The sequence below is a fragment of the Somniosus microcephalus genome, unplaced genomic scaffold (assembly GCF_052327205.1).
Source record: "Somniosus microcephalus isolate GS21.2 unplaced genomic scaffold, FLI_Smic_1.0 unresolved_chr1, whole genome shotgun sequence".
Classification (NCBI taxonomy): Eukaryota; Metazoa; Chordata; class Chondrichthyes; order Squaliformes; family Somniosidae; genus Somniosus; species Somniosus microcephalus.
Window position 1 is genome coordinate 132,592,942 of NW_028225179.1, and position 71,263 is coordinate 132,664,204.

General features: G+C 49.0%; 1 protein-coding gene and 1 pseudogene across 3 annotated transcripts in view; both read left to right on the forward strand.

Moving 5' to 3' along the window:
• Positions 1 to 25,769: 25,769 nt before the first annotated feature.
• On the forward strand, positions 25,770 to 37,986 carry LOC147095866 (zinc-binding protein A33-like; annotated as a pseudogene). The gene is made up of 6 exons (XR_015074833.1): positions 25,770 to 26,252; positions 26,343 to 26,438; positions 26,531 to 26,764; positions 28,219 to 28,241; positions 28,341 to 28,456; positions 29,523 to 37,986. The product of XR_015074833.1 is annotated as a zinc-binding protein A33-like (transcript).
• A 32,057-nt stretch (positions 37,987 to 70,043) lies between these two features.
• The window catches only part of LOC147095867 (zinc-binding protein A33-like), a 14,786-nt gene continuing 13,566 nt past the window's right edge, over positions 70,044 to 71,263 (forward strand). Inside the window, exons 1-4 of one of the 2 annotated variants that reach the window (XM_085974874.1) lie at positions 70,044 to 70,144; positions 70,222 to 70,687; positions 70,778 to 70,873; positions 70,966 to 71,199. In XM_085974874.1, the coding sequence (XP_085831000.1) occupies positions 70,044 to 70,144; positions 70,222 to 70,687; positions 70,778 to 70,873; positions 70,966 to 71,199 (897 nt within the window). Of the gene's footprint in view, positions 70,145 to 70,221; positions 70,688 to 70,777; positions 70,874 to 70,965; positions 71,200 to 71,263 lie in introns of those variants that run through there. The other variant, XM_085974873.1, reaches the window with a different exon arrangement.

Sequence of the window (71,263 nt, forward strand, 5' to 3'; positions counted from 1 at the left end):
CTCTCTCTTCCCTCCAGTCGCTCTCTCTCTTCCCCCCGTCGCTCTCTCTCTTCCCCCCAGTCGCGCTCTCTCTTCCCCCCCAGTCGCACTCTCTCTTCCCCCCCGTCGCGCTCTCTCTTCCCCACCGTCGCGCCCTCTCTTCCCCCGTCGCGCTCTCTCTTCCCCCCGTCGCGCTCTCTCTTCCCCCCCGTCATGCTCTCCCTTCCCCCCAGTCGCGCTCTCTCTTCCACCCCAATCGCTCTCTCTCTCTCTTCCCCCCCAGTCGCTCTCTCTCTCTCTCTTTCCCCCCAGTCGCTCTCTCTCTCTCTTCCCCCCCAGTCGCTCTCTCTCTCTCTTCCCCCCCACTCACGCTCTCTCTCTCTTCCCCCTCCACTCACTCTCTCACTTCCCCCCCCAGTCGCTCTCTCTCTTCCCCCCACTGTCGCTCTCTCTCTTCCCCCCAGTTGCTCTCTCTCTTCCCCCCCCAGTCGCTCCCTCTCTTCCCCCCCCAGTCGCTCCCTCTCTTCACCCCCAGTCGCTCCCTCTCTTCCCCCCCAGTCGCTCCCTCTCTTCCCCCCCAGTCGCTCTCTCTCTTCCCCCCCCAGTCGCTCTCTCTCTTCCCCCCCAGTCGCTCTCTCTCTTCCCCCCCAGTCGCTCTCTCTCTTCCCCCCCAGTCGCTCTCTCTCTTCCCCCCCAGTCGCTCTCTCTCTTCCCCCCCGTCGCTCTTTCTCTTCCACCCCAGTCGCTCCCTCTCTTACCCCCCCAGTCGCTCCCTCTCTTCCCCCCCAGTCGCTCTCTCTCTTCCCCCCGTCGCTCTCTCTCATCCCCCCCAGTCGCTCTCTCTCTTCCCCCCCAGTCGCTCTCTCTATTCCCCCCCAGTCGCTCTCTCTTCCCCCCAAGTCGCTCTCTCTCTTCCCCCCGTCGCTCTCTCTCTTCCCAAGTCGCTCTCTCTCTTCCCCCCAGTCGCTCTCTCTCTTTTCCCCCAGTCGCTCTCTCTCTTCCCCCCGTCGCTCTCTCTCTTCCCCCCAGTCGCGCTCTCTCTTCCCCCACATTCGCGCTCTCTCTTCCCCCCCGTCGCGCTCTCTCTTCCCCCCCATCGCGCTCTCTCTTCCCCCGTCGCGCTCTCTCTTCCCCCCGCCGCGCTCTCTCTTCCCCCCCGTCACGCTCTCCCTTCCCCCCAGTCGCGCTCTCTTCCCCCCAGTTGCTCTCTCTCTTCCACCCCAATTGCTCTCTCTCTCTCTTCCCCCCAGTCGCTCTCTCTCTCTCTCTTTCCCCCCAGTCGCTCTCTCTCTCTCTTCCCCCCCAGTCGCTCTCTCTCTCTCTTCCCCCCCAGTCGCTCTCTCTCTCTCTTCCCCCCCACTCACTCTCTCTCTCTCTTCCCCCTCCACTCACTCTCTCACTTCCCCCCCCAGTCTCGCTCTCTCTTCCCCCCACTGTCGCTCTCTCTCTTCCCCCCAGTTGCTCTCTCTCTTCCCCCCCAGTCGCTCCCTCTCTTCCCCCCCAGTCGCTCCCTCTTTTCCCCCCCAGTCACACCCTCTCTTCCCCCCCAGTCGCTCTCTCTCTTCCCCCCCAGTCGCTCTCTCCCTTCCCCCCCAGTCGCTCTCTCTCTTCCCCCCCAGTCGCTCTCTCTCTTCCCCCCTAGTCGCTCTCTCTCTTCCCCCCAGTCGCTCTCTCTCTTCCCCCCCAGTCGCTCTCTCTCTTCCCCCCCAGTCGCTCTCTCTCTTCCCCCCCAGTCGCTCTCTCTCTTCCCCCCGTCGCTCTCTCTCTTCCCCCCCAGTCGCTCTCTCTCTTCCCCCCCAGTCGCTCTCTCTCTTCCCCCCCAGTCGCTCTCTCTCTTTCCCCCCCAGTCGCTCTCTCTCTTCAACACCAGTCGCTCTCTCTCTTCCCCCCGTCGCTCTCTCTCTTCCCCCCCAGTCGCTCTCTCTCTTCCCCCCCAGTCGCTCTCTCTCTTCCCCCCCAGTCGCTCTCTCTCTTTCCCCCCCAGTCGCTCTCTCTCTTCCCCACCAGTCGCTCTCTCTCTTCCCCCCAGTCCCTCTCTCTCTTCCCCCCAGTCGCTCGCTCTCTTCCCCCCCAGTCGCTCTATCTCTTCCCCCCCAGTCGCTCGCTCTCTTACCCCCCAGTCGCTCTCTCTCTTCCCCACCAGTCGCTCTCTCTCTTCCCCCCCAGTCGCTCTCTCTCTTCCCCCCCAGTCGGTCTCTCTCTTCACCCCCAAGTCACTCTCTCTCTTCCCCCCCAGTGGCGCTCTCTCTTTCCCCCCAGTTGCTCTCTCTCTTCCCCCCCAGTCACTCTCCCCATTTCCTCCCCGCCTCCTCCTTCCCCCCAGTCGCTCTCTCTCTTCGCCCCAGTCGCTCACTCTCTTCACCCCCCCAGTCGCTATCTCTCTTCCCATTCCCCCAGTCGCTCTCTCTCTTCCCCCCCAGTCGCTCTCTCTCTTTCCCCCCGTCGCTCTCTCTCTTCCCCCCAGTCGCTCTCTCTCTTCCCCCCCAGTCGCTCTCTCTCTTCCCCCCCAGTCGCTCTCTCTCTTCCCCCCCAGTCGCGCTCTCTCTTCCCCCCAGTCGCTCTCTCTCTTCCCCCCTAGTCGCTCTCTCTCTTCCCCCCAGTCGCTCTCTCTCTTCCCCCCCAGTCGCTCTCTCTCTTCCCCCCCAGTCGCTCTCTCTCTTCCCCCCGTCGCTCTCTCTCTTCCCCCCCAGTCGCTCTCTCTCTTCCCCCCCAGTCGCTCTCTCTCTTCCCCCCCAGTCGCTCGCTCTCTTTCCCCCCCAGTCGCTCTCTCTCTTCAACACCAGTCGCTCTCTCTCTTCCCCCCAGTCGCTCTCTCTCTTCCCCCCCAGTCGCTCTCTCTCTTCCCCCCCAGTCGCTCGCTCTCTTCCCCCCCAGTCGCTCTCTCTCTTCCCCACCAGTCGCTCTCTCTCTTCCCCCCCAGTCGCTCTCTCTCTTCCCCCCCAGTCGCTCTCTCTCTTCACCCCCCAGTCACTCTCTCTCTTCCCCACCAGTGGCGCTCTCTCTTCCCCCCCAGTCGCTCTCTCTCTTCCCCCCCAGTCACTCTCCCCATTTCCTCCCCGCCTCCTCCTTCCCCCCAGTCGCTCTCTCTCTTCCCCCCAGTCGCTATCTCTCTTCCCATTCCCCCAGTCGCTCTCTCTCTTCCCCCCCAGTCGGTCTCTCTCTTTCCCCCGTCGCTCTCTCTCATCCCCCCCAGTCGCTCTCTCTCTTCCCCCCCGTCGCTCTCTCTCTTCCCCCCCAGTCGCTCTCTCTCTTCCCCCCTAGTCGCTCTCTCTCTTCCCCCCCAGTCGCTCTCTCTCTTCCCCCCCAGTCGCTCTCTCTCTTCCCCCCCAGTCGCTCTTTCTCTTCCCCCCCAGTCGCTCCCTCTCTTACCCCCCCAGTCGCTCCCTCTCTTCCCCCCCAGTCGCTCTCTCTCTTCCCCCCCGTCGCTCTCACTCTTCCCCCCCAGTCGCTCTCTCTCTTCCCCCCCCAGTCGCTCTCTCTATTCCCCCCGTCGCTCTCTCTTCCCCCCAATCGCCCTCTCTCTTCCCCCCGTCGCTCTCTCTCTTCCCAAGTCACTCTCTCTCTTCCCCCCAGTCGCTCTCTCTCTTCTCCCCCAGTCGCTCTCTCTATTCCCCCCGTCGCTCTCTCTCTTCCCCCCAGTCGCGCTCTCTCTTCCCCCACAGTCGCACTCTCTCTTCCCCCCCGTCGCGCTCTCTCTTCCCCCCCATCGCGCTCTCTCTTCCCCCGTCGCGCCCTCTCTTCCCCCCGTCGCGCTCTCTCTTCCCCCCGTCACGCTCTCCCTTCCCCCCAGTCGCGCTCTCTTCCCCCCAGTTGCTCTCTCTCTTCCACCCCAATCGCTCTCTCTCTCTCTTCCCCCCCAGTCGCTCTCTCTCTCTCTCTTTCCCCCCAGTCGCTCTCTCTCTCTCTTCCCCCCCAGTCGCTCTCTCTCTCTCTTCCCCCCCACTCACTCTCTCTTCCCCCCCCACTCACTCTCTCTCTCTCTTCCCCCTCCACTCACTCTCTCACTTCCCCCCCCAGTCGCGCTCTCTCTTCCCCCCACTGTCGCTCTCTCTCTTCCCCCCAGTTGCTCTCTCTCTTCCCCCCCAGTCGCTCCCTCTCTTCCCCCCCCAGTCGCTCCCTCTCTTCCCCCCCAGTCGCTCCCTCTTCCCCTCCAGTCGCTCCCTCTCTTCCCCCCCAGTCGCTCTCTCTCTTCCCCCCCAGTCGCTCTCTCTCTTCCCCCCCAGTCGCTCTCTCTCTTCCCCCCCAGTCGCTCTCTCTCTTCCCCCCCAGTCGCTCTCTCTCTTCCCCCCCAGTCGCTCTCTCTCTTCCCCCGCAGTCGCTCTCTCTCTTCCCCCCAGTCGCTCTCTCTCTTCCCCCCAGTCGCTCTCTCTCTTCCCCCCGTCGCTCTCTCTCTTCCCCCCCAGTCGCTCTCTCTCTTCCCCCCCAGTCGCTCTCTCTCTTCCCCCCCAGTCGCTCTCTCTCTTTCCCCCCCAGTCGCTCTCTCTCTTCAACACCAGTCGCTCTCTCTCTTCCCCCCAGTCGCTCTCTCTCTTCCCCCCAGTCGCTCTCTCTCTTCTCCCCCAGTCGCTCTCTCTCTTCCCCCCGTCGCTCTCTCTCTTCCCCCCAGTCGCGCTCTCTCTTCCCCCACAGTCGCACTCTCTCTTCCCCCCCGTCGCGCTCTCTCTTCCCCCCCGTCGCGCTCTCTCTTCCCCCCCGTCGCGCTCTCTCTTCCCCCGTCGCGCTCTCTCTTCCCCCCCAGTCGCTCTCTCTCTTCCCCCCCAGTCGATCGCTCTCTTCCCCCCCAGTCGCTCTCTCTCTTCCCCACCAGTCGCTCTCTCTCTTCCCCCCCAGTCGCTCTCTCTCTTCCCCCCCAGTCGCTCTCTCTCTTCACCCCCCAGTCACTCTCTCTCTTCCCCCCCAGTGGCGCTCTCTCCTCCCCCCCAGTCGCTCTCTCTCTTCCCCCCCAGTCACTCTCCCCATTTCCTCCCCGCCTCCTCGTTCCCCCCAGTCGCTCTCTCTCTTCCCCCCAGTCGCTCACTCTCTTCACCCCCCCAGTCGCTATCTCTCTTCCCATTCCCCCAGTCGCTCTCTCTCTTCCCCCCCAGTCGCTCTCTCTCTTTCCCCCCGTTGCTCTCTCTCTTCCCCCCAGTCGCTCTCTCTCTTCCCCCCCAGTCGCTCTCTCTCTTCCCCCCCAGTCGCTCTCTCTCTTCCCCCCCAGTCGCGCTCTCTCTTCCCCCCCAGTCGCTCTCTCTCTTCCCCCCTAGTCGCTCTCTCTCTTCCCCCCAGTCGCTCTCTCTCTTCCCCCCCAGTCGCTCTCTCTCTTCCCCCCCAGTCGCTCTCTCTCTTCCCCCCGTCGCTCTCTCTCTTCCCCCCCAGTCGCTCTCTCTCTTCCCCCCCCAGTCGCTCTCTCTCTTCCCCCCCAGTCGCTCTCTCTCTTCCCCCCCAGTCGCTCTCTCTCTTTCCCCCCAGTCGCTCTCTCTCTTCAACACCAGTCGCTCTCTCTCTTCCCCCGAGTCGCTCTCTCTCTTCCCCCCAGTCGCTCTCTCTCTTCCCCCCCAGTCGCTCTCTCTCTTCCCCCCGTCGCTCGCTCTCTTCCCCCCCAGTCGCTCTCTCTCTTCCCCACCAGTCGCTCTCTCTCTTCCCCCCCAGTCGCTCTCTCTCTTCCCCCCCAGTCGCTCTCTCTCTTCACCCCCCAGTCACTCTCTCTCTTCCCCCCCAGTGGCGCTCTCTCTTCCCCCCCAGTCGCTCTCTCTCTTCCCCCCCAGTCACTCTCCCCATTTCCTCCCCACCTCCTCCTTCCCCCCAGTCGCTCTCTCTCTTCCCCCCAGTCGCTCTCTCTCTTCACCCCCCCAGTCGCTATCTCTCTTCCCATTCCCCGTCGCTCTCTCTCTTCCCCCCCAGTCGCTCTCTCTCTTTCCCCCCGTCGCTCTCTCTCTTCCCCCCCAGTCGCTCTCTCTCTTCCCCCTCCTGTCGCTCTCTCTCTTCCCCCCTAGTCGCTCTCTCTCTTCCCCCCCAGTCGCTCTCTCTCTTCCCCCCAGTCGCGCTCTCTCTTCCCCCCCAGTCGCTCTCTCTCTTCCCCCCCGAGTCGCTCTCTCTCTTCCCCCCCAGTCGCTCTCTCTCTTCCGCCCTAGTCGCTCTCTCTCTTCCCCCCCCAGTCGCTCTCTCTCTTCCCCCTGTCGCTCTCTCTCTTCCCCCCCAGTGGCTCTCTCTCTTCCCCCCCAGTCACTCTCTCTCTTCCCCCCATCGCTCTCTCTCTTCCCCCCCAGTCGCTCCCTCTCTTCCCCCCAGTCGCTCTCTCTCTTCCCCCCCAGTCGCTCTCTCTCTTCCCCCTCAGTCGCTCTCTCTCTCTTCCCCCCCAGTCGCCCTCTCTCTTCCCCCCAGTCACTCTCTCTCTTCCCCCCAGCCGCTCTCTCTCTTCCCCCTCAGCCGCTCTCTCTCTTCCCCCCGAGTCGCTCTCGCTCTTCCCCCCCAGTCGCTCTCTCTCTTCCGCCCTAGTCGCTCTCTCTCTTCCCCCCCAGTCGCTCTCTCTCTTCCCCCTGTCGCTCTCTCTCTTCCCCCCCAGTGGCTCTCTCTCTTCCCCCCAGTCGCTCTCTCTCTTCCCCCAATCGCTCTCTCTCTTCCCCCCATCGCTCTCTCTCTTCCCCCCCCAGTCGCTCCCTCTCTTCCCCCCAGTCGCTCTCTCTCTTCCCCCCCAGTCGCTCTCTCTCTTCCCCCTCAGTCGCTCTCTCTCTTCCCCCCCATTCGCCCTCTCTCTTCCCCCCAGTCACTCTCTCTCTTCCCCCCAGCCGCTCTCTCTCTTCCCCCTCAGCCGCTCTCTCTCTTCCCCCCCCAGTCGCTCTCTCTCTTCTCCCCCCAGTCGCTTTCTCTCTTCCCCCCATCGCTCACTCTCTTCCCCCCAGTCGCTCGCTCTCTTCCCCCCAGTCGCTCGCTCTCTTCCCCCAGTCGCTCGCTCTCTTCCCCCAGTCGCTCGCTCTCTTCCCCCCAGTCGCTCTCTCTCTTCCCCCAGTCGCTCGCTCTCTTCCCCCCAGTCGCTCGCTCTCTTCCCCCCAGTCACTCTCTCTCTTCCCCCAGTCGCTCTCTCTCTTCCCCCCCCCCCCAGTCGCTCTCTCTCTCTCTCTCTTCCCCTACCCACCCCCCAGTCGCGCTCTCTCTCTCTTCCAACAACAACATGCCCTCAAAAAAACCTCGGCACCGCCGGGCACTCCAGCTAGTAACTAATAAACAGAGAGTAAAGCAGTGAAAGGGTATTTGCAGAAAGGGTTGTGAGACTGTGGAATGCACTGGCCCAGAGCAGCAGATTTAAAACAAGGTTTATAAACCGGCAGCCTGTGGAGGAAGGAGAGAGTCAAGAGATAGTCAAGAGAGCCACAGGTAAGATCACCTTGGAAACCACTGGCCCCGACTTCCCACTTTATTGAAACACATTTAATGTCATATTCACACATTGATGCATTTGAACAATATATGAGATTTAACACTGCCTCTGATCTAAACTAGCTGCTTTATGGATGTGAAATTATCATTGCCGAGATTAAACAATCAGCGCAGATTCAGCGGCTCTTTGGTTTAGGGGTGTGATTCTCGTTTTGGGAATTCACATCAATTAAAATGCAAGAGGTATCGGGTCCAAATCCCGGACACACCCCAACATTTTAATAGAACCGCTTTCCTCGGCCTGGAGACATTCCACAAGTCTTCAAATAATAACTGCCAGAAAATCAGCCTGTGTTCAGGACATCGCAAGAAAACGGCCATTTTATTCTTTAAAGCAGGAATTCAGTCCCAGAAGTGTCGGCTCCTCCAACTGCCGGCGCGCAGTGCTTGCGTATCCCAGGGGCGAAGTTAGTTCCCTGCGTCCCCTGGGATCAGGTGGGCCATGGAGAGCCAATGGTAGCAGGGAATGCTTCATTCATAAGTTTGACAGGAAGAGCTGTCAAACCTAAAATTACTATAAGCTGCAAAACATCTCTAAAACTTCAAATAAATTTTTAAAAATCATATTTTAAAAATAACTATAAATTACATGAAATAACTATTTCACACAATAATTAAAATTTTTGAAAAAATTAATTACATTTTCGAACAGGGCTAAAAATAAAATTACCTTTCTTTAAAGTATTTAAAAATAATAAACCTGTGGAAAAAATGTTTTAATTATAATTAATTCACCACTTACCTTGTTAAAGGCAGGCCTTGCGCCTGCTTTTTAAAAGTGTATCTCCTGGAGACTTACCCTCCTGGAGAAACCTGCAAAAAAAACATACGTTTGATGCACACGCGCTGCCTCTCCGGCACACGCGCTCGACCTCTGAACCCCTTCCTTTAAGGGAACGGAAGTGCCGGTTTCCCGCGCATGCGCATTGCATGCATGAAACCGGCACTTCCATTGGGCCAGCGGGTGAGTACCCCATGCGTACTCACCCGTGGAGACCCGAATTTCTGGGACACTGTTTCCAGGCCACCACTAGGGAGGGCGGAGCGAGGTCGATCTTATTCAGCACCAGGATAATGCTCCTCTTCATCTCCCGCGTTACCTAGTCGTAAAGTTCTGGGGAAATTGAATCACCTGCGGAGAGAGGCAGGAACTGGCTCATGAAAGAAATCAGTCAGTGTAGGTGTACCAGGTAGAACAGACATAGTAAGCTTTTAATATGTCTGTGTATTATAAAATATAATTGTGTGTATGTATATGTGTGTGTGTATATAGCTACATATACTCATTTATATATCTATAATATATACACATACACACATTAAAAACTGATTCTGCAGTAGCTGCAAAGGACAAGGTTGGGCCTGGAACGTAGGAGACATTGCCTCATTGACCGTCCATGACAAGAGAGAAGAAAAATAGTAGGTATATAGTGAATCAGTCAAGAACACGGAAGGGAGGAAACAACAACAACTTGCATTTATATAGTGCCTTGAACATAGTAAAACATCCCAAGGCGCTTCACAGAAGCGTTATCAAACAAAATTTGACACCGAGTCACATCAGGAGACGTTAGAGATAAGAGAGGAAGGCCATAACTGAAAGGTACGATTTCTCATTAGTGAGTACAATGAACAAGAAGCAGATGTTATTGCGCAGTCTCGTTGAACATAAGAAATAGGAGCTGGAGTAAACCATATGGCCCTTCGAGCCTGCTCCGCCATTCAACAGGATCACAGCTGATCTACTACCTCAACTCCACCTTCCCACACTATCCCCAAATCCCTTAGGTCCCAAACATTTATCCACCTCTGTCTTGAATATACTCAACGACTGAGCATCCACAGCTCTCCTGGGTAGAGTACGCCAAGGATTCACAACACATTCAGTGAAAAAAATTCTCCTCATCTCAGTCCTAAATGGCTGACCCCTTATTCTGAGACTGTGACCCCGTGTTCTAGATTCCCCAGCGAGGGGAAACATTTTCTCAGCATTAACCCTGTCAAGCCCCTTAAGAATTTTATATGTTTCAATGAGATCACCTCTCATTCTTCTAAACTCTAGGGAATATAGGTCTAGTCTATTCAATCTCTCCTCATAGGGCAATCCCCTCCTCCTGGGAACCAGGCTAGGGAATTTTCGTTGCACTCCCTCTAAGGGAAGTATGTCTTTCCTTAGGTAAGGTGACCAGAAATGTATACTGTACTCCAGGTGTGGCCTCACCAATGCCCTGTATAATTGTAGTAAGGCTTCTTTACTCTTATACTCTTAGTCCATTTGTAACAAAAGCTAACCTACTATTTGCTTTCCTAATTGCTTGCTGTACCTGCATGTTAACTTTCTCTGATTCATGTACAAGGACACCCAAGGTACATCTGAATGCAAACATTTCCCAGTCTCTCACCAGTCAAAAAATATTCTGCTTTTTTGTTTTACCTACCAAAGTGGATAACTTCACATTCCCCCACATTGTGTTCCATTTGCCATGTTCTTGCCCACTCAGTCAACCTCTCCCTATCTCTCTGCAGTCTCTTTGCGTCCTCCTCACAGCTTACTTTCCCACCTAATATTGTAGCATCAGCAAACTTGAATACGTTACACTCAGTCCCTTCATCTAAGTAATTAATATAGATTGTAAATAGCTGAGGACCAGCACAGATACTCCCAGTACCCCGCTACTTACAGCCTGCCAACCCGAAAAAGTCCTGTTTTTCGGGTTGAAGGGAGATTAACCAGAGGCAAAGAGGACACGATGGCATAAAGGCAATGAGGCCCATTGTGTCAACCAGGGCAGCAACATGCCCACAATGGTGGTGTCAGGAATGAAGAGACAGACACTTCATGTGACAGTAACATCACACAGAATACATCAGATCAACTAATGCGATGTCACCAAGACCAGCAGCCATTCAGCAAACGGTGAGTTTACACATTGCAGTAGTAATTACCCCATCCTTGGTGCAAAGATTCACAACACTTATTCAGTCCGAACCTTCTTTCAGACTGAAGCCGTTACCCCGAGGTCCGTTCGCAGTACATACCGGGTGCCTGATGTCCGTGATCAGCAATACAATGTCAGACATCTCCAAGAGTCTCCATAGTTGTTGCCAGGTCTACAGGACAGAGACAGGGGAAGAATGAATAAAAAACTGCCATAATCAAATCAAATCAAATCAAATCAACTTTTATTGTCATTGTTAGTGCACAAGTGCAGTACAACGAAATGTAGACTTGCGGCTCCCGAGAGTGTACATTTGGATTAAGACATTCAAACATTCAACATACATTTGGCTTGTAGTATATTAACATAAATATAACCATAATAAAGTGCATTGGCAGATGTGCAGGCTTTAGAGTTTATTTGTGGAGTTCAGTAGGATGACAGCCCTGGGAAAGAAGCTGTTCCTAAATCTGGTCGTACGGGTGCAAATGCATCTATAGCGTCTCCCAGATGGCAGGAGGGTGAACAGACTGTGGCTGGGGTGGGTAGGGTCTTTGATGATGGACCGTGACCTCCGTAGACAGCGTTTCTGGTATATGTGCTCTATGGTCGGTAGCCGGGTGCCGGTAATGCGTTGGGCAGTTTTGACTACCCGCTGCAGGGCTTTCCGGTCATAGTAGCTACAGCTGTCATACCATACTGTGATACAGTTTGTCAGGATGCTCTCTATTGTGCAGCGGTAAAAGTTAGAGAGGATCAGGGGTGACAGGTTACATTCCTTCAGCCTCCTTATGAAATATAGGCGCTGCTGGGCCTTCTTCACCAGAGAGGAGGTGTTGAGGGACCAGGAGAGGTCTTCCGTGATGTGGACTCCGAGGAACTTAAAGCTGTCCACCCTTTCCCCCACAGCCCCATTGATGTGGATGGGGGTGTGACTTCCGCCTTTGGACTTCCTGAAGTCCACAATGATTTCTTTGCAATAATGATGCAAGGAATAGATGACTGTCAGGGACAGAGTACATTCTCTGCATGGAGACATGTCGAAACATTTCAAGTCATGTTCCAACTACAATGGTACACAGAGAAAAACAAATGCACGAGTACACAGCCATCACCCGACCCATTCCACCAGGTAGCACCCGACCCATTCCACCAGGCAGCACCCAACCCATTCCACCAGGCAGCACCCGACCCATTCCACCAGGCAGCACCTGACCCATTCCACCAGGCAGCACCCGACCCATTCCACCAGGCAGCACCCGACCCATTCCACCAGGCAGCACCCGACCCATTCCACCAGGCAGCAGCCAACCAACCCTCCCACCAGATATTAGCTCTCCTGTGCATCTTTTCCAGCTCAGCTACGTCCTTCCTATATCAAGGGTTCCAGAATTCCACAATATACCTTAGGTATCGCAGGGTAACCTCTTTCGATCTACACTCTGATTCCTCCCAATCCCTCTCCTCGCTCTTCGTAACAATTTCAAATTATTCATCCCTTGTCACTGTATCCCCAACCAGAGGAAACAGTCTTTCTCTCTTCACTCTATCAAGACACTGCATAATTTCATAAACCACCTCAAATCACCCCTGCTCCAGTAGAAATAGCCCCAGTATCTTTTGTCTTGCAGTGGAGACGTTCAACTGAAGCCCCATCTGCCCTCTGAGGAGGACATAATCCCAAGGCACGATTCCAAAGAAGAGCAGGGGGGAGGTTTGCCCCGGTGTCCTGACCCATGTTAATCCCTCAACCAACATCAATAAAAATATTATCTGGTCATTATCCCAATGCTGATTGTGGGAGCTTGCTGTGCACAGATTGGCTGCCGTGTTTCCTACATTACAACAGTGACTATGCTTCAAAAAGTACTTCATTGGCTGTAAAGTGCTTTGTGATACCCTGAGATCACAAAACGTGCTGTATAAATGCAAGTTCTTTCTTATCTCAAGTGTTCCACCTATCTATAGCTTCCTACTCCTGGCATCATCTCAGCCGCTGTTATCTGCGACGGCCGCTCTCCTCACCTCCAAGTTGTGCTCGAAGTAACTGAGTTTCACAGGATCAAATGTGCTGTAAATCTTAACCAGGAATTCGTGGAACGCCTTCTCCTCCTGCACCAGAAGCTGCTCCTTTGTCATTGTGCAATTCCAAGGAGAACATTTTGGAAAATTCAACACTGGGCGCGAGAGAGAGAAAAACAATCATCTAAAAGCACAACTTACAAAAAGCAACATCTGTCTTACAGATGCTGTACTTCGCCTGGTGGTGAAGTTCTAAAACCCAGCACCACAGAAAGGACACAGGTTTGGTTCCCCCAGTGAGTTACATCCAGCAGGAATCTCCCTGCAAGGTAAACCAAGCACTGCGGTACATTTCTAGAGGGATAGAATTGAAAAGCCTCTTGTTAAACTTCTATCAAACCTTGGTTAGATCACACTTGGAGTGCTGTGAACAGTTCTGGTCTCCATAATTATAAAAAGGATGTAGAGACAGTGCAGAAGGTGCAAAAAAGGTTCACAAGGATGATAGCAGAACTGAGAGGATGTACATATCAGGACAGCCTGAACAGGCTGGGACTTTCCTAGAGATGGCTGAGGGGTGACCTGATAGAGGTCATGTAGATTATGAAAGGTGGAACTCTCTACCACAAGGTGTAGTCGGGGCAAATACCACAGATGCATTTAAGGGGAAGCTACATATGCACATGAGGGAGAAACAAATATGTTGATAGGGTTCGATGAAGAGGGATGGGAGGAGGCTCGTGTGGACCATAAACGCAGCATAGACCAGTTGGGCCGAATGGCCTGTTTCTGTGCTGTACATTCTTTTAATTCTAAGTAAAGAAAGCACTTGCATTTTATATGGCACCTTTCACGACCTCAGGATGTCTCAAAGTGCTTCACAGACAATGCAGTACTTTTGAAGTGGTTGGCACTGTTCTAATGTAGGAGATGCAGCAGCCATTTGCAAACAGCAAGCTCCCAATGTGATAATGACCAGATAATCTGTTCTTAGTGATGTTTGTTGAGGGATCAATAATGGCCAGGAGACCGGGGAGATCTCCTCTGCTCTACTTCGAAATAGTGTTGTGGGATCTTTTACGTCCACCAGTTATTGCAGATGGGGCCTCAGTTTAACGTCTCATCTGAGGAACGGCTCCTCCGACAGCGCAGCACTCCCTCGAATTGTCAGCTGAGATTATGTGCTCAAGTCTCTGGAGAGGAGCTTGAACACACAATCTTCTGACTCAGAGGCAAGAGTGGTTCCCACTGAGCTACAGTTAACTCCTAGGTAGGGGGAAAGCCGAAGGACACCCTGGCTGGTCGCGTCTAATAGTCAGCTAGTTGCCCAGTCAGTTCCAGTGATGTAAATGTAATTCATTTGGACTGGGACAAACACAATGATAATTTACGGTGCGGGGAGGGTGAAAGAAGTACACTGTGTGCTGCAGTTATCCCTGGATTTAAATCCAGTCCAGAATGATAAGGGTGAAAGTCTCAAATGTCTTCTGAGTTCAAGGGAAATGACTCTTGGTTCCCTCAACCCACATCCTTTTGGGCAGGGCCCACAACACACAGCTGGCTTTATTACTGCATTGTCACTCAGAGACGACAGGATGGCTTAATGTCAGTCTGGTAAAATAGGGGGCGCTCTTTTGAGGTTCAGTCAAGGCACATAGTTCGGGAAATGTAGAGGGAGCTTTACTCTGTCTCTAACCCGTACGGTACCTGCCCTGGGAGTGTTTGATGGGACTGTACAGAGGGAGCTTTAATCTGTATCTAACCCGTGCTGTACCTGCCCTGGGAGTGTTTGATGGGACAGTGTAGAGGAAGATTTACTCTGTATCTAACCCATGCTGTACCTGCCCTGGGAGTGTTTGATGGGACAGTGTAGAGGGAGCTTTACTCTGTATCTAACCCATGCTGTACCTGCCCTGGGAGTGTTTGATGGGACAGTGTAGAGGGAGCTTTACTCTGTATCCAACTAAGCTTTGGCAGTGCTTGATGCTGACGCTGGGTACCTGAAATAGGAAGTGCTCCAGATCTCTGTGCCTACGTCCTTCACAGTGTTGAGGGTAAAGTTAACCAATTTTGTTTGTTTAAATTATTAATCCATGTTGCCAAAAACATCTGTGGTGACATTGTCCCTGCTGTGGGCGAGGGTTATGGGGCTCCTGCCGTAGCCTACGGCTGCTGTTGGTGACAGGGCAGTTTTTACAGTGTGTGACGTCAGCAATGTCAGTCACAGAAACGCGGATCACTGCGGAATGTGAACAATCCAGGTTTTCTGTGAAGCGAGCTACAGCCCCAGGCCAGAGCTGGAGGGAACGGCCAGAAACCTGCTCTAACCAGCACGGGTCTGCTGACGCCCCTTTCAACTGTCCACTGCCCATTAACCCTGGGACGGCACCGTCCATTCTTGATGATTTTCCTCCACTCTTCTCCTGAAGGCGCTGGGGTGCAGTTCCACGGTGGAATAAGGAGCAGGAATCCTGGCTGAACTCCCCCCCCCCCCCCCCCCAACCCCACCCCGCCACTCCACACCTCCTCCCCTAGCCCAGGGGTCACTCAGGCTAATTATAATGACCACACCACCACCAGCAGAGATCAGCGAGCTCAGCACAGGCCGGAGCACGAACCTGGAGCCTTCCTGGTCTGTGTCACTCAGTTCCAGACCTTTGAGACATCAGGGGCGTCATTTTAAAAACCAAATAAGTGATATTATAAGCTCCACATTCTTCTATCCCTAGTAATAGTTGTGACTGTTTTATTTAACTTTGACAAAGTGTCTGCTTTCCTCCCATCCCAGTGTGTTGTCCAGGCTCAGAGGTCACCCAGACATCCAATGGGACCAGCCAGGTGGAACGGGACTGTACAGGGGAGATTTAATAAGTCCCACTCCAGAGACTTTAACACATAATCCAGGCTAACACTCCCAGTGCAGTACTGAGGGAGTGCTACACTGTCAAAGGTGCCGTCTTATGGGGCATTAAACCTTCTCAGGTGGTATAAACGATCCCATGCCACGATTCAAAGAACAACAGGGGAGTTTTCCCAGAGTCCTGGTCAACATTCCTCCCGAAACTGATACCAACAGAAACACATTACCCAGTCATTTAACTATTTGCTGTTTGTGGGAGTTTGCTTTGTGCGAATTGGCTGTCTTGTTTCCTACATTACAACAGTGACTACACTTTAAAATACTTCACTGGCGGCGATGTGATTTGGGAGGTCCTGAGGAGGTGGAAGAAGTTGTTTCTTTCATTAAGAGTTGACCACAGTGTCGGTTCCCTCACCTGAAGAGCATGGAGCCAGATTTACTGAAATCAATCGCACAACTTGCTACGGTGGAATCTGAACCCTCAACATCTGGGTTGCTGGCCCGATGCCATCACCATTGTACTACCCTACCCTACTGCCTGTGGGGGAAGCTCATTCCCTCCCCACCCCTCACTCTGCACAGCAGCAGGACCAAGATCAGTAACTCATCATAAAGGCTGACAAACCAACATCAACTTGCATTTATATAGCGCCTTTAACATATTAAACGTCCCAAGGAACGTCACAGGAGCGTATGAGACAAAAATTGACACTAAGCCAACGGAGGAGATAACAAGACTGGTGATCAAACTCTTGGTCAAAGAGGTAGGTTTTAATCAGCATCTTAAAGCAGAGAGAGGTAGAGGCGGAGAGGTTTGGGGAGAGATTTCCAGAGCTTAGGGCCTAGATTTAGGTGTCAGCGTGACTCAGTGGGTAGCACGCTCACATTTGAGTCAGAAGGTTGTAGGTTCGATTCCCACTCCAGGGACTTGAGCACACTATCTAGGCTGACACTCCAGTGGAGTACTGAGGGAGCGCTGCACTGTCGGAGGTGCCGTCTGTTGGATGAGACGTTAAACTGAGGCCCTGTCTGCTCTCTCAGGCGGAAGTAGAAGATCTCACGGCACTATTTCAAAGAGCTGGGGAGTTCTCCCTCAACCAACATCGCTGATTGTCTGATGATTATCACATTACCGTTTGTGGGAGCTTGCTGTGCGCAAAATTGGCTGCTGCATTTTCCGACATTACAACAGTGACTACACTTCAAAAGTACTTCATTGGCTGTAAAGCACTTTGGAACGTTCTGGGCTGGTGAAAGGCGCTATATAAATGCAAATCATTTCCTTTAGACGGCTGAAGGCAAGGCCACCAATGGTGGGGTGAAGGAAACGGGGGGAATGTTAAACTTCAACCTAAAGCTGTTAAATGGAATTCAGCAACATCGGCTCTGTTGGGAATGTCCGCAATTGAACTTTAAAAAAAACCTTAATCTTTTCAAACTATTTTATTCATTCACTGGACAGCAACTGTCGGCCTTTATACAAAATACACCGAGCACAGCCGTCACTCACCAGAGCCGGGCTTGTAAATGTCGACGATGTCTACTTCCAGTTCGGCTTCTGGAATGGACTCCACCATTTTCTCCTGCATGACCTTCTTCCTTCGCTCGATCTCCTCTCGGCTCTCTTTATCGAAATGCAGCCGGAACCTGAGCAACACAGAAAAGGGGTGGGGAGGGGGGATGTACTGAGCTGAGAGAAGACTTTTTTACACAACAGTCTTAGACGGACAGTAAGTAGACCGCGTGTGGCGGAGTTGATCGGTAAATGGGGGCCTCAGTTTCTGATTTATAGCACAGTCCCGCTCTGAGGTGTCTGCTGCTGGCTCCTGGACTCAACCAGTGAGGAGGACAATAAAAAAGAATTGCAACTGATTTTGAAGGAAGGAAGTGGATAGAAGTTCACACCTACAGCGACAGATTGGAGTTATACTGCACCCGACAACAAGGTGATTTGAGACAAGCTCGTGCAAAGAGATGGTGGTGGGGAGGGCGGGGGGGAGGGGGTGAGGGGGTGGGGGGAGATCTTGAGTCAGTTGACTTTAGTGCATGCTGAAGTCAGATTGGGACCTGAAGGTTCACGATTACATCTTTAGCAATTTCAGGAAATGCCGCTACGAGATCGCACTCCTTCGCAGCCACGTAAGGTTGTTTTTTACAATGAAGAATGCACAAGGACAGAGGCGGCAGTACGAGAGAAAGGAAATGAAAAATGTCACTGCGAGATGAACTGGCTGGTTGGTCCACCAACATGCCTGGGGACACACCTCAAGCGAGCTCCCAATCTCCCCGGGGGACAGGGTTGATGAAGAGAAAGGGGAATAGAAACTGCATGTTATAGGAGACATTCCCCCTCCCCAGCCAACTCTTGCCCCTCCTTGTGCCCAGGTCAGAACCGGACTAGCACAATCAACCTGCCAACTCTCTGTCTGCAAAATGGTGGTCAGCATGGAATCATACAGCACCGAGGGAGGCCATTTGACCCATCGTGCCTGTGCCAGCTCTATGATAGAGCTATCAATTAATCCCACCCCCACCCCTGCCCTTCCCCCCATAGCCCTGCAAATGTTTTATCCTTCAAGTATTTATCCAATTCCCCTTTCGAACGTTTCTACTGAATCTGCTTCCACCGCCCTTTCAGGCAATGCATTACAGTTCACAACAACTCGCTGCGTAAAAAATTCTCCTCAATTTCCCCCGCCCCCACCCCAGGTTCTTTCAGTAATGCCAAACCCATTGGCTCAATAATCAGGAGGCAAACTCTTAAAAACCATGAGATTTGGTAAGAAATCATGAGTTGCCATTTTTCCCCCAAACAGAAACCAATATAGATTGACAGTTGGTTTATAAACCTCATTAGCGGCTTTATTTAATCTCTAACAGGTCACAGCTCTTTACAAAAACTAGATTACTGCATCTGGAAATGCTTTACAAAAAACATTTTTAAATCCTACCCATTATTACCACCCCTCACCTGGTGCCCAACACAACCACCTCACAATGCAGTCCCTGCAGCTGCCAACCAAAGGTATTCAGCCCATTAAAGCTCATCCCTCTGGAACCCCAGCCTGTCCATCCAACTTTAATTTGAACTATAAAATCAGCAGTGATGGAGACTATTTGCTCCATTGTGCCATATTATGCTGCTCACCTTTCAACTGGAGCTATCCTAATCCCATTTCCTTTAGCCAAATGATTTTATATTCATTCCTTTTCAAATACTTATCCAATTTCCTTCTAAGTAATGTTACAGTGACTATCTCAATAGCCACTTGTGGTAAAGTACCAAATGTTCCAACAACCCTGTGTGAAAACATTTCTAACTTTGTCTTTGATACTAATCATGACGATTGTTACCAATTCACCAATCAATCTTTCAGTATTTACGCTCTCAAAACTTTGAAAACCTTTTATTAGATTCCTCTTTAACCTGGAGTGAGAAACCACCAATTTATTTGAAGCGAGTACATGGCAGCATATTACAGCCCATGAGTCTGGGCTCCTCCCTCACACGGCTCAGCACTCAGTGCTCCTGGGGGTCAGGACCAGCCGGTCTCTCCATAATACTGCACTCTCCATAAACTGGATTAATTTAAGGCTTCAATACTTGACTTAGTTCCCCTCTGACTGTAAAATACGTTTCACGATAGAGTTACATAGAATGTACGGCACAGAAACAGGCCATTCGGCCCAACAGGCCCATGCTGGTGTTTATGCTACACATGAGCCTCCTCCCACCTTATCCGCCTATGTAAAGACGGCACCTCCGACAGTGTAGCACTCCCTCAGTACTGTACTGGGAGTGTCAGCCTAGATTTTGTGTCCAAGTCTTTGGAGTGGGACTTGGACCCACAACCTTCTGACTCAGAGGCGAAGGTGCTAGTCACTGAGCCACAGCTGACACTGTCTAGGCTGACACTTCAGTACAGCACTGAGGGCCCACCTGCCAGTTCAGGTGGATTCAAGAGATTCCATAGCACCATTCTTAGCACAGGTGAGCTCTCTTGGTGTCCTGATCAACACCCAGCTCTCATCCAAACACTGGTTATTTATGGCATTACTAGATGTGCTATATTTTATTTAAGGAATAGAAAGATATATTGATAGGGAAAGATAAAGTACAGAGTGAGAGAAGGTTAGTGTGGAGTGTGAACACCGGCAGGGATCAATTGGGCCGAATGGCCTCTTTCTGTGCTCTGTTGTAAATTCTATTTAATTGCACAAATATTGCGTTTCCAGACTCAACTGACATTAGAAAGGTGCAGAACTATTGCTGAGCATTTTCCATAGTTCGGGTGGATGTAGTATTAAAGTTTCACCGTTAAAGGCTTCACTGAAAACCTAGCAGCAGCCAGGATCCGCCCTTCCCTTGCTGGGAGAGAGGCAAAGATCCTTCGGTTTTTCCTCACCTGTTCGGGTCGTATCCCTGTTCTCCCGCTTTCCATGGTGTCGGCTGCTGATTGATTTCCCACCTACAAGGAGAACGACTCGCTGTCCGACGTGTCCGTCTGCTCCTCCTGGCGGTGGTGACTCCCGCTCCGGCTGTGGGAGCTCGACCTCCCGCCATCGGGTAAAGTTGAAAGAGATTGTCGAGGCCCCGCGAGCTGGTCATTGTGCGAGTGACAAGTGAGGCGCCGCGGACAGAGACACCAGAATAGCCTGTTGTCCCAATCTGCGAGCTCCGCCCTCAACAATAACTGGCATTTATACAGCACCATTCACACAGTAAAACATCCCAAGGAGCTTCACAGGAGCGATTATCAGACATACATTTGAGACCAGACCATATATGGAGATATTAGGACAAGTGGCCAAAAGCTTGGTCAAAGAGGTAGGTTTTAAGGAGCGTCTTAAAGGAGGAGAGAGAGCGGTAGAAAGGTTTAGGGAGGGAATGTCAGAGCTTAGGCCCCAGGCAGCCGAAGGCAAGGCTGCCAATGGTGGGGCGATAAAAATCGGGGAAGGGCAAGAGGCCAGAATTGGAGGAGCGCAGAAATGTCTGAGGGATTTGAAAGCAAGGATGAGAGTAGTGTGGAAATATCTAATCACCTGCCCACAGAATCTTGGTTTGATGTAGAGAAAGAAAGAGAGAAAGAAACTGTCATTTCTGCAGCACCTTTCATGACCTCAAAATGTCCGAAACACTTTCCAGCCAATGAAGTACTTCTGAAGTGTCGTCACAGTTGCAGGAAACGCGGCAGCCAGGACACCGGGGTGAACTCACCTGCTCTTCAAAATAGAGCCATGGGATCTTTTACTTACACCTGAGAGGGCAGACAGGCCCTCGGTATAATGGCCTCGATATTAACCCAGAGCTGAGAACACGGGGGGGGGCGGTGTGCTGGTGGTGGCACTGCAGTGAGCACCGGGCCCTCAACATCGCCACAGGAAGAAGTATTTGAATTTTGCTTCTGTGTTTGGTGTCTCCACCGCTCCACAGAGAGGAAAGGTTGCCCTCGTTTCACAGATGCTGCCCTTGATGTCCTGCTCCGTGCTGGAAGGGCCAGGAGGGAGGTGCTGTTACCCGCTGGTGTAAATAATAAAACTGCTGCCATCACGGAGAAGGCCTGGGTTGAGTCAGCAGAAGAAGTGAGCAGCAGAAGTGTGACCATGAGGTCCTGGATTTAGTGCCACAAAGTCACTTTCTCATTATATGGCCTGTCTTGGTTGTGTTTATGTTTGTGTATCCAGGACCAGAACAGATCGCCAGGACCGCGGGAGCCTGTCCCCATCCCGGATAATGTCAGCAATATATCACTTTCTGAACGATACAAAAATTACTGAGCTGCAGCCAATTCTGGCAAAAATTCCTTCCGGGCCCATCACAGGTGTGGGGTAGAAATGTGTCTTCAATTAACCTGAATATTGGGCGAGGTGTGTAACAGGCGGTCCAGGTGATGCCGCGCATTTTGCACTGCCGCTCAAGTTAAATTGGTCCCCACTGGGTGTTATCCGGAATAATTTACTCTCACCTTCTGTATACAGAGATCGCCGTGTTCTCCAGGAATCCATCGAACATTCTGATCTAGTATTTAACTTTATTCAAAATGGAGACTTAGAATTGAGTGCAATGACTTATTTTAGTGGTATACTGCTGGCATCTGGTCAAATACATGAAGTATTTACAAATGATAAGATGTACAGCTGCAAAATCAGCCCTCTAATAAAGGGCAGTCGGTTATTTGTCTGCAGACACACTTTATGTTTTAGCTCAAGTTTCCTGCTTTAACTTCGGAGGAAAATCGGTGCAAACCCCGGAGAAACGGCGTAAACGGCCGTACAACTTAGGGCGGGAGATTGGGAGAAACCCCATTTAAAATTTACATCATGACTTTCCTGGTTTGACGCTAATTATAAAGTGCGGAGGCGTGGGATTCAGTGTAGATTTCCTCGCTGGAACTTAGCATCATAAGAACCTGTTTAATGACGAGATTGATGTTCCTGCAATGCCACTCAACCTCACTGATCCAGAAAGGAAACAATTTAAACTGTGGAGTCTCATTCATTCAGGTAGTAAAATGTTGTTAGAGGTTTATAAAATTTACAATTTCAATTGTTAAAATGTTTTTCTTACTTTACCTTTCTGTATCTTTTTTCTATCTCTTAATCCAATCTTTCTTTCCCTCTCTCTATTTCTCTTTCTGTGCCTGATTTGACTCGAATTCACCCCATTTCCTTCTCTGTTGTTCCTCTGCTTCTTTCTCAATTCTTAAATCTCATTGGTTAATTAGATAGACTGTTGGTCCCGTCATTGACCCAGGTCCCAGATGCCCCGCTGTCCTCGCCGTACTGTTAACAGTCCGCACTTCCAGCAAACATTTCTTGAGCTGAAGGGCGAGGGAAAAAGTCGACCAAACGGGACAAACCGTGAGATGCCCCCCTCCAGCAAATTCTGGACCATTAGGTCCCAGTTCTTATTTTCAGTTCTGCAGTGTCGGCCTGTATTCGTGTGCATGGAAGTGTCTATGTTTTGTGGTATTCCGGTAAGCGTGTCACCCATTGTATAGAGGTAGACATGTCATGCCTGCTGCACGGCTAAATGGGCCTCATTGGGAAGTATATATGAATAGTCTGAGCTGTGATTTGCTAGGAAATGGACATGTTTATTTGCAACACCAAAAGCTCAGATTGGTCCCCTTGGATGACAAGTCCTGATTGCTGATTGGTCCTCTTGGAGGATAAGACACACCCAGCAGTTTCTCTGGAATGTGTAATTAGATCCTCCCTGCCTACGTAATCAGTTACTTTGCAAAGTGTAATTCGAGCCATTCTGACCGCCTACTCCAGACAGAACAGAGCTCACTTGGAACAGAGAGGGCTCACCCTCGCGGGCTAAGACCTTCTCCAACCCGCAGACAAGTTCCTGCCCCCTCTGCCCAAGTGCCTGACCTACTCCCCACCCCCTCGCCCAAGTTTCTGATATACTTCCCCCGTCGCCCAAGTTCCTGACCTACTCCCCCCTCGCCCAAGTTTCAAACCTTCCCCCTCCGAGTTCCTGACCTTCCTCCCCCTGCCCACGTTTCTGACCTTTTCCCTCCCTACCCGGCATCCTGACCTTCCCTGCCCAAGTTCCTGACTTGCTCCCCCTGCCCAAGTGCCTCACGCATCCCCGATTCATTACTTTCTCCACCCAACAAGTTCCTGACCTCCCCCATAGATGGGGCATCGTGTGTGGGTCACGGATTGTTAACAGGTTTATTAGATATGAAGTGAATAGTGACAGCGTCGTGACTTCCGTATTTCGTCCAGTCCAATGATGTCACTTGCCACACTCGCACCGAGTTTTCCGAGAATTCAACCAGGTCTAGGGGGAGGAGAGGGAGAACATGGTGCGGGTGTAAAGGGGGTGGGGTTGGAAGAACCTGACCCGTCTGACCATCTGGATCCCGTTCTTCCCCCATCCCCGCTGTGCTCTCCGTACTCTTTACCCACCCCCAGAGTGCCTGACCTCCTCTCTCTCTCTGATTCCCTATTTCCCTCCGATTCCTCCTCTCACTCTCGCCCTCCGATTACTTCTCTCTCTATCTCTCTCCCCCTCCGTTCCGCCCTCTCTCTCTCTCTCTCTCCCCCTCCTGCTCTCTCTCTCTATCTCTCTCCCCCCTCTCTGTCTCTCTCTCCCCCTCCGATCTCCCATCCCCCCTCTCTCTCTCTCTCTCTCTCCCCCTCCTGCTCTCTCTCTCTCTATCTCTCTCCCCCTCTCTCTCTGTCACTCTCTGTCTCTCTCTCCCCCTCCGATCTCCCACCCCCCTCTCTCTCTCTCCCCCTCCGATTCCCTCTCTCTCTGTCTCTCTCTGTCTCTCTCCCCCTCTCTCTCTGTCTCTCTCTCCCCCGCCGATTCTCTCTCTCTCTCTCTGTCTCTCTCTCCCCCTCTCTCTCTGTCTCTCTCTCTCTCTGTCTCTGTCTCTCTCTCCCCCTCTCTCTCTGCCCCTCTCTCTCCCTCTCTCTCCCCCTCAGATTCCGATGGAGAGAGTTCCCGATTTCCACTACCCTTTGTGTGACGAAGTGTTTCCTGACATCACCCCAGAATGGCCGAGCTCTAATTTGAAGGTCAGGCCCATGTATTCTGGACTCCCCACCAGAGGAAATAGTTTCTAGCTTCCTATCAAATCATTTAATCATCTTAAACATCTCAATTAGTTCACCTCTAAATCTTCTATAATCGACAGAATACAAGCCCAGTCTGTACAACCTGCCCTCATAATTTAACCCTTTTAGCCCCAGTAGCATATGGTGAATCTGCACTGCAACCCCTCCAACTCCAATATATCCTCCCTGAGGGGCGATGCCCAGAACTGAAGGCAGTATTCCAGGTGGGAGGTTATGGAGCAACAGGAACCCATCTAAAGAACATTTGACTCCGAGTCGAGAAAATTATTCTAACCTGAGAGGGACTATTATTATTTTTGTTCATTCCCGGATGTGGGAATTGCTGACAAGGCCAGCATTTATTGCCCATCTCTAGCCCGGGAATCCATACAGAACGGCATCGGTACGATGGGCCGAGTGGCCTCCTTCTGTGCTGTGATTCGATGATTGGATGAACTGTTTGCTTCTGTCCCCCGCCTGTCAGACCCGAAGGGTCAGTGCCAAGACCAGGGCTGGTCACTCTGTACCTGAGCGGCTGGATATTGTCAACACTCCCCGAAAACTCTCCCCTCGCTTTTTAAAATGTTCTTTTGGGTTCATTCTTACTGAAATGTGTGTCGATCTTTAGATGAAACGGCTCAATGTTTAGCAATAACACAGATATCCTGCATTGTAGCCCAGGACAGCCGAGGGGAGCATTCTCCGTCTTCCCTTTGTGTGAATGGGATTCCGGATCAGACCACAATCGTGAATCAAAGCAGGGCCAACTGCAGTGCTCAGATTTATATAGCAATAAATAAATAGATGGATACTATTCTGAAATGGATACGGGAACGAATTATTCAAAATTTATACCAGTTGAATTAATTCAGCTCTGATGCTTTTGTCTTGTTTCTCGTACAGACTGGTTTAAAATCAGAATTTGTGTTTGATTTGTGGTAAATCTGTAAACGGGCTCCGTGACACATTTCAAAAGCAGATTCAGAGACTCCCCTGAGTTGAACAGACCCATCGCCCTGCGGCTCAGAACTAGGGAGAAATTCGCCCAAAACATTGGCTCCTACTCGGTCCCGCTCGGTTGATGCAGAGTGGATTGTTCCGCAATGTACTTGGCAGATAATTGTGGCGGATCCGGTTGTAAGGAGCTCACACCAGGATCTGCACCATTGAAGAGGGGGGGATATAGTCATTCGGGGTTTAATGGGGGCAGTCGCCAGCTGTAGGAAGCAAACACCAACATCTGCACGGGTAACGGTGGCTGCTCAGATCAACATCTGCGCGGATAAAGAGAGGGGCTTTAGGGATTGGATAGTTGGAGGCCTGTACAAGCGCTCCTGTAGAGCGCCGTGCCCGGGCACCGCCAGCTGTAGTGAGAATTGAGCACAAGAATGTGTTTCCACAGTTAGGAGGCTGCCTTCTTCCCCACACCCGATGCGCCCTCCTCCCCGGGAATTCAGCGAGACTCCGCCCAGTCCGCCCACCTCTCACTTTCAAATTGCCCGGGCCAGAAATATGACCAGAGGTGGCTCCAAACTTCAAATCCGGGCCAACATATGGAGCAACATAACGGCACATCCCTCCAAAACCTCATATTAAATCAATAAACTCTAATAAAAGGCATATCAATGGATGAATGTTATCAAACCCAGGATAATTATCACAGTTTCTGACATCTTCACGTCATCTGCAAAACATTTGGGTTCAGAGCAATTATTTCTACACCTTTAGAGCGAGTTTCCTGGCTCCAGACAACATTAAACTGATGCACGGAGTCAGTCGATTTGTTTAATGCGGCCCTTCACTGTACAGAAAGCAAATGTGCGGTTTTCCCGCAACAAAAGCTTTTTCAGGAAACCTACAAAAATCCTTGGTTGAGAAATATTGTCCAACAGCGACACCTATTGACGGGATCCGGCTGGAGTTTAAAGGAGGAATTTAATTCTCCGGTATTGCAGCGAACTTGCTCGGGAAATCGCTGAGCCGAAGGTGTTCGGGAGCTCGGGAATATCGAAACTGAAAGCGGGTTGAATCAGGAAGTGCTGAGCGTGAACATGGCTTCCAGGCAGCAGCCGGAGAGTTGGACCGAGGAGGTAAATTGTCCCATTTGTCTTGAATTCTTCACCGATCCGGTTTCACTGGAGTGTGGGCACAACTTCTGCCGCTCCTGTATCACACGGTGTTGGGAAAAGGAGAGAAACTCCTGCCCGGAATGTAGAGAGGAGTTTCCGGAAAGAAACCTCAGGACCAGTCGGGCCTTAGCCAGTCTGGCGGAGAAAGCTCGAAAATTAAACCTGGATCCGAAAGAGAAGGAAAATAAACTTCACTGTGAGGAACATCAGGAAGAACTGAAGCTGTTTTGTGAAACTGACAAGAAACTGATCTGTTACACTTGTATCGTTGCGCGGGAACACAAATCCCACAACTTCATGTCGATTAAAGAAGCTGTTGAAATCTACAAGGTAAAATGGAACAGATTTTATCACCTGGTTATTTTATCACATTTCCATAGTCCAGCCCTTTGATTCTGTGATTTTCTCTCCCAATCCCAGGATCAGCTGAAATCCTCTTCAGAATCTCTCACAGAGAACAAATCGGCGGTTCTGGAAACGGAACTGAACCAGAAACGGCGGATTTCCGAAGTTCGGGTGAGGTCTCCCCGTGCTGGTTTTCTGGATTCTCGGTTAGTTTTGTTCCCTCTATCGCGGTACATGATTACTTTTCACCTTTCATTTGGTAGGGGCAGTCCAGCAGTCTGCAAACCCGCATCACATCCGAGTTCGCTGAAATGCACCAGATTCTGACCGAGAAAGAGCAGCAGTTAATCGGAGATCTCAGGGGAGAAGAGCAGAGGATTGTGGAAACAATGGAGAAAAACCTTCGAGAAATTCAAGAGAATTTAAATTCTATTCAGGAGAAGCTGTCAAAGTTGCAGAAACAGATGGAGCAACAAGACGCGCTGACATTTCTGAAGGTGAGGATTATATTGCGGGTTAGTTGCAGAATAGGCGATGACAATGTTGAAATAAATGCAGCATTTGCTGAAAAATTCGAAACTGATTTAAACCGAGTGTTTTGTCTATTTCGGGGCGGATCTGCTGTTGTGACTGAACTAACCGGCTCCCACACTGTCTGCAGGATCCGCGATCGTGTTGCCGTGATCTTAATACTTAGGTTGTAATTATTTCTGTGTCCCCAAGAGGTGAATATTCTCCTGGTTCTCACATTACAATCCAGTTCCAGTTACACTGTGTGAGTGTGTGGGTGTGTTGGGTGCGGTGGGTGTGAGAGTCACTGTGTCGCTGAGTGAGACTGGTGTCCAGTTCCAGTTACATTGTGTGAGTGTGTGGGTGTGTCTGGTGCGGTGGGTGTGAGAGTCACTGTGTCTCTGAGTGAGACTGCTGTTCAGTTCCAGTTACATTGTGTGAGTGTGTGGGTGTGTCTGGTGCGGTGGGTGTGAGAGTCACTGTGTCTCTGAGTGAGTCTGGTGTTCAGTTCCAGTTACATTGTGTGAGTGTGTGGGTGTGTCTGGTGCGGTGGGTGTGAGAGTCACTGTGTCTCTGAGTGAGACTGGTGTTCAGTTCCAGTTACATTGTGTGAGTGTGTGGGTGTGTCTGGTGCGGTGGGTGTGAGAGTCACTGTGTCTCTGAGTGAGACTGCTGTTCAGTTCCAGTTACATTGTGTGAGTGTGTGGGTGTGTCTGGTGCGGTGGGTGTGAGAGTCACTGTGTCTCTGAGTGAGTCTGGTGTTCAGTTCCAGTTACATTGTGTGAGTGTGTGGGTGTGTCTGGTGCGGTGGGTGTGAGAGTCACTGTGTCTCTGAGTGAGACTGGTGTTCAGTTCCAGTTACACTGTGTGAGTGTGTGGGTGTGTCTGGTGCGGTGGGTGTGAGAGTCACTGTGTCTCTGAGTGAGACTGGTGTTCAGTTCCAGTTACATTGTGTGAGTGTGTGGGTGTGTCGGGTGCGGTGGGTGTGAGAGTCACTGTGTCTCTGAGTGAGACTGCTGTTCAGTTCCAGTTACATTGTGTGAGTGTGTGGGTGTGTCTGGTGCGGTGGGTGTGAGAGTCACTGTGTCTCTGAGTGAGACTGGCGTTCAGTTCCAGTTACATTGTGTGAGTGTGTGGGTGTGTCGGGTACGATGGGTGTGAGAGTCCCTGTGTCTCTGAGTGAGACTGGTGTTCAGTTCCAGAACCTGACCACACAAATCAGATTTTCCAACTGCATCCTCTTTCTATCAGACGCTTTTAATAATTTTTGGTGAAATTTCTGCTGCCTGGTTTTCAAATATATCCTCTTTCTATCTGCGCGGTCCCGGCAGAGAGAATTCGGAATTCTCAGCATCTTGTCACAATGTGGGTGTAAATTTCTGCTGTCCGGATATAGACGGTCAGTCTCCGTCAACTCAGATTTGTGTTTTATTGGTTTCAGGAGGAAACGTGTCAGGAGAGGAGGTAGGACACACTCTTTACTGAAACTCTGCACAATTTAGTAAAATAACTCAGCAAAGAGTTTAAGGTCAATTTATAATATCAACTGTTTAATATTTACAGGACTGGTGAGGACTATTATAAACCATCATTAGCAGGTGGCAAGCTGTCGATCGGAAAGTTCAACGGCCCTTTACAGTACACAGCGTGGAGAGAAATGATAGACGCCATTAACCCCGGTAAAACTCTTATATTCCTTTTCCTGATTTATCAATCCAGATGAGAGGAGCCTAAACCGGCTCCCAAACCCCAGATTAAATGATCACTGATGTCCGTGTCTAATCTGGAGGTCAGGACCTTGGCCAATATTTTAAAGTCAGCATTAAGGAGTGAGTACAGTGTCCGCTGGGAGCTTGTCCTGTTTGGAGTGAAGAGCACAGTCTGGGTCTCCACTCCTGGTGCCTGTGCTGTCCATAGGTGGGGCGAGTGTGAGGAATGCTGATGCGGGGACTCCTCATTCGGGACACTGAACTGAAGCATCACTTTGGGTTGTCCTCTTAATTAATTTTCATTAGGATGGAGCGGCCTCCTTCTCCAGGAATGTGTGTCTCCAGAGTAATGGGGAGGTTGCTGGTGATTAGTGTGACTGTCCTCTGCTCTTGGCTGAGGAGAAGGCAGCCAGCATTTGTCCCACCCACTCACTCATAAACCTGGTGTGTCCTGAGGGCGATGAGGAGGCTCTCCTGTAGAAATGCCGCTTCCACCTGGCCTGTTATGTCGATCAGTTTAGTTTTGTCTGATTGTGTGTTGGAGTCTATTGAGATTTATGGATATCATGATGTCGGTTTTTTATAAAGTTAGTTTCCCTTCTCCTCTGGGTTCTCTCTTCCCCTCTGCAGCAGTTCCCATTCTTTTGCTTCCTTTGCCCTTTTCCCTTCCCTTCTCTCTTTCCTTCCGGTGTCTGTACCTTTCCCCCTCTTCCGTTTGGAAGCCCCGCCGTAGCCTCTGGCGCCGATTCCTTTTGTGTTTCTGAAGGTCCCTGGGTCACTCTGCAGCCGCTGAGAACTGCAGGGGACCGGGGGCCGCAGAGTTCCTGGTCGGATCGCAGTGGGCAGCAGAGGTCAGAGCGACCCCAGGAGCGTAAACCCCCGGGTCAGAGCAGATTCCAATAACAGAACCTGGAGCTCTTTAAAAACACCGCAGTTCCCGGGAATCCCCGAATGGTCATTTTAAAAAGGGAAAGTGTTTGAATAAATCACAGCAACAAACTAAACCGCTCACTGTGTTATTGTAACTTTCCCCCAGCTCCAGCCTCTCTGACTCTGGATCTGAACACAGCGAATCCCTGGCTCATCGTGTCTGAGGACCGGACCAGTGTGAGAGACGGAGACAAACAGCAGGAGCTCCCTGACACCCCGGAGAGGTTTGATTCCTATCTCTGTGTCCTGGGATCGGAGGGATTCACATCAGGGAGACACTACTGGGAGGTGGAGGTGGGGAACAAGACACGGTGGGGTCTGGGAGTGGCCCGAGAGTCTGTCGACAGGAAACGTAGAATCTCACTGACACCTGAGGCCGGATACTGGATTGTGGGGCTGCTGCCCGGAAGTGGCTATGTTGCCGGCACCTCCCCCTCACAGACCCCCCTCACCCTGAGTGGGGATCCCCGGAAGATCGGGGTGTTCCTGGACTATGAGGGCGGACAGATGTCATTTTACAATGCGGACAACATGTCCCATCTCCACACCTTCACCCTCACTTTCACTGAGAGACTCTTTCCCTTCTTCTGTCCGGGACTGAGTGAGGGCGGGAAAAACTCTGCCCCGCTGACAATCTGCGGGGTGAAAGATCACTAACAGCTCCATCCCATAATTTCACACCGCCTACCTGCCTCCTGCCAGCTGCAAACTGATGGGCGTCGGTCTCAGTCACAGGTGGTGCGGATGGTCCCAATGTCACCTGAGGTCAGGGCGGCTACAACCGAGTGACAATGTCTTGTTGGTGATATTTGTTTGTTTAATCGGTGCAGTGGAACAAACTCCTGGAAACTGCTCCAGAGACACCTCTAAAGTTAAATTTAAAAACCTCAAAAACATCGAGAATCATCGGGGCCCAGAGACAGAGAGAATTTAAACATGGGCAGAAATACACCAAGGGAACCACAGACTCAAATGGGAAGAAAAGGTAAAGAGGGGCAGGAGAGAGGAACTAGGGTGAGATAGAACACCAGTGGGAAGTACATGACAAAGAGGACCATCCGAGACACGGCCAATTAAATAATACCCGAGGGAAGGAAAAAGTAAAAGGGGACACGAGATAAGAAGTAAAATCAAAAAGGAACAAAGGGTTTTAAAATCAGTTAAACTAAATAAAAATAAAGACTTGCATTTATATAGCGCCTTTCACGCCCTCAGGACATCCCAAAGCGCTTTACAGCCATTGCAGTAGTTTTGAAGTGTAGTCGCTGTTGTAATGTAGGAAAGGGGGCAATGGGAGAAATATAAGAAAGGGAAACTGCCGAGAGAAGGTTGATGAAGATACACACCATGAGATGTGTTTGTTGTGGGATGGTCACAAATGAGGGAGTCCAGATACAATAGAGGGAGGAAGAGATGTGAAAACAGTGTGTTAATCAGTAACCTTACAGTAAGACTTATGGCCTTAGAGAGCAAGGAACATGAACTTACAATGTAGAGTAATAAGGAGCTGAGAGCACAGCAGAGTGAGCTGGTAATGGAGTGAGCTGGGGACAGAGTGAGGACATGGACAATGGGAATTTGGTGGGAGTGGGAATTCGGTGTAGAGGGGGTAGGATCTGCTAAATACATTAACCGAGGGACAAAATGTTATTTTTAACTCAATATTAAAACTTTGAAGTTGCACAGCAAAGGATTACTTTGTACATTGTGGAAATGTGAGATTTTGTCTCCCAGCCCGAGATACAGGAGAGTTTTAAGTGAGGCATTAGAGAAGACCATACTGGGGGTCAGAGTAGTAGAGGATACCCCAGTACCGAGAGGAGGAGGGTGGGCCTCTGTTATGAAGGGGGCCAGAAATCATGGTCAGGTAGAAGAAAGTTAATGGGGGAATTTCAAGTGTGGTATTTCCTGAAATACTACCCGTACCACGTGCTAGTGAGGAGACGGAGGGTAAGTAGGCAGACCAACTTGGGCTTTGGTGTAAGGAATCAGTGTTTCCGTTCCTCAAACAGTGGGACACACAGAATCATCGACAGAGGAGGTCAGTCGACCCATCGTGCCTGTGCCAGCTCTTTGGTAGAGTTATCCAATTAGTCCCACTGCCCCGCTCTTTCCCCATCGCCCTTTAATGTATTTCCATTAAAGTATTTATACAATTCCCTTTTAAAAGTTACTGTTGAATCTGATTCCTCCACCCTTTCAGACAGTGCTTTCCAGAATACGATAACTTGATGCATAATATTTTCCCCCTCATGTCACCTCTGGTTCTTTAGCCAATCACCTTAAATCTGTGTCCTTTGGTTACCGACCCTTCTGCCACTGGAAACAATTTCTCCTTATTTACTCTATGAAAACCGTTCATGATTTTGAACACCTCTATCAAATCTCCTCTTAACCTTCTCTGCTCGAAGGAGAACAACACCAGCTTCTCCAGTCTCTCCACAAAACTGAAGTCCTTCATCCCTGGTACCATTCTAGTAAATCTCTTCTGCACCCTCTGTAAGGTCTTGACATCCTTCCTAAAGTGTGGTGCCCAGAATTGAACACAGTGCTCCAGCTGAGGCCTAACCAGTGTTTTGTAAAGGTTTAGCACAACCTCCTTGCTTCTGTACACAATGCCTGTATTAATAAAACCAAGGATCACGTATGCTTTTACAACAGCCTTCTCAACTTGTCCTGCCACTTTCAAGGATTTATTTACACACACCCCCAGGTCGTTGTGTTGCTGCAGCCCCTTTATAATTGTAGCATTTAGTTTGCATTGCCTCTCCTTATTCTTCCCACCAAAATCTATCATTTCACTCTTCTCTGAGTTAATCTTCATCTGTCCTTGTTCACCAGTCTGTCTATGTCCTCCTGAAGTCTGTTTCTATCCTTCTCATTGTTTTCCACAATTCCAAGTTTTGTGCCATCTGGAAACATTGAAATTATACCCTGTATACCCACGTCTAGGTCATTAATATAGAAGAACCTTACAATTGCCATAAGCCTTCTTTTTCTATTTCACTTTAAGCTCTAGCTTTGGATGCCCTTCCTTTTCCCCTTATGGCAATGTGCCTACTCTGTACCTGAACCATCTCCTCTTTGAAGGCCTCCCATTGGTCAATTACTGTTTTGCCTACCAATGTTTGATTCCAATCCACCTGGGCCAGATCCCTTTTAAACTCACTAAATTTGGCCCTCCTCCAGTTAAGTATTTTTAGGCTTGATTGTTTCTTGTTCTTTTCCATAACTATTCTCAACTTGTTCATATTATGATCAATATTCCCCAAATGCCGCCCCCACCCACCACCCCCCCTCCCCACCACACTGAAGCATGCTTCACTTGCCCCACTTCATTCCCCAGAACTAGATCCAGCACTGCTTCCTTCCTCGTTCGGCCAGAAATACATTGACCAAGAAAGTTCTCTTGTACACATTTCAGGAAATCCTCCCCCTCTTTGCCCTTTACACTGTTACTATCCCAGTCTATATTAGGGAAATTGAATTCCCCTATTATCATTACTCTATATTTCTTGCATCCATCTGTAATTTGCCTGAAAATATGCTCCTCTATCTCCTTTCCACTACTTTGTGGCCTATCATATACAACCATTAGCCAGTAATATTAAGTTCCCACTCCTTCCCTTCTTTCACCCAGGTCTCTGTTATTGCCACAATTTCATAGTCCCATGATAGAAATGCTTAAAATGATGAAAGGCTGGGACAATGTCGGTAGAAGCAGACTGTTTGCAGTGGTTGAGGGCTCAAGAACAAGAGGCGATAGATCAAAGATTAATGTAATAGATTTAGACCAGGGAGCAGGAGAAACCTCTTTACACAGAGAGTCATGAGGCTGTGGAATTCACTTGCAGTGTTAGTGACTGAGGCAGAAACTATGTCAACATTCAAGCATAGACTGGAGAGAAGAAGAAAAAGGGGTTGAAGGGATATGGGAACAGGACGGTTAAATGTGAATAGAATTACTGGTTTTGGTGGAGGGTAAATGCTGATATGGACTGGTTCTGTCAACTGGTCTGTGTCCATGTTGTAACTTTTATGTTTTTCTTTGTATACTCACTCAGACTCTGTACACTTGGGATTATGTTGTACTTAAGGTTTGAACCAATGCAACTCATCACTGTACGCAACACTTTTCATTTAACTGCACTTCCATTTACTATCTCCCAATGATTTGTCCTTATTCTTGGGTGGGGAAATAAATAGAGCAAAACTGGTATTTGGCATCCACGGGTTAAGTATGTAATATGCACGTTAGAGAGCTGAATAAATCAATCAGGGACCAGATATCTCCAGATATATTCAGGGAGGGATGGGGAGCGCGTTCTGTCGGTGTCCAGGGAAGGGGGAGACAGGTTGGGGTTTGGGTTGGGGGAATCCTTGGTTAGACCACAGTACTGGCGGAGGTAGGCTGTGCCCTCCCTCTTCACCTGTTCTGTCTCTTTACTGGTCCGCTGTACTTTACCAGAAACTTGTGTTTTAGTTTAATTCAAACTTTCTCTCCGGATGTTTTATGTTTCCCATCTCTGCCATTTTCTCCCTTTTGCCTTAGGGCTCTCGCTGCTTTAGATTTCCTATGACCTTTGTTCATTTTGTGGCCTGCAGTTACTCATTGGTTGCGCTGGTCTTTTCAGCACAATTCGTCCGAATCGGTGTAACCCGTGCAAAAGATCACGGAATTTTAAGCACAAATTACATTCAGCACAAATCAGTCTTCCACGATCTTTTGCACTGGTTTAAAAAACATTGCGCTAGAAGCAGGCCCCACCCACAAGAATGGCCAGGCCCCCAGGATGAATTAATCACCAGTGGGAGTTTCCACTAATTGTGCTCGTTTGCAGGCCTTCGAGGAGGCTCCAAAAATTAATCTGCTTGTTTTGGGTGCAAGGACACCAATAGGCACATCTGAAAAAATGTCCACCGTATATTTTTTCTCAATTTACGAATAAACTGACTACTGTACCCCAATATAAATCACACATTAGCTGCATATTTTTACAGTTATTTTCTGTAAATTAAAATCGGGTTATTCACAGTCATATCCCCTGTAACTGGAGCAAACAGCATTGCTGGTAACAACAATGCGTTCTCAAGTGCCTCAATGGGTGCATTTCAAAAGTGAATTTATTTGAACAGGAATTTTAAATCTTGCACTCCTATCACTGGAAAAGAGTTAATCTGGTCTCTTATGGATATAGGAAAATTATATATTATATGCATATATACATGATAGCATTTACACAAATATAGATAGCTATCCGAACACCATAGGAGACAAAGCAGTCCGCTTGATCAGCAGCCAATCCACCACGTTCAAAATCCCCTCCCTCCCCCACCTTCAAAATCCTCTCCCTCCCCCACCTTCAAAATCCCCTCCCTCCCCCACCTTCAACATCCCCTCCCTCCCCCACCGTCAACATCCCTTCCCTCCCCCACCTTCAACATCCCCTCCATTCCTCACCTTCAACATCCTCTCCCTCCCCCACCTTCAACATCCCCTCCCTCCCCCACCTTCAAAATCCCCTCCCTCCCCCAACTTCAACATCCCCTCCCTCCCCCACCGTCAACATCCCTTCCCTCCCCCACCTTCAACATCTCCTCCATTCCTCACCTTCAACATCCTCTCCCTCCCCCACTTTAAAAATCCCCTCCCTCCCCACCTTCAAAATCCCCTCCCTCCCCCACCTTCAACATCCCCTCCCTCCCCCACCTTCAACATCCCCTCCCTCCCCACCTTCAACATCCCCTGCCTCCCCCACCTTCAACATCCCCTGCCTCCCCCACCTTCAACATCCCTTGCCTCCCCCACCTTCAACATCCCCTGCCTCCCCCACCTTCAACATCCCCTGCCTCCCCCACCTTCAACATCCCCTCCCTCCCCCACCTTCAGCATCCCCTTCCTCCCCCACCTTCAACATCCCCTCCCTCCCCCACCTTCAACATCTCCTCCCTCTCCCACCTTCAACATCCTCTCCCTCCCCCACCTTCAACATCCCCTCCCACCACCACCTTCAGCATCCCCTTCCTCCCCCACCTTCAACATCCCCTCCCTCCCCCACCTTCAACATCTCCTCCCTCTCCCACCTTCAACATCCTCTCCCTCCCCCACCTTCAACATCCCCTCCCACCACCACCTTAAATGTCCACTCGCTCCCCACAGGCTGGTCGCAGCAACTCGCCAAGTCTTCTTCTGCAGAACCTCCCTGACCCCCAGCCTCCACCACCTTGATGGACAAGAGCAGCAGGTGCCTGCGAGCGCCACCACCTCCAAGTTCACCTCCAAGTCACGCAGCATCCCGACTTGGACATATATCAATGTTCCTTCTAACGAAAGAAAACATAAAATTGTTTTCCAATAAAAATGGACACACATTGAGGACCAACGTGCAGACATAATCCTTCTGGATAACACCGAGTGGAAATCCGGTAAAATTGAGTTCGATTTCTACAGGCAGAGGAGGAGATAATGTCCATCAGAAAAAAACATTCAAATTAATCATATAGGGCAGACATTGTCCTTTCCCCCTCTGGGACTGGGTGGTGCAGTGGGTCAGACACTGTCCTTTCCCCCTCTGGGACTGGGTGGTGCAGTGGGTCAGACGCTGTCCTTTCACCCTCTGGGACTGGGTGGTGCAGTGGGTCAGATACTGTCCTTTCCCCCTCTGGGACTGGGTGGTGCAGTGGGTCAGATACTGTCCTTTCCCCCTCTGGGACTGGGCGGTGCGGTGGGTCAGACACTGTCCTTTCCCCCTCTGGGACTGGGTGGTGCAGTGGGTCAGACACTGTCCTTTCACCCTCTGGGACTGGGTGGTGCAGTGGGTCAGACACTGTCCTTTCCCCCTCTGGGACTGGGTGGTGCAGTGGGTCAGACACTGTCCTTTCCCCCTCTGGGACTGGGTGGTGCAGTGGGTCAGACACTGTCCTTTCCCCCTCTGGGACTGGGTAGTGCGGTGGGTCAGGCACTGTCCTTTCACCCTCTGGGACTGGGTAGTGCGGTGGGTCAGGCACTGTCCTTTCACCCTCTGGGACTGGGTAGTGCGGTGGGTCAGACACTGTCCTTTCCCCCTCTGGGACTGGATGGTGCAGTGGGTCAGACACTTTCCTTTCTCCCTCTGAGACTGGGTGGTACAATGGGTCAGACACTGCCATTTCTCCCTCTGGGCCTGGGTGGTGCAGTGTGTCAGTTTCCCCCCTTACCGCCCTCTGCAACTCTCCCCTCACTGCGCTCTGCAATTCCCCTGTCACCGCCCTCTGCAGCCACCCCCACTGCCCTCTGCACATTCTCGATACAGAAATTGTCAAAGTGTTAACTGAATCTCAAATCCTATTTATGCACTGATATCAGGACAAATATCCCCCTCCCAGCGGCTGCACTATCTCATTGAACGTCTCTCAATATCAGCGAGTTTAAGACAAGCCACAGATTAATCGAAGGAATTCAGGGACATTTCCTTGTTCTCGCTGGATGACTCAGTTGTGAAACGAGTACTGGGCACATGCCGATTATTTTGCTCGTGCCCCAGGCTGTTGAGTCCAGACACATCCAGCTGAAGGATTTAACCCTTTTGTTGCCTCAGTGCCACCCCGCAGGATTACTGTATTGGGAAATGTTCTGAAGGCCGACTATTTTGCCGGTGGCCCAGGTTCTCAATCCCAACCCGCCCAAGTGAAAGATTTAACCTTTACTGTGGGCTCAGGGCCACCCCGCAAGGTGCGTCCGCCCACTGGGCCAAATTGTCCGCTTTGTTTTTTGCGCTGTTACTGAGATTTATCTTGTCAACGTGTGTATCGGTTTCTATTCTTGGAATTCACGAATTAATCAGGAATACAAGTTTCAGTTTTATTTTCCTGCACCCGCTGCCCTTTGTAAGAATACACCATTCACGGTAAACTTGACTGAAGTGACCAAATTTAATGTACGACAGGCTTTGAGGGCCTGGCTTAACATTTGTAAAATAAATGATGTGCTTGCAAGCTGTTGTTTTTCTCCAAATGATAAGACTTGAAAATTCTGTGAGAACAAGGAGTCAACCCTCAGGTGTAAAAACAAGGACTTCTTCAGGCCTTGGTTCACCAAGCGTCAAAACAGATAGGAAAGTGAGAGAGAGACAACAAGGCTAGTCACACAGTGAGGGACATGAATGCTGTGGGCCAGTTGCCAAGTTTTGGGGTATAAAAGAGGCTGTAAATTGACCACTCGCTGCTGCAGTCGAGGGCAGCTTGGTCAGTTGCCAGTCAAATTCATCCGTCTGGTCACCGCCGAGCCGACCTCTCACTGGTGTTAGTACGTCTGTGATTGCTTATGATCACTTGAGCTTAAAGTAAATGGTTATATTCGTGTGTGCTTACTTGTAATAAGTCAATGACTTGAGTACGAGTTGTTTTACTGTATGATCCGTGCCTGCTTACTTGTAATAAGTAAATGACTTGAGTACGAGATGTTTTACTGTATGATCCGTGCGCGCTTACTTGTAATAAGTAAAGGATAGAGTACGGGTTGTCATGTAATATTTTGTGTGCTTTCTTGTAACCTCTTGTTGATTTTAAATAAAGAATAGTTGACCCTGAAACCTTTTTCTCGAGTTGTCTGTTCCTCAGGTCTGAACTTGAAAACTGTCAGATAGAAGTTCAAAACAATCTGAATGTCTTACACCTTGTCCTTCTAGGCAGTAGAGGGTTTGGCAGGTGCTGTCAAAGAAGCCTTGGTGAGTTGCTGCAGTGCATCTTGTAGATGGTATACACTGCAGGCACGGTGCGCCAGTGGTGGAGGGAGTGAATGGTTAAGGTGGTGGATGGAGTGCCAATCAAACGGGCTGCTTTGTCCTGGATGGTGTTGCGTTCCTTGTGTCTTGTATGAGCTGCATCCATCCAGGCAAGTGGGGAGGATTCCATCACACTTCTGACTTTTGCCTTATAAATGGTGGAAAGGCTTTGGGGAGTCAGGAGGTGAGTCACTTGCAGCAGAATACCCAGCCTCTGACCTGGTCCAGTTAAGTTTCTGGTGAATGGTGACCCACAGGATGTTGATGGTGGGGAATTTGACAATGATAATGCTGTTGAATGTCAAGGGGAGGTGGTTAGACTCTCTTGTTGGAGGTGGTCATTGTCTGGAACTTGTGTGGCGTGAATGTTACTTGCCACTTATCAGTCCAAGCCTGAATACTGAATGCTGCATGCGGGCATCGACTGCTTCATTATCTGAGGATTTGCGAATGGTTCTGAACAAGTTGAAATCATCAGTAAACATCCCCACTTCTGACCTTATGATGGGGGAAGGTCATTGAAGATGGTTGGGCCTAGGACACTGCCCTGAGGAACTACTACAGAGGTCCTGGGGCTGAGATAATTGGTCTCCAACAACCACGACCATCTTCCTTCCTGCTAGGTGTGACTCCAACCAGTGGAGAGTTGTCCCCCAATTCCCATTGACTTCAATTTTACTAGGGCTCCTTGATGCCACACTCGGTCATATACTGCCTTGATGTCAAGGGTAGTTGCTCTCACCTCACCTCTGGAATTTCGCTCTTTTTTGCATGTTTGGACCAAGGCTGTAATGAGGTCTGGAGCTGAGTGGTCCTGCCAAAACCAAAACTGAGCACTGGCGAGCAGGTTATTTGTGAGTAAGTGTTGCTTAATAGCACTATTGACAACACCGTCCATCAATTTCCTGATGTTTGAGAGTATGCTGATGGGGTGGTAATTGGTCCGATTGGACATGCCTGGGCAATTTTCCACTTTGTCAGGTAGATGCCCGTGTTGTAGCTGTACTGGAACAGGTTGGCCAAAGGCGCGGTTAGTTTGGGAGTGCAAGTCTTCAGCAATACAGTCGGGATGTTGTCAGGGCCTGTAGCCTTTACTGTATCGAGTGCGTTCAGCCATTTCTTGATATCATGTGGAGTGAATTGAATTGGCTAAAGACTGGCTTCTGTGATGGTGGGGGCCTTAGGAGGAGGCCGAGATGGATCATCCACTCAACACTTCAGGCTGAAGATGGTGGTAAACACTTCAGCCTTGTCTTTAGCACTCACATGCTATGCTCCGCCATCATTGAGGATGGGGATGTTCACAGAGCCTCCTCTTCCCGTTAGTTGTTTAAAGGTCCACCACGATTCACGACTGGATGTGGCAGGACTGCAGCTTTGCTCGAATCTGTTAGTTGTGGGATCGCTTTGCTCTGTCTACAGCATGCTGCTTCTGCTATTTAGCACGTATGTAGTCCTGTGTTGTACCTTCCCCAGGTTGGCACCTCATTGTTAGGTATGCCTGGTGCTGGTCCTGGCATGTCATCTACACTTCTCACTGAAGCAGGATTGGTCCCCTGTCTTGATGGTAATGGTAGAGTGAGGGATATGCCAGGCCATGAGGTTACAGATTGTGATTGTATACAATTCTGCTGCTGGTGATGGCCCACAGCCCCTCATGGATGCCCAGTTTTCAGCTGCTAGATCTGTTCCGAATCAATCCCATTTAGCACGGTGGTAGTGTCACATCACGATGGAGGGTGTCCTCAGTGTGAAGTCAGGACTTTGCTTCCACAAGGACTGTGCGGTGGTCACTCCTACCACTGCTGTCCTGGACAGATGCATCTGCGACAGGTAGATTGGCAAGGACGAGGTCAAGTCGGTTTTCCCTCATGTTGGTTCTCAGACCACCTGCCATAGGCCAGTCTGGCAGCTATGTCCTTCAGGACTCAGCCAGCTCAGTTAGTAGTGGTGCTACTGAGCCACTCTTGTTGATGAACATTGAAGTCCCCACCCGAGAGTACATTCTGTGCCCTTGATACCCTCAGTGCTTCTTTCAAGTGGTGTTCAACATGGAGGAGAACTGATTCATCAGCTGAGGGAGGGTGGTAATCAGCAGGAGGTTTTCTTGACCTGAAGCCATGAGACTTCGTGGGAACCGGAGTCAATGTTGAGGACTCCCAGGACCATTCCCTCCCGACTGTATACCACTGTGCCACCACCTCTGGTGGATCTGTCCTGCTGGTGGGACAGGATATACTCAGAAATGGTGATGGAGTAGTCTGGGACGTTGACTGAAAGGCAATGTTCCCTCTATTTCTTTTTTGGTTGCTTGGCCCCTTTAATGGGCTGCGTGGCCCATTCAACTTTCCACGCATGTGCGGTTTTTCCCACAGTAAAGCTGGCAAGTGGCCTGCACGGGACCTCCAGATTAACGGGAACATTGCTGTAAGCTATGATTCTGTGAGTATGACTGTGTCAGACTGTTGCTCGGTTAGTCTCGTCTGCAGGACAGCTTCCCAGCTGTTAGAAAGGAGGACTTTGGGGGGAGGTGGGTGTCGACTGGGCCATTTCAGAGGGCAGTTAAGAATCAACCACATTGCTGTGGGTCTGGAGTCACATATAGGCCAGGCTGGGTAAGGACGGCAGATTTTCTTCCCTAAAGGACATTAGTGAATCAGATGGGCATTTACATAGACACATCGAAAAAAATAGAACAATAAGAGCAGGAGTCGGCCATTTCGCCCTTCGAGGCTGCGCCGCCATTCAATATGATCATGGCTGATCCTCTATCTCAATACCATATTCCCGCTCTCTCCCCATACCCCTAGATGCCTTTTGTGTCTAGAAATCCATCTATCTCCTTCTTCAATATATTCAATGACTTGGCCTCCACAGCCTTCTCTGGTAGAGAATTCCACAGGTTCACCACCCTCTGAGTGAAGAAATTTCTCCTCATCTCAGTCTTAATGTCCTACCCCATATCCTGAGCCTGTGTCCCCTCGTTCTAGACCACCCAACCAGGGGAAACATCCTCCCTGCATCCAATCTGTCTAGCCCTGTCAAAATTTTATGTTTCATTGAGATCCCCTCTCATTCTTCTAAACTCTAGTGAATACAGGCCTAGTCGACCCAATCTCTCCTCCTAGGAAAATCCCCCCATCCCAGGAATCCGTCTGGTAAACCTTCGCTGCACTCCCTCTATGGCAAGTGTATCCTTTCTTAGTTAAGGAGACCAGAACTGCACACAGTACTCCAGGTGTGGTCTCACCAAGGCCTGGTACAACTGTAGTAAGACATCCTTGCTCCTGTACTCAAATCCTCTTGCAATGAAGGCCAACATACCATTTGCCTTCCTAACTGCTTGCTGCACCTGCATGTTTGCTTTCAGTGACTGGTGTACAAGGATACCCAGGTCCTTTGTAAATCAGCATTTCCCAATCTAGCACCATTTAAATAATACTCTACCTTTCTGTTTTTCCTACCGAACTGGATAACTTCATACTTATCCACGTTATACTGCATCTGCCATGTATTTGCCCACTCACTCAACTTGTCTAAATCGCCTTGAAGCCTCTTTGCATCCTCCTCACAACTCATAATCCCACGTAGTTTCGTGTCATCAGCAAACTTGGAAATATTACATTTTGTTCCCTCATCCAAATCATTTATAAAAATTGTGAATAGCTCGGGCCCAAGCACTGATCCTTGCGGTACCCCACTAGTCACCGCCTGCCACCCCGAAAAAGACCCATTTATTCCTACTCTCTGTTTCCTGTCTGTTAACCAATTTTCAATTCATGCCAATATATTACCATCAATCCCATGTGCTTTAATTTTGCATGCTAACCTCTTATGTGGGACTTTATCAAAGGCCTTCTGAAAATCCAAATACACCACATCCACTGGTTCTCCCTTATCTATTCTACCAGTTACACCCTCAAAAAGCTCCAGTAGGTTTGTCAAACACGATTTCCCTTTCATAAATCCATGTTGACTTTGTCTATTGCCGTTTAATATTTTCTAAGTGTCCTGTCATCACATCCTTTATAATAGACTCTAGCATTTTCCCTACTATTGATGTTAAGCTATCCGGTCTGTAGTTCCCTGTTTTCTCTCTCCCTCCTTTTTTAAATAGTGGGGTTACATTTGCCAATCTGCAGGAACTGTTCCATAATCTATAGAATTTTGGAAGGTGACAACCAATGCATCCACTATTTCCATGGCTACCTCTTTTAGTACTCTGGGATGCAGATCATCAGGCCCTGGGGATTTATCAGCTTTCAGTCCCATTAATTTCCCCAGCACTATTTTTTTACTAATACTAATTTCCTTTAATTCCTCCTTCTCACTAAACCCTTGGACCCCTAGCATTTCTGGGAAGTTATTTGTGTCCTCTTCCTTGAAGACAGAACCAAAGTATTTGTTTAATTGCTCTGCCATTTCCTTGTTCCACATTATAAATTCTCCCGTTTCTAACATTATAAATTCTCCCATTTCTAACTGTTGTCTTCACTAATCTTTTTCTTTATACATACTTGTAGAAGCTTTTACAATCCGCTTTTATGTTCCTTGCAAGTTTACTCTCATACTCTATTTTTTCCCCCTTAATCAATCTCTTGGTCCTTTTTAGCTGAACTCTAAACTGCTCCCAATCCTCAGGCTTGCTACTTTTTCTGGTAACTTTATATGACTCCTCTTTGGATCTAAAATTATCCTTAATTTCTTTTGTTAGCCATGGTTGGGCCGCTTTTCCTTTTGTGTTTTTTGCGCCAGAAAGGAACGTATAACTCACAGAATCACAGAAAATTACAGCACAGAAGGAAGCCATTTTGGTGCATCGTGTCCGCGCCGGCCAAATCCCACTTCCCAGCTCTTGGTCCGTAGCAATACAGATTAGAGCATCCCAAATGCACATCCAAGTACTTTTTAAATGTGGTTAGAGTTCCTGCCTCTACCAGCCTTACAGGCAGTGAGTTCCAGACCCCCACAATCCTCTGGGTGAAGAAATTTCCCCTCAAACCCCCTCTAAACCTTCCACCAATTACTTTAAACCTGTGCCCCATGGTTTTTGACCCATCTGCTAAGGGAAGTAGGTGCTTATCTGTGCCCCTCATAATTTTATACAGCTCAATAAGGTCTCCCCTCAGCCTCCTCTGTTCCAAGGAAAACAGACCCAGCCTATCCAGTCTTTCCTCATGGCAAAAATTCTCTACTCCCAGCAGCATCCTTGTAAATCTCCTCTGTACCCTCTCTAGTGCAATCACATCTTTCCTGTAATGTGGTGATCAGAACTGCACGCAGTACTCTAGCTGAGGCCTAACTTGTGTTTTATACATTTGAAGCATAACCCGCCCTGCTCTTGTATTCTATGCCATGGGTAATAAAGGCAAGCATTCCGTATGCCTTCTTAACCACCTTATCTACTTGGCCTGCTATCTTCAGGGATCTGTGGACATGCACTCCAAGTTCCCTTTGTTCCTCTACTCAGTGTCATACCATTTAATGTGTATTCCCTTTCCTTGTTAGCCCTTCCCAAATGCATTACCTCACACTTCTCCGGATTGAATTCCATTTGCCACTGTCCTGCCCACCTGACCAATTTATTGATATATTCCTGCAGTCTACAGCTTCCTTCTTCAGTATCAACCACACAGCCGATTTTAGTATCATCTGCAAACTTCTTAATCATTCCCCCTATATTCAAGTCAAGATCATTGATATATACCACAAGAAGCAAGGGACCTAATTGTGAGCCCTGCAGAACCCCACTGGAAACGGCCTTCCAGTCACAAAAACACCCATCAACTGTTGCAATTCATGCATTCGTTCCTTAAATGTTAGCCATTGCCTATCCACCGTCATGGCTTTTAATGAAGCTCCCCAATCTATCATAGCCAACTCACTCGTCATACCATCGTAGTTTCCTTTATTTAGATTTAAGACCCTTGTTTCGGATTGGACTTCTTCACTTTCCATTTTAATGAAGAATTCTATCATGTTATGGGACTCTTCCAACAATCCGATAGTTTCAAGGTCACCATTAGTGAATTTCAACTCCCCAGCTGCCGTGGTGGGATTTGCACTCATGTCTCTGGATCATAAGTTTAGGCCTCCGGATTACTCGCCCAGTAACATAACCACTGTGTCTTGAACCTTCGAACTCAAAGGCAAGTGTGCTCTCCATTGAGTCACGGCTGACACCTAGGTTATGTGAAATCTGCTTAAAAGAAGTGGTCAGTGACACTGAACCCAAGGAAACATCTGGCGGTGACACTGGGTAAGAATAGGATTTGGCTTGGTTGTGATGTTTCCTAGCAAAATAGATAAGCGAGAACCAGTGGATGTGGTGAATTTGGATTTTCAGAAGGCATTCGATAAGGTGCCACACAAGAGGTTATTAAACAAAATTAGGGCTCTTGGGATTGGAAGTAATACACTAGCATGGATTGAGGATTGGTTAACAGAAAGAAAAGTCAGTAGGAATAAAAGGGTCATTTTCGGGTTGGCAGGCTGTAACTAGTGGGATACCACAGGGATCAGTGCTTGGGCCACAGCTATTCACAAATCTAGATCAATAATTTGAATGAGGGGACCAAATGTAATATATCCAAGTTTGCTGATAATGCAAAGCTGGGTGGGAATGTAAGTTGTGAGGAGGATGCAGAGGCTCAAGGGGATATAGACAGGCTAAGTGAGTGAGTTAAGTAAAGGACATGGCAAATGGAATATAATGTGGAGAAATGTGAAGTTATCCACTTTGGTAGGTAAAATAAAAAAGCATTTTTTTTAAATGGTGGGAGCTTGTGAAATGTTGGTGTTCAGAGAGACCTGGGTGTCCTTGTACACGAATCACTGAAAGTTAACATGCAGGTACAGTAAGCAATTAGGAAAGCAAATGGAATGTTGGGCTTTATTACAAGAGGATTTGAGTATAAGAGTAAATACATCTTACTGCAATTATATAGGGCCCTGGTGAGACCACACCTGGGGTATTGTGTACAGTTTTGGTTTCCTTACCCAAGGAAGGATATACGTGACATAGAGGGAGGGCAACGAAAGTTCACCAGACCGATTCCTGGGATGGGGGGATTGTCCAATGAGGAGAGATTGAGTAGACTAGGCCTATATTCACCAGAGTTTAGAAGAATGAGAGGTGATCTCATTGAAACATACAAAATTCTTGACACGGTAGATGCAGGGAGGATGTTTCCCCTGGCTGGGGAGCCTAGAACCAGGGGTCACAAACTCAGAATAAGGGTTCGGGCATTTAGGACTGAGATGAGGAGAAATGTCTTCACTCAGAGGGTGGTGAAGTTTTGGAATTCTCTACCCCAGAGGGCTGTGGAGGCTCAGTCGTTGAGTATATTCAAGACAGAGATCGATAGATTCTTGGATATTGAGTGGATCAAGGGATATGGGAATAGTGCAGGAAAGTGGAGTTGAGATGGAAGATCAGCTATGGTCTTATTGGAGGGGCAGGCTCGAGGGGCCGAATGGCCTACTCCTGCTCCTATTTCTTATGCTCTGATGTTCCCCCATCACCTCAGATCCAATATTCTGGTGTGGCCCTGCCGCACCAATGGGACTTCACACACAACAGGTGGTCCAGTGGAACCTTACAGATACATTGCTCACAATTTTCTATTTTAAATGGATGAAAATTGGCAGGCAGTAAACCTGCATCTAAAGCTGTCATTGCTGTGAAGGCCCGTCAGTGGCTCAGAGTCAAGGAAAATTCTCCCCATTATCTTCAAATTAAACTTTGATCTAAACTGTATCTGCACTGATGTTAAACCAGCTCCCTCACTGTCACTCAGTAACACCTCCTCCCCAGCACCCTGCGTTATTGACTGCATCTGCACTGATGTTAATCCAGCTCCCTCACGCTGTCACTCAGTAACTCCTCCCCCAGCACCCTGTGTCACTGACTGTATCTGTACTGATGTTAATCCAGCTCCCTCACACAGTCACTCAGTAACCCCTCCCCCAGCGCCCTGTGTCACTGGCTGTATCTGTACTGATGTTAATCCCACTCCCTCACTGTCACTCAGTAACCCCTCCCCCAGCACCCTGTGTCACTGACTGTATCTGTACTGATGTTAATCCAGCTCCATCACACGATCGGGCTCAGTAACTCCTCCCGGCTGCCTGGCCCAATAAGATCACAAGCATTTAAACAAAAAATAGCAATCGTTTTCCTCAGTAAACTCAAAGAGAGCAAAGGCTGATGATAAAGTCACTCACTCACACCCGGCCCTTCCCCTACCTGTGTCTGCAGAGCCCGGTAACCAGAGAGAGAGCAAAGGTTGATGATAAAGTCACTCACTCACACCCGGCCCTTCCTCTACCTGTGTCTGCAGAGCCCGGTAACCAGAGAGAGAGCAAAGGTTGGTGATAAAGTCACTCACTCACACCCGGCCCTTCCCCTACCTGTGTCTGCAGAGCCCGGTAACCAGAGAGAGAGCAAAGGTTGATGATAAAGTCACTCACTCACACCCGGCCCTTCCTCTACCTGTGTCTGCACAGCCCGGTAACCAGAGAGAGAGCAAAGGTTGATGATAAAGTCACTCACTCACACCCGGCCCTTCCCCTACCTGTGTCTGCAGAGCCCGGTAACCAGAGATGGCGATAGGCGAGCCTCTCACTGCAATGGCTAAGGTAAATAAAGCTTTATTGAAATCGAGCAATACATTCCCGGTAAGGTTTGGAATGGGTCTCCTCAATGCACTCCGGAATGAAGTGATACACAGCAGGGGTGACGCTGCTGTGGGAAGATGCACATGCATCGTTTTTATAAAGTTCCCCGGTCCCACAGTCCCGGCACCGCGCGGTCCGGACCAGCAGGAGGTTAGCACTCGTCCTCTTGGAGCAGGGCGAACTTGTTCTTGCTGAGGAAGGCTCCCTTGTGCCCTTTGCTCGCCGGCGCCGACTGCTCCTCTCTCGCGTCCCCATCCCCGTCTTCCTCCTCCTCCTCCTCCTCTTCATCAGCGTCCTGGTCTTTCTCCTCGTCCTCCTGGTCGGAGCTGGAGATCTCGTCCTCGTCGTCGGAGCTCTGCTTGCTCTGCTGCCTGTGCGCCTCCTGAAGAGCCGCGATCTCCAGCGTCTCGACGTGTTGCTGCCAGTCCGCTAAGGACAGAGAGAGAGAGAGAGAGAACTGAAGTTAATTCATCCTCTTCGCTTTCTCTCCCAACAACAATCATTTATCGTGAATTGTGCGCTCTCTCCTCTGGGAGGGTCACTGATCCTCCTGCCAGTGGCAGCTGTTTCTCCCAACTACTCCATCAAACCCTTTATAATTAGCACCTTTCAAAAAGGAATTGGATAAATACTTGAAAAGGAAAGATTTTGCAGGACTGTGGCGAAAGAGCAGGGGAGTGGGACTAATTGGATTGTTCTTTCAAAGAGACAGCACTGGCACGATGGGCCGAACACCCTCCTGTGCAGGAAGATACTACGACTGAGAAAAAGGCACAGCAGGTCCAATGGCCAACACTTGCATCTATATTTTAACCGCTCAAATCAGGTCCAACCACTGCAGAGCAGCTCATCAGCAAAGCAAGCCGAATGTTAAACAATGCAGCCAAAACGGTAAAGCGGTCAGAGGGTGAATCCTCGCACTGTGCAGCGCCCCGGTTACACCGCTTCTTGAGGACTGGGAAGTTCGCCGTTGGCCCCGAACAAAGCTGCCCGCAGAGATCTCGCGATCTGGGTGGCGAGAAGTTTGCCTTTTTCTACCTGCCAGTGATTGCAGCGCTCTCTAGTGGGGATTCATGTCCCAGGCTCAACTTTGGCTCGACTCCCCACAGCCGCTCCCACTGACAGTTGGTGCACAAGTCGAGCGAGCCCTCACATAAGAACATAAGAACATAAGAAATAGGAGCAGGAGTAGGCCAATCGGCCCCTCGAGCCTGCTCCACCATTCAATAAGATCATGGCTGATCTGATCCTAACCGCCAATCTACTATCACAGAACCATCTCCTGAATCTAACAGAATTAGACACACAAAATAGGAGCAGGATCAGGCTACATGGCCCCTGGGCCCACTCCGCTACCCACAGGGCCATGACCGATCCGAACCTAGATTCATGCCCAAATTCCTGCCCGCTCCCCGTAACCCTTAATTCCCTTTACTTCTAGGAAACTGTCTATTTCTGTTTTAAATTTATGTAATGATGTAGCTTCTACAGCTTTTTGGGGCAGCATATTCCATGGACCTACCATCCTTTGAGTGAAGTAGTTCCTCCTCATCTCAGTTTTGAAAGAGCAGCCCCTTATTCTAAGACTATGCCCCCTAGTTCTAGGTTCACCCATCATTGGGGACATCTTCCCCGCATCCACCCGATCCAACCCCTTCACAATCTTATATGTTTCAATAAGATCGCCTCTCATTCTTCTGAACTCCAATGAGCAGAGTCCCAATCTACTCAACCTCTCCTCATATGTCCATCCCCTCATCCCCGGGATTAACCGAGTGAACCTTCTTTGTACTGACTCGAGAGCAAGTATGTCCTTTCTTAAGTATGGACACCAAAACTCTACGCAGTATTCCAGGTGCGGTCTCACCAATACCTTGTACAACTGAAGCAATACCTCCCTATTTTTATATTCTATCCCCCTAGCAATGAAAGCCAACATTCCATTGGCCTTCTTAATCACTTGCTGCACCTGCATAGTAACCTTTTGAGTTTCGTGCACCAGGACCCCCAGATCCCTTTGTACTTCAGTACTTTCCAGTTTCTTGCCATTAAGATAATAACTTGCTCTACGATTTTTCCTGCCAAAGTGCATAACCTCACACTTTCCAGTATTGTATTCCATCTGCCAAATCTCCGCCCACTTACTTAGCCTGTCTATGTCCCCTTGCAGGTTTCTTATGTCCTCCTCACTCACTACTTTCCCTCCCATCTTAGTATCATCTGCAAACTTTGATATGTTACACTCGGTCCCCTCCTCCAAATCGTTAATATAGATTGTAAAGAGTTGGGGACCCAGCACTGACCCCTGCGGAACACCACTAGTTACTGTTTGCCAGTCTGAGAATGAACCATTTATCCCAACTCTCTGCCTTCTGTTAGATAGCCAATCCTCTATCCATGCCAGAATATTACCCCCAATCCCGTGATTTTTTATCTTAAGCAATAATCTTTTGTGTGGCACCTTGTCAAATGCCTTTTGGAAGTCTAAATACACTATGTCCACTGGTTCCCCTTTATCCACCCTATATGTTACTTCCTCAAAGAACTCCAGCAAATTTGTCAAACATGACTTCCCCTTCATAAAACCATGCTGACTTTGTCCTATTAAATTATGATTATCCAAATGTCCTGTTGCTGTCTCCTTAATAATGGACTCCAAAATTTTACCTACCACAGATGTTAGGCTAACCGGTCTATAGCTTCCAGCCTTCTGTCTACTGCCCTTTTTAAATAAGGGTGTTACATTAGCAGTTTTCCAGTCTGCCGGGACCTTTGCCGAGTCCAGGGAGTTTTGGAAAATTATTACCAATGCATCCACAATCCCTACCGCCATTTCCCTCAAGACCCTAGGATGTAAGCCATCAGGTCCAGGTGACTTATCCGCCTTGAGTCCCATTATTTTACCGAGTACCACTTCCTTAGTGATTTTGATCGTGTTTAGCTCCTCCCCCCCTTTAGCCCCCTGTTTGTCCAGTGTTGGGATATTCTTAGTGTCTTCTACTGTAAAGACTGATATAAAATATTCATTCAGTGTTTTGCCATCTCCATATTTCTTACCATTAATTTCCCGGTCTCATCCTCTAAGGGACCAACATTTACTTTAGCCACCCTTTTTCTTTTTATATAACTATAAAAACTCTTACTATCTGTTTTTATATTTTTTGCTAATTTACTTTCATAATCTATCTTCCCTTTCTTAATCAATCTTTTTGTTATTTTTTGCTGTCTTTTAAAGTTTTCCCAATCCTCTATCCTCCCACTAGATTTGGCCCTTGTTTTTAGTCAAATACTATCCTTAATTTCTTTACTTAGCCACGGATGGCTGTCTTTTCTTTTACACCCTTTTCTTCTCAGTGGAATATTTTTTTTTTGGAAGTTGTAAAATAACTCCTTAAATGTACACCACTGATCATGTATTGTCTTACCCTTTAATCTATTTTCCCAATCCACTCTACTCAATTCCGCTCTCATACCTTCATAGTCTCCTTTATTCAAGCTTAGCACGCTTGTTTGAGATCCAACCTTTTCCCCCTCTAAATGAATATGGAATTCAACCATGTTATGGTCACTCATTCCAAGGGGATCCTTTACTAGGACATTTTTAATTAATCCTGTCTCGTTACACAGGACCAGATCTAAGGTTGCTTGCCCCCTGGTCGGTTCAGTTACATACTGCTCAAGAAACCCATCCCGAATACACTCAATGAACTCATCCTCAAGGCAGCCCTGCCCAATTTGATTTGTCCAATTAATATGATAGTTAAAATCCCCCATAATTATAGATGTTCCCTTATTACAAGCCTCAACTATTTCCTGATTGATACTCCGTCCAACAGAGTTGCCACTGTTCGGAGGCCTATAGACTACGCCCACTAGTGTTTTTTCCCCCTTATTATTCCTTACCTCCACCCAAACTGTTTCATTATCCTGATCTTTTGACCCAATATCATTTCTCTGTATTACAGTGTGTAGTGGCGCTTCTTAGTTTCCAAACAGGCAGCCACTGAGCTGTGGGGCTGTTAACAACGAGTAGACGCGTGTCGAAATAAAACGTTCCCAAACGTAGCTTTGTCTTTTAAACTGTTTACTATAACACTTCACAAACGGAATTACAAAGCAAACATGTATAAACGAACACGGTCAAAAACTGTATTGCTCCAAACCTCACAACTTCTGCCTCCTTCAGCCACGTGGAGTTTAAACTGTAAAATGGCTGCATACCATGTGTGGCTTAGGGACTGTACCATTGTGGCAAGAATGAAGGGGGTGTCTTGGACTATACTACTGGAGCAAGAAAATAGGGGGTTTCTTAATACAATAAGTCAATCAGGTAAATTAACTGTATTATGCTATTTAACCAATATTTTAAAGTATTTTCTTAAGCTTTTATGGCTCTTATATTCCGGCCCCTAATTGACTAGGCACATGAAGCGTATCAATTACTCAAACATTAAGAGTCGTAAACTAATGAGTTCAACATATTTACAATATAAGTGTCCACTTTTTTCATTCAGGAGCTTTTCACGCTGCTTCTTGTAGCAGGCAGAGCTTTGTGATCGGTCTTTCCAGGGTACTGGTCTTGGTTTGCAAACAAACGCGACGAACGATGCCTCTGGAGTCTGGCATGGTCTTAATTATTTTTCCCATCAACCAAGAATTTCTAGGGGCTGAATCATCCACGATTAAGACAATGTCTCCGACAATGAAGTTCCTCTTTATTTTGGACCATTTTTGACGCTCCTGTAGCAGAGGTAAGTATTCTCTTGTCCATCTGGTCCAGAAAAGGTCTGACATATACTGAACTTGCCTCCACTTCCGACGGGCATACAGATCTTCCTTTTTGAAGACTCCTGGGGGCATGGCTGGCTGTGTTTTCAACAACAACAGGTAGTTCGGAGTCAGGGCTTCGAGGTCATTGGGGTCATCTGATGTCTTAGTTATCGGTCGGTCATTAATGATGGCTTTGACCTCGCACAGAACGGTTTGGAGTCCCTCATCGTCGAGCGCTTGCTGCTTCAGTACAGAACTGAGTAGTTTTCTTACGGTGCGTATCTGTCTTTCCCAGACGCCTCCATGGTGGGATGCAGCCGGAGGATTGAAGATCCACTTAATTCCTGTTTGCATCATGGCTTCCTGTATTTTAAGCCGATTCCAACCTTCAATAGCTTCCCGTAGTTCTCTCTCCGCTCCGACGAAATTAGTGCCATTATCAGAACGCATAATGGACACCTGACCTCTTCTACAGACAAAGCGCCGCAAGGCGTTAATACAGGAATCAGTGTCAAGCGTGTGTGCCACCTCAATATGAACTGCTCTGATGGTCAAACAAGTGAAAAGCACACCATATCTCTTGACAAGGCTCCGTCCTCGCTTTACCTCGAAAGGCCCGAAATAGTCCACCCCTACGTTTGTAAATGGGGGCTTGTCTGGTAACAAACTGTCTTCAGGCAGCTCTGCCATTTTCTGCTCCCCAGCTCTAGCGTGTAACCGTCTGCAGACAATGCATTCAGAGAGTACTTTTCTTATTACAGAATTAGCTCCTGGAATCCAGTATCTTTGTCTTAGCTTCGCAAGCACGTGATTCCTCCCACTGTGTCCAATACTCTGGTGTATATGCTGAAGAATGAGAGTAGCAACCCGGAGGTCCTTAGAAAGGATAGCAGGATGCTTGGCCTCCTCTGGCATAGCAGATTTGTTTAGTCTCCCTCCCACCCTCAGTACTCCATTTTGCAGTGTAGGATCCAGCTTGTAGATATGACTACCTTTCTTGATTGGAGTATTTCGCTGTAACGCTTCGATTTCTTCTGGGTATCTTTGTCTTTGACTGAAGCAAACTATCTCCATCTCAGCCTTGGCCAAATCCTCCACGGTCAATGAATTCTTACCCAATGTGGTCTTGTGCTGATGCATATACTGCTGTAGAAGCATTCTTTGCTTATCGGTGTTACTTTCAGACTGACTGATAGTGGCTCGGTACTCTTTTCTCTTACCGCTCAGGTGTAGCAGCAACTCTTTCAACCTTAGAAACCGTGCAACTGCTTTCCTCAACTGGTGCCATCCTGAGAAATGGTTAACAAGCTTGTTCACTGTGTCAAAGTTCTCTTTCGTAGTTATGAGATTTACTGTGACTGATCTCTTGACTTCGATGTCGTCTTCAGCAATCTGACTTGGCATATCTGGTCTTTCTGGCCATGATCTCTCTGTTTCCAGCAGATAACTTCGGCCTTGTATCCAAGTTTCACTCCTCATGAAGTTTTCAGCCTTCAATCCCTGTGAGGCTTGATCTGCTGGGTTTAATGAGGTGTTTACATACCTCCATTGAGATGGTTGTGTAGCTTCTCTAATGGATGAGATTCTGTTTGCTACGAAGGTCTTGAAGCGTATCTTCTCATTCTCTATATACTTCAGCACCGTCGTGCTATCCGTCCAGAAGACAGATTCTTCTAGTGGGAGCTGTAACTCTTTCCGCATCGCCTGGTCAACTTTAACTGCAACAACCGCTGCCGTCAACTCCAGTCTCGGGATGGTGACCTGCTTCAGCGGAGCCACCCTGGATTTCCCCATGAGGAAGGCACAATGTTTCTGGCCCTGTTGATTTGTCAGCAAGAGGTAAGTAGCCGTGCCATAGCCGTCCTCACTGGCGTCCGAGAAATGATGTAGTTGAGCCGTCTTTGTAACTCCAAAACTCACGGGCTTGATGCATCTACTGACGTTGAAGCTAGAAAGTTGTTGCAAATCTGTCAACCATCTGTGCCATCTCTGAGCTTGACCTTCTGGGATATCTTCATCCCATCCTCTCTTGTCTCTACACAGCTCTCGTAGCATCAGCTTCACCGGCAGAATGAGTGGTGCCAGGAATCCAAGAGGGTCGTAGATGGAACTGACCACGGAGAGAATCCCTCGTCTTGTGGATGGTCTTTCGTTCACCATTATCCTGAAGTTGAACGTGTCTGACTCAATGCACCATTGTACACCAAGAGCTCTCTCGATAGGAAGGACATCGTGGCTCAGGTCCAGATCTTTGACTTCAGTGGCTCTTTCCTTTTCTGGGATAGAAGCTAGAACTGCTCTGCTGTTGCTTATCCACTTAGTCAGATGGAATCCTCCATTCGAACACAGAGTTCTAAGGTCTCTTGACAGTGCGATGGCATCATCTTCTGTTGACACGGACTTCAGACAGTCATCGACATAAAAGTTTCTGAAGATTGTCTCCACAGCCTCTGATGGTGCTTTGCCTTTGCCATCTTCTGCAGTTTTTCTGAGAGCATAGCTTGCACAGCTGGGAGATGATGTAGCTCCGAACAAGTGTACGGCCATTCTACATTCCACCATCGCTTGACTAACGTCGCCATCTGGCCACCAAAGGAAACGCAGAAGATCAGCATCTTCATCAGGGATTCTGACTTGGTGGAACATTGATTCTATGTCTGCCATCATGGCAACGAGCTCTTGTCTAAACCTAGTCAAGACGCCAATGAGGGTATTAGTAAGATCAGGAGCTTGAAGCAGCTGGTCATTCAGTGAAGTTCCTCTGAATGAGGCGGCGCAGTCAAACACTACACGGATCTTTTTCTTCTTTGGGTGATACACACCGTGATGAGGAATGTACCAGACCCTTCCATCGTCTCTGTTCAACTGTTCCTTGGGCACTTTTACAGCATAGCCTTTCGCTATGATGTTTCTCATGAAGCCTTTGTAGTCTTCGTGAAAGTCGGGGTTCTTGTTCAGCTTTCTCTTTAGACTGATGACGCGTTGCTCTGCTATGCAGCGATTGTTCGGCATCTTCGCGGTCTGTCTTCTCAGTGGCAAACCAATGTGATAGTGGCCATCAATGAACTGTGTAGACCTTGTCATCAAATCCATGAACTGATGGTCTTCTTGTGACGTCTCTGTCTTTTCCTCACAGCTGCGTTCTGAAAAGTCTGCGTTGAACTGCTGTATCAACAGCTCTTCAATGCTTGCGATAGAGATGCGATTAACTGTGACATTTTGTTGTTCCTCCTTGTTCGACTTGTTGCCATCATCTCTCCTTACCGGTCCATTGACTACCCATCCAAGGGCTGTCCTGATGGCGTAGGGTCCATCATCCTTGCTGTTTATCACCTGCCATGGCTCCATAGTTTTGTAGGCATTGGTTCCAATTAATAGGCCAATTTCTGCTTCAATGTATGGGAGACGCACCTTTTCTAGGTAAGGCCATCTATCCACATCCTTCTGCAGGGCTAAGTTCCCTATTCTAACAGGAATCTCCCTCTGTGTGAAAACATTAGGCAGGTCTATGAAGTCCTTCTCTTCAAGTCCACACACTTCTAAGTCTGACAGGATATAACTTTGCATTGACTTCTCATGACCCATGGTGCGTAATAGGATTTCTGTTCTTCTGCCTCTAACGTTCAGCTGTCGCATGAGTGATTCTGTGCAGAACGTTGCTGAACTACCTGGATCCATGAAGGCGTAAATCTCCACAAGCTTCTCGCTCCTCTTAGACTTGATCTTTACTGGTACGATGGCAAGAATACAATCACTGTCACCGGCCCCAGTGAGTCCACAAGTCTCTGGTTCTAGCGACACCAGAGCACTTGAAACAACCTTCTCATCGGTATTGTTTTCTTCACTCTTCTTAGAGACTTGTTCTTCTTTATGGATATGCAGCAGACTGGGATGTTTCCGAGTGCACTCTCTGCATGTTGTTCTTTGCTTACAGTTTCTACTCAGGTGCCCCTGAGAGAGACATCCAAAACACAGGCCGTTGTACTTCAGGAATTCGATTCTGTCCTTATGTGGCTGTGCTTTGATGTCGCTGCAGAAATCCAATGTATGATTCTTCTGGCAGAATAAGCATGGCTTCTGAAAGGCATTAGCAGGTGTCACTGTGCTGCTCTTTTTGGGAGATGAGTTCTGGGGCCTTTCTTCCTCGGCCTGAGTGACGATAGTTGCAAAGCTGCTTCCCCTGGAACCACCTTTCCTGAGAGTCTTTGATTCAACAGGCTTGGCTTTCACTCTTCCATCGGTGGTCGGGCTGGCGTCCTGGATGTTTCCAAACAATGGGTCCCTAGCAATTTTAGCCTGTTTGTCTATGAAATTCACTAAGTCTGCAAACCTGGCTCTACTTTTCCGTCTCTCCATTATCTCAAAGGCTGTTCTTCTCCATTGTTCTCTCATCCTGTAAGGAAGCTTAGAGATGATGATTCTCATAGTCGTAGGATTGTCCATCTCTTCCATGAATTCAACATCCTCCATGGTGTTGCGACATCCTATGAGGAAAAGAACATATGTGTTCAATGCCTCTCCGTCCTCCGATCTGATCTGTGGCCACTTGGTAGCCTTTTCAATATATGCAGTGGCTATCTTCAGCTCATTACCATAGTGCTCCTGCAGCAACTTCCTGGCTTCTATGTATCCCCGGTCCGGTCTCATGTGTTCACAGCTTCTGACCAGGTCTTGTGGTTTACCACTGGTGTACTGTCCCAGGTGGTACAACTTATCACTGCTGCTCTCTGTTTTGGAGTCAATGGCTTGTTCAAAGGATCTGATGAAGGGCTTATACTTGAGTGGGTCGCCTTGGAACACTGGTATGTCTCTTTGAGGGAGTTGAAACAGAATCTGTTGTTTTACAAGCATCTCTGTAATTTCGTTCTGACGTTGCATCACTCGGTATAGGCTTCTCCCTGTGTCTTCAGGCCTCTGGTGGTCATCAGCAGGGTCTAGTCTAGACCGTCTGACGTCTGGGGTAGCATCACGTGCTCCTGTTAGTGGAGAGGCCACTCTTCCACGCTGTAATGCCAGGGGATTGCCTTCGGACTCTCTTGTAACTCTTGAAGGTGCCCTGGATCCAACTCTATGTGACAACATTGACTGGCAGTATTCGCTCCCGCCATCCCGTGAGCCTTCATAATCTTCATACGCACTCAACCTGGCGTCTGAGACCGTGATAGCTGTTTTTATCTCCAGCTGTTCTTTCTTTGCCTGCACCTGGGCCTGTTGGGCCTGCAGTTGGGCCTGTTGGGCCTGCACTTGGGCCTGTTGGGCCTGCAGTTGGGCCTCTTGGACCTGCAGTTGGGCCTCTTCCCGTTCAAGAGCTTCCTTCTCCGCTAAAGATGCTGCGCGCGCCATCAACGCCGCCCGTTCAACCTCCTCTCTCATGCGTCGCGATGAGCTTGTGGTAGAAGTGACTGACCTGCGTCCAGAAACAGAGCTACCTTCTTTTCAATTTTTGCTCGGTCTGGCGGAAGTCTCTGAAATGCTATCGTCTGGTCCGACTTCATCGTCAACTTTATCTTTCTCTGCTGTATCAGCATCTTGACGAATCTTTAACATCCACTGTTCTGTGGCCTTGATATAGTCCTTAATGCTGGTTGATTTAAGATCAAACCAGTTGTGCTGATCAGCGTTTCCCTCTTCTTCAGACAGAAGTGCTAATACATCTTCATTGAGTACATTAAATCATTAAATTCTTCATGCAGCTTGGAGAAATCGTAATACATTATGTCTTCAGCTTTCTTAATATTAGCATTATCTTCCATGAGACGATCAATTATCTTCATTTTTCCAGTTATCTGAGCTAATTTAGCCTTCCTTGCACCTATGCTTCTATGTAACTTCTCTTCCATTGCCTTTGGGGGCAGCTTTATTTCCCTCTTTTGGCCAGCAATCCTTCTGGCTGGGGGAAGCTCCTGGCTCCGTAAGGCCTCGGCCATTTTACCCGCAGCTCTTATTTAGCTTCTCAATAGAATGAACAAAGCAAGTAACAGTCACTGTACCTTCGCTTTCTTATATTGTCGTCTGGCTCCGTGACCATTCATGTATACGTTCGCCGACGATTCCGTCCTTTCCTTCTTAGGGAGCAAGTTTTTGACTAATGTAGTGGCGCTTCTTAGTTTCCAAACAGGCAGCCACTGAGCTGTGGGGCTGTTAACAATGAGTAGACGCGTGTCGAAATAAAACGTTCCCAAACGTAGCTATGTCTTTTAAACTGTTTACTATAACACTTCACAAATGGAATTACAAAGCAAACACGTATAAACGAACATGGTCAAAAACTGTATTGCTCCAAACCTCACAACTTCTGCCTCCTTCAGCCACGTGGAGTTTAAACTGTAAAATGGCTGCATACCATGTGTGGCTTAGGGACTGTACCATTGTGGCAAGAATGAAGGGGGTGTCTCGGACTATACTACTGGAGCAAGAAAATAGGGGGTTTCTTAATACAATAAGTCAATCAGGTAAATTAACTGTATTATGCTATTTAACCAATATTTTAAAGTATTTTCTTAAGCTTTTATGGCTCTTACACAGTGATTCCTTCCTTTATTAACATAGCCACCCCACCTCCCCTTCCTTCCTGCCTGTCCTTCCTGATCGTTAAATAACCTGGTATGTTTAATTCCCAGGCATTGTCACCCTGCAGCCATGTTTCTGTAATGGCCACAAGATCATACCCATATGTAGTTATTTGTGCCAGTAACTCGTCTATTTTGTTACGAATGCTACGTGCATTCAGATAGAGAACTTTCAAAGATGTTTTGTGACACTTAGTTCCTGCTTTTGCCCTTTTTATTACTTTACCTTTTACTCCATACCTTCTGCCCCTTCCTGACACGCTCTGGTTTTTAATGTCCCCACTGCTACCTAAGTCTATGACCTTCTCTGTTGTCATTTTTATTATTTGCTCTCTAGGAACCTCCCCCCTACTAGTTAGTTTAAAGCCCTCTCTACAGCCCTAGTTATATGATCCACCAGGACTCTAGTCCCAGCACTGGCCAAGTGAAGCCCGTCCCAACGGAACAGCTCCCTCCTGCCCCAGTACTGGTGCCAGTGTCCCAGGAAGCAAAACCCATTTCTCCCACACCAGTCTTTGAGCCACGCATTTAACTCTCTAATTTTATTTGTCCTAGCCAAATTCGCTCGTGGCTCAGGTATTACCCTTGTGGTTCTGCTTTTTAATTGGACCCCTAGCTGCTCAAACTCCCTCAGCAGAATCTCCTTCCTCGTCCAATCTATGTCGTTGGTACCAACATGGACCACAACAACTGGATCCTCCCCCTCCCACTCCAAGTTTCTCTCCAGTCCAGAGGAGATGTCCTTAACCCTGGCACCGGGCAGGCAACACAGCCTTCGGGACTCTCGGTCTCGGCTGCAAAGAACTCTATCTATCCCCCTAACGATACTATCCCCTACCACTACAACATTTCTTTGAACTCCCCCCACTTGAATGGCCCCCCGCTCCACGGTGCTGTGGCCAGGTTGCTCATCCTCCCCGCAGTCCCTGTTCCCATCCTCACAGGGAGTAAGAGCCTCGAAACTGTTGGACAAGTGCAAGGGCTGTGGCTCCTCCAACACTGCCTCCTGGATCCCTGTACCTGCCTCACTTCTAGTCACACCATCCTGACCCTGGCCATGGACTACATCTGAATTAATTAATCTAATTGGTGTGAATACCTCGTGATACACAGAGTCCAGGTAACTCTCCCCCTCCCTGATGTGTCTCAGTGTTTGAAGCTCGGACTCCAGCTCTTCAACACGGAGCCGGAGTTCCTCGAGCAGCCAACACTTACTGCAAATGTGATCACCGTGAGCATCAATGGTGTTCACCGGCTCCCACATATTGCAGCAGTAACACATCACCTGATCTCCCATTCTATGTAATTAATTAAATTTATTAATATTATTCTTAAATACCCTCTGCCCCGATTCTAGATGGTGAATATCACACCTTAGAAACTGTTGGAGGAAATGTTAAAATGGCACCATAGTGCCTGCTGAAATTCTGGACATTCATTAACATTTTGCAGACACTGGCACAACAGGCAGCTGACTTGATCTGCTTACACCAAACGTGTGATGTCACTTGCACAGAACAGTAATATAATTCAGTTGTTTGCTAACGGTATAATAATATGATCAACTTGTTTTTGATAGAATATGATTAAGGGTTGCTAAGCTATCAGATTGGCCAAAGTTAAAGAATGCTAAAGTGCCCGATTAGTCAAATGTAATATGGTATCTTTCCTGTTTTTAAATGGTATAAAAGGAGCACGGCTGCTATTGCAAAATTGAGAAGTTTGGCGATCACATCCATAAGGTGTTAGCGCTTCTCCCAGAGCTCTGTAGTATAATAAATACTGTTCTCCTTTGCTTGGTGTCCGTGTCCGGTTTATTTAAAGCAGAGAGTTAAGTTGGGTACGCGTCGACTTTGTATATCACTTAGTCCGCTCAGGCACCAATTAATTCTATACCAATTTGGCGCTGCGAGCAGGGTGAGTGGAAATTACGGGGGACGCTCGACGGGGTGTCTCGGGTAATTAGTAACTCATCAAAAGAATCTTAGAGGACCGGACTACCAGAAAGGATACCAGTTTAGTATTTTAATTAAGTATAAGTTAAGGATTGTCTTTGTGAAGGATAAATGTGTAGTGTTGTTATGCCTAAATTTGCTATAGGATAAGATACGGTTGCCGGTGAGACACTGATCCCATCTACCTAGAGACCGGACTCGTGGTGGTGAAAACACGCGATTCGTCTGAGAAACGCTCAGACTGTGATCCGTGGCCGTGAGTATATTTTCTCTCTCAAATATGGGGAAGAAAGATAAAGAGGTCCAAAAAGGATCCGAGGGAAATCCTATGGAAGGTAAACAAGTTAAGAAGGGACCAGAAGGGACCCTGTCACACACCTTTATGAAAAAAAGACAATCTACTATTAAGTGTATGCAGAAAGACGGGTGGGATATCACACAGTCTTTAGAATGCCAAAGAGTCTGGTGGAACTTCCAGACTAAAGATAAGACTAAGAAGGCAGGAGTAATGTTAGTACACCAGTTAAATGGTCTGCTAGAACAAGTAAATACAGTTAAAGAAAAGTGTAAGAGGACAGAGGAAGAAAACAAGTCTCTCAAGGAGAAAGTAAGTGACTTAAAATGAACACTTAAAGAAATGGAGGCAGGGAATAACATGTCGCTCCCGCCATATAGCAGCCTACGGCCCTCCGCCCCTACCGCCCCCTCGAATAATGAAAGTAGTGATGAGGATGAAATTAACGACATGGCTCCGGTAACAAGGGGAGGAACTACGGGAGATGGGGGGGTCGATGGGTAAACCAACAACCCTTGTCAGCAACCCATGAACAACAAGAAGTAGCTCGTCAGGCTTTTAAAACTGCCATACAAACAGCCCTTGGAGATTCCCCGACCAATTGGGGTAGAATAACATCAGCTAAACAAAATAAGGGAGAGGGGGCTTCTGAATTCGGAGAAAGATTGTTCCTTATTTATGAGGAGAGCTCAGGAATAGCAGGAGATATGACGCGAGATGATCCAGGCTTTGTACAAGCATACAAAGATGGACTATCAGCTGGACACCAAGCGGTCCTTAAAACCGGGTTGGTTTCACACGAATGCTATGACGAGGTGGTTCGATGGGCAACTAGACTGGAAGGACAACTTAACCAACAGGACGTAAATAAATCCGTAAAACAAGAAAAGATAGGGGCAGTATCTACGTCAGACCAAGGCGCTAAACCAAAAAGAGGAACCTGCCATAATTGTGGCAAGGCAGGGCACTTTGCGAAGGAATGCAGAGAATCCAAAGGGGGAGTTAAAAAGACCTGTGGTTATTGTGACAAACCAGGCCACTTTGAAGCCACATGCTTTAGCAAACACGGGAAACCCACCCCAGGACCTAGTAGAGAAACCATGAGCGACAAAGATTGGGAGGAATGGAAGCAGTGGCAAAAGTTTAAAGAACAGAAGTGAAGTCCTATGGCCCCCATTAAGGCCAAAAAGGAGGGACGCATTTACGTGTCTGCACTAGTAGGGGGCCGACAATGTGAAATGCTAGTGGACACAGGCGCCTCCGTATCTGTCACCGATCTCCCACTCCCGACAACTCACCTGCTCTTTCCCGGGGGCTCTGAGGCCTTTTCCCGGCTCCTCTCCTCTCCTTTCCTCGCCGCCCCGCTCTCCGCGCTTCTCGCCAGCTGCTGTAGAGCTGCGCGCGCACCCCTCCTCCCGCTGGCGCTCGCTGATGGGCCAATTTCTAACCCTGACCCCTAATCCAACACCTCTCACTAGTCTTAAACCCTAAACACAAACCGTATATCCCTAACTCCCTAACACCAGTCCCTAACCTGAACACCCTAACCACTTGCCCTAACCAATAACCCCACACCTAACCATGAACCCCAACCCTAACCAATGTTCCCTGTACATTGAGCCTTGTTCTGCGTGGTTCGTTTCATTTACATTTCCGCACCCGCCTGATATTTACGATAGAGAATCCTGTGAGCGGCCTGTGCGGGACCTTTCCCATTGGTGCATAGCCATGCAGTTTAGACGGAACATTGATCCTAACCAGTATCCATAATCCTAATCCTAACCCCAAACCACTATCCCTAATCCTAATCCTAACCACTATCAGTAACCCTTTCCTCTAGCCCTAACCCTAATCTGTAACCCTAAACCGTGCGGTGTCAATGGTGTGACGCAGGGCTGTGTTGTGATGTCACGAATCATTGACATGTCACCGGTGATGTGGGTCGGCCACGTTCTCAATAGTCACTCCGAGCCGGGGGATAAAGATCAACCAAAGAAACCTTGAAAGAAACCCGAGGGGAATTACTTCATTTCGACAGTGAAGGTTCCAGAGTAAAGCTCGCAGATTGCCGTGGGGAGGAAGGGCTCCTCTCTCCCTGTAGTCTTACAGTTTTGCTCCCCACGGCGGATGGCCCAGAGATAATGCTTACAATATGTGCAGCAGAGATGTTTATGTGCTTGTGGATTTTAGCTAATAATCACTGAGACAGCCTGTTGTGGTTGTATAACTGATTAGGAATACAGGAAGTCAAACAAGACAGGAGCATTCCTGACCAGAATGGAAGGTGGCTCATTCTCAGGCTCACTCTGACTTTGTGAGCTTTCTGTTGGGACTCACCCTCCTCATGTTCAACACACATTCCAGGGCGAAATGATTGAAATGTTTAAAATGGTGAAAGATGGGAATAGGGTGGATAGAAGCAGGGTGTTTCCAGTGTTTGAGGGGTAATGATGAGGAGCCATAGATTAAATGTAAGAGATTTAGAACAGTGATTAATGGAACCTTCTTTGCACAGAGAGCTGTGAGGCTGTGGAATTCACTTCCGGGGTCAGTGGTTGGGACACAATGTTCTGTAGTGACAAATGGTCCTCATGTTTTTATCCAAGACAGGCCTCAGCCCAGTCATTTGCTCCAAATGTTGATGCTATGGTTCAAGCTAAGTGGTGACGGGAGCGGCAGTAGCAGAAAATAAAATCTAAATGTAAGTAAGTACAAATATAGTTTATCTTCGTCTATTTCTATTATAATACATTTTGCCGAATGTGATCCACACCAAGTGTCAGATTTCAGATCGGGCCCAAAATGAGTTTGACTCCCCTGCTCTAGTCCATGATATGCTGAGAAGGATCTAATCACCTGCCCACAGAATCTTGGAAGAAAAGAAAAGAAAGGAAAAGAAAGGAAAAAAGAAAGGCGGTGGGGGTTGGGGGGGCACTGTAGTGGGCAGCGGGCCTGCAACATCGCGATATGAAGAAACATTTGAATTTTGCTCCTGGGTTTGGTGTGTCCACCGCTCCACAGAGAGGAAAGGTTGCCCTCGTTTCACAGATGCCTCCCTTGATGTTCTGCTCCGTGCTGGAAGGTCCAGGGGGGCTTTTTCCCGTTGGTGTAAATAAGAAAGCTGCTGCCCTCACGGAGAAGGCTTGGGTGGAGTTAGCAGAAGAAGTGATCAGCAGAAGTGTGACCATGAGGTCCTGGATTTAGTGCCACAAAGTCACTTTCTCATTATATGGCCTGTTTTAGTTGTGTTTATGTTTATGTATCCAGGACCAGAACAGATCACCAGGACCGTGGGAGCCTGTCCCCATCCCGGATAATGTCAGAAGTATATTGTTACATCGTTAAATGGAACTACTTGTTACATCGTTATATGGAACTACTTCGGTTAGTGTATTTATATTGCTATGTGGCACACTGTGAAATGTGTGCGCAGTGCAAGGTCAGACATCTTGTATCACTCCACACCATGCGGCAGCAACATCATAAAAGCAAGAATACAACTGAGTGAAAGTGGTAAATTAAAATGAGTTAGAAGTGTCTGTATTATATAGTAATAAGAACACAAGGAGACACAACATATATCAATCATTTATTCGCTGACCTTCTGAACGGCACAAAAATTACAGAGCTGCAGCCAATTCTGGCAAGAATTACTTTCAGGCTCATCACAGGTGTGGGGTAGAAATGTGTCTTCAATTAACCTGAATATTGGGCGAGGTGTGTAACAGGCGGTCCAGGTGATACCGCGCATTTTGCACTGCCGTTCAAGTTAAATTGGTCCCCACTGGGCGTTATCCGGAATAATTTACTCTCACCTTCTGTATACAGCGATCGCCGTGTTCTCCAGGAATCCAGCGAACATTCTGATCTAGTATTTAACTTTATTCAAAATGGAGACATAGAATTTATTTTATTGGTATACTGCTGGCATCTGGTCAAATACATGAAGTATTTATAAATGATAAGATGTACAGCTGCAAAATCAGCCCTGTAATAAAGGGCAGTCGCTTATTTGTCTGCAGAGACACTTTGGCCTAGAAATTGGGTTTTGGCTTAGCCAGGGCTTTAGCGCCGGAAGTTAGTGCCGGCGCTAAGTCCCCTGCGCGCGCCAAAAATTCAGTGGCGCCGCGCCTAAACGGCTGCCGGCGCTACTGAAGGGTCTTTGCGGCGGTACATCGGCGCTAACTGCCGTTTCGCGCCGCAATTCCGGCGCTGCGGCACCCGATGCGGTGCGGCAGGCTGGGGACATGCAGGCCTCCTACTCCCGTTAAGGAGGAGCTGCCTGCACCCGGCCGCGGCCCGCGCAAATCAGCTTAAAAATGAGCCCGGCACCTCGGACAAGTGCCGGGCTTGCATCTGTTCCGGGGGGGGGGGGGGGGAGAAGTCCGGGGAGGGAGCTGCGGGCAGGCGGCCGGCGGGAAAGTGGCCAGCCGCCGCGGGGCCTTTAATGCGCTGGCGCAAACTGGAGTAAGGCACTTCTGCCAGAACGTTGCTTGCGGCTGCCACGGGCGAGGCGGCCGCAACTCAATTTCCGAGTTCGGGCGGGTTACCACGGCAACCGGGACGCTGTGCACACCGATGACGTCATCGGTGCCGGCGCAGTGCTACCGGTGCAACGCCGATTTAGGGCCCCAGGGAATTTTTAAACTGGCCTTTGGCCTAGAAATTCAGTTGCCTTAGCGCCGCTTTTGAGGCGCTAGAGGGACTAGCGCCAGAGTTATGGCCAGTTTAAAAATTCCCTGGGGCCCTAAATCGGCGTTGCACCGGTAGCGCTGCGCCGGCACCGATGACGTCATCGGTGTGCGCAGCGTCCCGGTTGCCGTGGTAACCCGCCCGAACTCGGAAATTGAGTTGCGGCCGCCTCGCCCGTGGCAGCCGCAAGCAACGTTCTGGCAGAGGTGCCTTACTCCAGTTTGCGCCGGCGCATTAAAGGCCCCGCGGCGGCTGGCCACTTTCCCGCCGGCCGCCTGCCCGCAGCTCCCTCCCCGGACTTCTCCCCCCACCCCCCCCCCCGGAACAGATGCAAGCCCGGCACTTGTCCGAGGTGCCGGGCTCATTTTTAAGCTGATTTGCGCGGGCCGCGGCCGGGTGCAGGCAGCTCCTCCTTAACGGGAGTAGGAGGCCTGCATGTCCCCAGCCTGCCACACCGCATCGGGTGCCGCAGCGCCGGAATTGCGGCGCGAAACGGCAGTTAGCGCCGATGTACCGCCGCAAAGACCCTTCAGTAGCGCCGGCAGCCGTTTGGGCGCGGCGCCACTGAATTTTTGGCGCGCGCAGGGGACTTAGCGCCGGCACTAACTTCCGGCGCTAAAGCCCTGGCTAAGCCAAAACCCAATTTCTAGGCCTTTATGTTTTACCTCAAGTTTCCTGCCATAGCTTCGGAGGAAAATCGGTGCAAACCCCGGAGAAACGGCGTAAACAGCCGTACAACTTAGGGCGGGAGATTGGGAGAAACCCCATTTAAAATTTACATCATGACTTTCCTGGTTTGACGCTAATTATAAAGTACGGAGGCCTGGGATTCAGTATAGATTTCCTCGCTGGAACTTAGCATCATAAGAACCTGTTTAATGACGAGATTGATGTTCCTGCAATGCCACTCAACCTCACTGATCCAGAAAGGAAACAATTTAAACTGTGGAGTCTCATTCATTCAGGTAGTAAAATATTGTTAGAGGTTTATAACATTTACAATTTAAATTGTTAAAATGTTTTTCTTACTTTTCCTTTCTGTATCTTTTCTCTCTCTTAATCCAATCTTTCTTTCCCTCTCTCTATTTCTCTTTCTGTGCCTGATTTGACTCTAATTCACCCCATTTCCTTCTCTGTTGTTCCTCTGCTTCTTTCTCAATTCTTAAATCTCATTGGTTAATTAGACAGACTGTTGGTCCTGTCATTGACCCAGGTCCCAGATGCCCCGCTGTCCTCGCCGTACTGTTAACAGTCCGCACTTCCAGCAACTTGCGGGGCAAAAATTTTCTCGACCTGTAGGGCGAGGGAAAAAGTCGCCCTAATGTGGCAAACCGTGAGATGTCCCGCTCCTGCAAATTCTGGACCATTAGGTCCCAGTTCCTGTTTTCAGTTCTGCAGTGTCGGCCTGTATTCGTGTGCACGAGTGTGTCTGTGTTTTGTGATGTTCCGGTAAGCGTGTCACCCATTGTATAGAGGTAGACATGTCATGCCTGCTGCGCGGCTGAATGGGCCTCACTGGGAAGAATATATGAATAGTCTGAGCTGTGATTTGCTAGTAAATGGACATGTTTATTCGCAACAACAAAACCTCTGATTGGTCCCCTTGGATGACAAGTCCTGATTGCTGATTGGTCCTCTTGGAGGATAAGACACACCCAGCAGTTTCTCTGGAATGTGTAATTAGATCCTCCTGCCTACGTAATCAGTTACTTTGCAAAGTGTAATTCGAGCCATTCTGACTGCCTACTCCAGACAGAACAGAGCTCACTTGGAACAGACAGGGCTCACCCCGGCGGGCTAAGACCTTCTCCAACCTGCAAACAAGTCCCTGCCCCCACCGCCCAAGTTCCCGACCTCCTCCTCCTGCCCAAGTTCCTGACCTTCTCTCTCCCAACCCGGCATCCTGACCTTCCCTACCCAAGTGCCTGACCCAACCCGTCCCCCCCGAAACCCCCGCCGAATTCTTGACTTTCTCCCGACAAGTACCTGACCTCTCAACCGCACCCCCCCCCCCCGCCACCTTCACCATAGATGGGGCATCGTGTGTGGGTCACGGATTGTTAACAGGTTTATTAGATGTGAAGTGAATAGTGACAGTGTCGTGACTTCCGTATTTCCTCCAGTCCAATGATGTCACTTGCCACACTCGCACCGAGTTTTCCGAGAATTCAACCAGGTCTAGGGGGAGGAGAGGGAGAACATGGTGCCGGTGTAAAGGGGGTGGGGTTGGAAGAACCTGATCCGTCTGAGCATCTGGATCCCGTTCTTCCCCCATCCCCACTGTGCTCTCCGTACTCTTTACCCACCCCCCCCCCAAGTACCTGACCTCCTCTCTCTCTGATTCCGTTTCCCTCCGATTCCTTCTCTCACTCTCTCTCTCTCTCTCTCCCTCTCTCTCCCCCCCTCTCTCTCTCTCTGTCTCTCTCTCCCCCTCTCTCTCTGTCTCTCTCTGTCTCTCTCTCCCCCTCTCTCTCTGTCTCTCTCTCCCCCCTCTCTCTCTCTCTCGCTGTCTCTCTCTCTCTCCCTCTCTCTCTCTCCCCCTCTCTCTCTGTCTCTCTCCCCCTCTCTCTCCCTCTCTCTCTCTCTCTCCCCTCTCTCTCTCTCTCTCTCTCTCTCTGTCTCTCTCTCCCCCTCTCTCTCTGTCTCTCTCTGTCTCTCTCTCCCCCTCTCTCTGTCTCTCTCTGTCTCTCTCTCCCCCCTCTCTCTCTGTCTCTCTCTGTCTCTCTCTCTCTCTCCCTCTCTCTCTCTCTCCCTCTCTCTCTCTCTCTCTCCCCCCCTCTCTCTCTCTCTCCCCCCTCTCTCCCCCTCTCTCTATCTCTCTCCCCCCTCTCTCCCCCCCTCTCTCTCTCTCCCTCTCTCTCGCTCTCTCCCCCCCTCTCTCTCTCTGTCTCTCTCTCTCCCTCTCCCTCTCTCTCCCTCTCTCTCTCTGTCTCTCTCCCCCTCCGATTCCGATGGAGAGAGTTCCCGATTCCCACTACACTTTGTGTGAAGAAGTGTTTCCTGACATCACCCCAGAATGGCCGAGCTCTAATTTTAAGGTCAGGCCCAAGTATTCTGGACTCCCCACCAGAGGAAATAGTTTCTAGCTTCCTATCAAATCCTTTAAACATCTGAAACATCTCAATCAGCTCACCTCTAAATCTTCTATATTCGACAGAATACAAGCCCAGTCTGTACAGCCTGCCCTCATAATTTAACCCTTTTAGCCCCAGTACCATATGGTGAATCTGCACTGCACCCCTTCCAACTCCAGTATATCCTCCCTGAGGGGCGATGCCCAGAACTGAAGGCAGTATTCCAGGCGGGAGGTTATGGACCAACAGGAACCCATCTAATGAACATTTGACCCCGAGTCGAGAAAATTATTCTAAGCTGAGAGGGACTATTATTATTTTTATTCATTCCCGGATGTGGGCATTGCTGACAAGGCCAGCATTTATTGCCCATCTCTAGCCCGGGAATCCCTACAGAACGGCACCGGTACGATGGGCCGAGTGGCCTCCTTCTGTGCGGTGATTCGATGATTGGATGAACTGTTTGCTTCTGTCCCCCGCCTGTCAGACCCGAAGGGTCAGTGCCAAGACCAGGGCTGGTCACTCTGTACCTGAGCGGCTGGATATTGTCAACACTTCCCGAAAACTCTCCCCTCGCTTTTTAAAATGTTCTTTTGGGTTCATTCTTACTGAAATGTGTGTCGATCTTTAGATGAAACGGCTCAATGTTTAGCAATAACACAGATATCCTGCATTGTAGCCCAGGACAGCCGAGGGGAGCATTCTCCGTCTTCCCTTTGTGTGAATGGGATTCCGGGTCAGACCACAATCGTGAATCAAAGCAGGGCCAACTGCAATGCTCAGATTTATAGCCATCAATAAATAAATAGATGGATACTATTCTGAAATGGATACGGGAACGAATTATTCAAAATTTATACCAGTTGAATTAATTTATCTCTGATGCTTTTGTCTTGTTTCTCGCACAGACTGGTTTAAAATCAGAATTTGTGTTTGATTTGTGGTAAACCTGTAAACGGGCTCCGTGACACATTTCAAAAGCAGATTCAGAGACTCCCCTGAGTTGAACAGACCCATCGCCCTGCGGCTCAGAACTAGGGAGAAAATCGCCCAAAACATTGGCTCACACTCGGTCCCGCTCGGTTGATGCAGAGTGGATTGTTCCGCGATGTACTTGGCAGATAATTGTGGCGGATCCGGTTGTAAGGAGCTCACACCAGGATCTGCACCATTGAAGAGAGGGGGATACAGTCATTCGGGGTTTAATGGGGGCAGTCGCCAGCTGTAGGAAGCAAACACCAACATCTGCACGGATAACGGTGGCTGCTCTGATCAACATCTGCGCGGATAAAGAGAGGGGCTTTAGGGATTGGATAGTTGGAGGCCTGTACAAGCGCTCCTGTAGCGCGGCCGTGCCCGGGCACCGCCAGCTGTAGTGAGAATTGAGCACAAGAATGTGTTTCCACAGTTAGGAGGCTGCCTTCTTCCCCACACCCGATGCGCCCTCCTCCCCGGGAATTCAGCGAGACTCCGCCCAGTTCGCCCACCCCTCACTTTCAAATTGCCCGGGCCTGAAATATGACCAGAGGTGGCTGCAAACTTCAAATCCGGGCCAACATGTGGAGCAACATTACGGCACATCCCCTCCAATGCATTTTAAATCAATAAACTCTAATAAAACGCATGTAAATGTATGGTGCAATTAAATATTTTAACAAACCCAGGATAATTATCACAGTTTCTGACATCTTCACATCATCTGCAAAACATTTGGGATCAGAGCAATTATTTCTACACCTTTAGAGCGAGTTTCCCGGCTCCAGACAACATTAAACTGGTGCACGGAGTCAGTCGGTTTGTTTAATGCGGCCCTTCACTGTACAGAAAGCAAATGTGCGGTTTTCCCGCAACAAAATCTTTTTCAGGAAACCTACAAAAATCCTTGGTTGAGAAATATTGTCCAACAGCGACACCTATTGACGGGATCCGGCTGGGGTTTAAAGGAGGAATTTAATTCTCCGAGTATTGCAGTGAACTTGCTCGGGAAATCGCTGAGCCGAAGGTGTTCGGGAGCTCGGTAACACCGAAACTGAAAGCGGGTTGAATCAGGAAGTGCTGAGCGTGGACATGGCTTCCAGGCAGCAGCACGAGAGTTGGACCGAGGAGGTAAATTGTCCCATTTGTCTTGAATTCTTCACCGATCCGGTTTCACTGGAGTGTGGGCACAACTTCTGCCGCTCCTGTATCACACGGTGTTGGGAAAAGGAGAGAAACTCCTGCCCGGAATGTAGAGAGGAGTTTCCGGAAAGAAACCTCAGGACCAGTCGGGCCTTAGCCAGACTGGCGGAGAAAGCTCGAAAATTAAACCTGGATCCGAAAGAGAAGGAAAATAAACTTCACTGTGAGGAACATCAGGAGGAACTGAAGCTGTTTTGTGAAACTGACAAGAAACTGATCTGTTACACTTGTATCGTTGCGCGGGAACACAAATCCCACAACTTCATGTCGATTAAAGAAGCTGTTGAAATCTACAAGGTAAAATGGAACAGATTTTATCACCTGGTTATTTTATCACATTTCCACAGTCCAGCCCTTTCATTCTGTGATTTTCTCTCCCAATCCCAGGATCAGCTGAAATCCTCTTTAGAATCTCTCACAGAGAACAAATCGGCGGTTCTGGAAACGGAACGGAACCAGAAACGGCGGATTTCCGAAGTTAGGGTGAGGTCTCCCCGTGCTGATTTTCTGGGACCTCGGTTAGTTTTGTTCCCTCTATCGCGGTACATGATTACTTTTGACATTTCATTTGGTAGGAGCAGTCCAGCAGTCTGCAAACCCGCATCACATCCGAGTTTGCTGAAATGCACCAGATTCTGACTGAGAAAGAGCAGCGGTTAATCGGAGATCTCAGGGGAGAAGAGCAGAGGATTGTGGAAACAATGGAGAAAAACCTTCGAGAAATTCAAGAGAATTTAAATACTATTCAGGAGAAGCTTTCAAAGTTGCAGAAACAGATGGAGCAACAAGACGGGCTGATATTTCTGAAGGTGAGGATTATATTGCGGTGTTAGTTGCAGAATAAGCGATGACAATGTTGAAATAAATGCAGCA